The sequence below is a fragment of the Oryza glaberrima genome, chromosome 2, assembly GCF_000147395.1.
Source record: "Oryza glaberrima chromosome 2, OglaRS2, whole genome shotgun sequence".
NCBI classification, from domain to species: Eukaryota; Viridiplantae; Streptophyta; class Magnoliopsida; order Poales; family Poaceae; genus Oryza; species Oryza glaberrima.
Window position 1 is genome coordinate 27,925,345 of NC_068327.1, and position 68,219 is coordinate 27,993,563.

At 46.7% G+C, this 68,219-nt stretch overlaps 8 protein-coding genes across 18 annotated transcripts; 3 read left to right on the forward strand and 5 right to left on the reverse strand.

Annotated features, from left to right (window-relative positions):
* The first annotated feature begins 4,360 nt into the window (after positions 1–4,360).
* On the forward strand, positions 4,361–6,384 carry LOC127762776 (3-dehydrosphinganine reductase TSC10A-like). The gene is made up of 3 exons (XM_052287266.1): positions 4,361–5,153; positions 5,268–5,415; positions 5,931–6,384. Exons 1-3 carry the CDS (start codon positions 4,620–4,622, stop codon positions 6,230–6,232), a joined length of 984 nt encoding a protein of 327 aa, XP_052143226.1. The 5' UTR covers positions 4,361–4,619; the 3' UTR covers positions 6,233–6,384.
* A 713-nt stretch (positions 6,385–7,097) lies between these two features.
* LOC127762775 (pentatricopeptide repeat-containing protein OTP51, chloroplastic) lies at positions 7,098–10,753 on the forward strand. The gene is made up of 2 exons (XM_052287264.1): positions 7,098–7,988; positions 8,571–10,753. The coding sequence occupies exons 1-2, from the start codon at positions 7,485–7,487 to the stop codon at positions 10,437–10,439; spliced, it is 2,373 nt and encodes a 790-aa protein (XP_052143224.1). The 5' UTR covers positions 7,098–7,484; the 3' UTR covers positions 10,440–10,753.
* A 115-nt stretch (positions 10,754–10,868) lies between these two features.
* Positions 10,869–11,519, reverse strand: LOC127762777 (trihelix transcription factor GT-3b-like). Its single transcript, XM_052287267.1, has one exon. The coding sequence runs from the start codon at positions 11,338–11,340 to the stop codon at positions 11,011–11,013; it is 330 nt and encodes a 109-aa protein (XP_052143227.1). The 5' UTR covers positions 11,341–11,519; the 3' UTR covers positions 10,869–11,010.
* Positions 11,520–24,007: 12,488 nt separating this feature from the next.
* Positions 24,008–27,720, forward strand: LOC127762992 (pectin acetylesterase 8-like). 2 transcript variants are annotated; one of them, XM_052287545.1, is made up of 13 exons: positions 24,008–24,245; positions 24,334–24,455; positions 24,593–24,675; positions 24,782–24,911; positions 25,250–25,329; positions 25,435–25,521; positions 25,590–25,714; positions 25,907–25,967; positions 26,193–26,246; positions 26,339–26,416; positions 26,612–26,717; positions 26,818–26,963; positions 27,092–27,720. In XM_052287545.1, the coding sequence occupies exons 2-13, from the start codon at positions 24,335–24,337 to the stop codon at positions 27,212–27,214; spliced, it is 1,194 nt and encodes a 397-aa protein (XP_052143505.1). In that variant the 5' UTR covers positions 24,008–24,245; position 24,334; the 3' UTR covers positions 27,215–27,720. The 2 variants fall into 2 exon arrangements, with proteins under 2 accessions (XP_052143505.1, XP_052143506.1); XM_052287546.1 differs by having other exon boundaries at positions 26,818–26,929; positions 27,092–27,222.
* Positions 27,721–28,397: 677 nt separating this feature from the next.
* Positions 28,398–37,007, reverse strand: LOC127762989 (dual specificity protein kinase YAK1 homolog). Of its 7 annotated transcripts, none has more exons than XM_052287540.1 (18): positions 36,290–37,007; positions 35,298–35,497; positions 34,510–34,663; positions 34,315–34,424; positions 34,164–34,233; positions 33,991–34,073; positions 33,828–33,909; positions 33,690–33,730; positions 33,401–33,523; positions 33,057–33,201; positions 32,850–32,958; positions 32,230–32,312; positions 31,911–31,985; positions 31,282–31,356; positions 30,389–31,194; positions 30,158–30,313; positions 29,302–29,561; positions 28,398–28,766 (listed from the first exon to the last, which is right to left on the reverse strand). In XM_052287540.1, the coding sequence occupies exons 1-18, from the start codon at positions 36,467–36,469 to the stop codon at positions 28,687–28,689; spliced, it is 2,832 nt and encodes a 943-aa protein (XP_052143500.1). In that variant the 5' UTR covers positions 36,470–37,007; the 3' UTR covers positions 28,398–28,686. The 7 variants fall into 7 exon arrangements, with proteins under 7 accessions (XP_052143500.1, XP_052143499.1, XP_052143496.1 ...); XM_052287539.1 differs by having other exon boundaries at positions 31,279–31,356; XM_052287536.1 differs by having other exon boundaries at positions 32,230–32,318.
* Positions 37,008–41,455: 4,448 nt separating this feature from the next.
* Positions 41,456–47,719, reverse strand: LOC127762990 (rop guanine nucleotide exchange factor 14). Of its 4 annotated transcripts, XM_052287541.1 has the most exons (9): positions 47,454–47,719; positions 47,239–47,332; positions 46,018–46,133; positions 43,675–44,088; positions 43,373–43,527; positions 43,231–43,305; positions 42,780–43,055; positions 42,313–42,660; positions 41,458–42,155 (listed from the first exon to the last, which is right to left on the reverse strand). In XM_052287541.1, exons 3-9 carry the CDS (start codon positions 46,091–46,093, stop codon positions 41,868–41,870), a joined length of 1,632 nt encoding a protein of 543 aa, XP_052143501.1. In that variant the 5' UTR covers positions 46,094–46,133; positions 47,239–47,332; positions 47,454–47,719; the 3' UTR covers positions 41,458–41,867. The 4 variants fall into 4 exon arrangements, with proteins under 4 accessions (XP_052143504.1, XP_052143502.1, XP_052143503.1 ...); XM_052287544.1 differs by lacking the exon at positions 47,454–47,719 and having other exon boundaries at positions 41,456–42,155; positions 47,239–47,265; XM_052287542.1 differs by lacking the exons at positions 47,239–47,332; positions 47,454–47,719 and adding an exon at positions 46,658–47,002 and having other exon boundaries at positions 41,456–42,155.
* A 5,117-nt stretch (positions 47,720–52,836) lies between these two features.
* LOC127762055 (probable allantoate deiminase) lies at positions 52,837–53,199 on the reverse strand (the record flags this gene model as incomplete). The annotated part of the gene is made up of 1 exon (XM_052286406.1): positions 52,837–53,199. A coding segment is annotated over exon 1 (363 nt), but the record flags the coding sequence as incomplete, so codon positions are not given.
* A 6,610-nt stretch (positions 53,200–59,809) lies between these two features.
* On the reverse strand, positions 59,810–64,226 carry LOC127763524 (syntaxin-22-like). Its single transcript, XM_052288255.1, has 7 exons — positions 63,728–64,226; positions 63,422–63,515; positions 63,125–63,261; positions 61,225–61,302; positions 60,457–60,614; positions 60,279–60,379; positions 59,810–60,197 (listed from the first exon to the last, which is right to left on the reverse strand). Exons 1-7 carry the CDS (start codon positions 63,895–63,897, stop codon positions 60,132–60,134), a joined length of 804 nt encoding a protein of 267 aa, XP_052144215.1. The 5' UTR covers positions 63,898–64,226; the 3' UTR covers positions 59,810–60,131.
* Positions 64,227–68,219: the final 3,993 nt, after the last annotated feature.

Below are 68,219 nucleotides of genomic sequence, written 5' to 3' on the forward strand. Positions count from 1 at the left end.
GAGTTAATCTGAATAACTTATATTTTATCATGAAAGGGTAGAAACTGTGATATATTAATGTTGTAAACATAAGGACTGATGGGCCATGGGTGTAGATATACAGAAATTCTCATCGAGGATTCCCAATTTCTAGCACAATTTACATTGAATATATTGAGCATAAATGATGCTTTTACAAAAGATCGACGGCAGGGATACTTACGGGAAAGAGGAGACATATTAGGGATGGGGTAGGGGTGGGGAAGGGGTCTTGTACCTTTCGGCAGTGGTGGCTCTTGAGGCGGCAGCGGCGTCGTGTTGTTGGTTGTGGATGGCGGTACCCTCGGCCTCCACTGCCTCTGCACGGAAGCTCAAATCTTAAAGCTTGGGAGCTTTTAGAGTCCTAGATTCAGATCCATGGAAGGATTTACAACTTGGTTGCACGAGTTTCATCAGTTGTTGGCCTGAGAATTAACACATATTCAGATGGCACGTCTTTGTATTGTGTGATTAGCCAAATCCCATACCCCATAACCTCAATGGATAAGTTTGGCTTACATTGCTGATCAGATAGAGGGAAAAGAATAGCATTTGCAGAACTAAATCCCAACAGTTTACACCCGATCACTAAAAGTAGAGAAGGAAATTTTATCTATGGATCGAATCTGTCAATTTATTTCAGTAATGTTTCTATTTGAGGTTGCTTAACAGAGTAAGAAAATGATATTCTTTTGTGAAAGAATCTATTTAATTCTCATGTGAAATCCATCGCATACACACACCATGTCACATTTAAAACTATTATATCATAACACAAAATCAGGAAAGAATCTGTTAGAGGTAAAAACTCAACCTTATCGCGGGCGGCGGCAGCGGTGAGGTGCGTGAGATCGTGGGCGGTGACGATTGGATGCCAAGTCCGGAGTATATGATATGGAACCCTATAAAAACGTGAAAGGGTTCATTAGTAGCTTCATCCAACCAGTTCTATTTGAATTTAAAACAAACAAGTGTACTATGCACTTTGCAACTCGCCTATAGTGTGCATTGATCTAATATCTGCCAATATTGCTCTAATTTTGGAGGTGTAGAAACTGTTACCTGCATTAACTTTGAATGATTCACAAAGGAGAGCATTTTCTCACACGGCTAAAAATGATGTATAGGAACAGGTTGACTTGTATTTAATCCAAAAGGGGAGAATCAGTAAAAATAAACCATTCAGGCAAATAGAAAGAACTGTCTTTTTCTTTTTCTGAAAGTGACAGAACCAAGTTGGGAAACACAATTCTACTCTGATTCGAGTCAAGCTTAATGAGAGACCTGATCATGCAGTGGTTTGTCAAGGGTTAAACAACCAAAGCTAAAAATCAGCACACAAATTTCCTTTACCAAAAGTACATATGAACGTCAAGCACCAGGTAGAGCTATCAATCATGTGCATGGCAAAATTTGGATGTCTGACGATAATAATATGCTTGGGAAAGGATCAGCATGCCCAATCATACAAATGGTCCAGCAAGTCATATAAGTTATTTTATAAGATTACAAGTTTCTATAGATTATATGATTTATTATCACGAGTAAAGCAGCACAAATTGTTCTTATGGAATTTATAAGCTGACATGTCATCCTATTTTTTAGTATTTGTCTGACAGATAGTTTCAATACATTAGAATGCATACCATCGACTCTTCACTATCCAGTCCACAAAATTCCAAAATTCTAAATATTGTTCTTTAAAAAAATGATGTTGATCAAAAAAAATGGGGGAGGGAAGAGAGGGATCTGGCAGCCAGGGACGGCAAGGTCGGTGGCGACGGCAGTGGGGAGGGAGCTGGTGGAGGACGGCGTGGGCAACGGGGAGGATCGATGGCGGCGGTAGTGGGGGAGGGATCTGGTGGAAGGGCGGTGAAAGACGTGCGGGCGCGCGGAAGGGTGAAGAGACACGGATCATTATAGTGCTGGCTAGTTTAACCACAAATAAGCGTGCAATGTTAGGAAATAATGTTAAATCAGTATAGTGTTGGCTAGTTGTAGTTAAATAAAAAAGTTTACATATGGAACGAATCTGCCATTTTTAGTAAAGCTTCCATTTTTCTATTTTTCAGTCCATACTTTCACCCAAATTCACTTTTATTTTCCTATTTTGAAAAAAATTACCTCATTGACATCTTTATACATACAAGAACATTTCAAGAAATCTACCTCTCATCTCAGTCTTTATAAAATATATATCTCCCAATAGCAATTATGTACTGAGAACCACATAACAAGAGGCTACTTCGGTTTATTTTTAGTTTCATTAAAAATGATGGTGAGCATGGGAACCGCTATCTATCATGTGTTCAACATAAATGTACCAAGTTTCACCCTCGATGATTCAAAATGCAATAGATAATACAGTGATCCCAACCTGAAGTCGAAGTGTCTGGCTGCTGGTGGATAGCCTCCAGGAATGCGAGTTGCGGTGTGGATGTGGACGATGAACGGAGATCGAGGCTTGACAGTCGGTGGCAATCTAGAGGAGATCGGGCGGAGAAGTCAAGGATGATGGCGGTGATGTGGTCCTCGAAGTGGAGGCACGGAGTTGATCGGCGATGCGGGCGGCAGCGCCGGTCGACCGCGGATGAGATCGGCGAGGCCTTCGGGGGCGCAGGTTTGTGGCGGCATGGAGATCGGGAGAAGGGCGGCGGTGCAGATCGGCAGCGACCGCGGAGGAGATCAGCGAGGCAGGCGTCGCTGGATTTGGTGGCGTTGATTTTGGCGGCGGCGGCGGCGGCGGAAAAGTGAGACCGTGAGAGCGAGGGGCGCGATCAGGGAAGGGAGAGGAGCGACGGGGGATGGGGAGGAGATCGCGATAGGGGTGGGTGCGGGTGGGCGGTTGTCCGGAGAGTGGGAGCACGGTGGGTATCAATCGTTGGATCTAACGAGGAAAGATCCTGACTGTTCCATGAAGGATGAAGTATGTAGGATGTAGGACTGTTGTTGGTGGATTATAGGGTAGATTATAGGGTGGACTATAGTATTACCTATTGGCAGATGTCTTTTAATACAATGATATAAAAGAGTTTATTATTTTCTTTATTTTTTTGACGTGTTTTAAAGGGCACATTCGTAGGTCCCATTTGACATAGCTCCACATCTAGATTCAAACTGAATATGAAGTTCTTAAGTTCAATTATAGTGATTTAGAATTTTATATTTCATCTAAAATAGGAACAGAATTACATTCAAGTGTTGTTAATGTAATGAGTAAAGTTCATCACCGGTCCCTAAACTTGTACCGCTGTGTCATCCCGGTCCCTAAACTCGCAAATCGACCGTTCAGGTCCTCAAACTTGTTCGACTGTGTCATCCCGATCCCTAAACATACAGATCACTCGTTTAGGTCTTCCAACTTGTTCAGTTGTGTCACCCCGGTCCTAAACAGGACGGTCTAAAAACTTTATGTCAAAAATTTCATGTGAACTCTAATGAAGACAAACTTTATATTAAAATTGTAGCCCTCGACGCGACCTACGACTTTGTAGTTGAAAAGTTTTTGAATTAAAACTGTTTAGGGTCCCAAAATATTGTTGCATGTTTATAGATTTTGAAATTTTAATTTTAAAATTACATTTTGGGACAAAAAAATGACTTGCAATAAAAAAAATTCAACTATAAAGTTGTAGATCGCGTCGAGGGCTACAAGTTTGATATAAAGTTTGTCTCCATTAGAGTTCACATGAAAAAGTTATGAATTATTTTTAAATATAAAGTCTTTAGACCGTCCTATTTGACCCAGATGATATTCAAATCTAAGTTTAGAGACCGGGGTGACACAACTAAACAAGTTGGATGACCTAAATGAGTGATCTGCAAGTTTAAGGGCCGGGATGACACACTCGAACAAGTTTGAGGACCTGAACGGTCGATTTGCGAGTTTAGGAACCGGGATGACACAGCGGTACAAGTTTATAGACCGGTGATGGACTTTACTATAATGTAATTGTAGATCTAGATATATGGAGTTAGTATATGCGTATTTCATGTACTAAAAAAATGAGTTCAATTATCCCTCTCTCCTGTTCCATAATGGCCGGCGTGGCGTTTTCTTGTAGTGCTCGAAGTGTACTCATATGTTTTTTTTTTCCGTTGATCAATGACTGGTATTTTTAACACACAAGAGCTTGCCAACAAAAAGAAAACTTGCGAGCCACATCGTTCCAAAATAGTTGTAACTAAATGACTAATCAAAGAACGTCATACCGTCGATTTCTTTTTAGCTGTTCTTGTTTGAATTCAGCTATGTACTGCGAGAAAACACACACACACACACCTTGCAACATAGTGTCCCATGTGGCAAACCTGACCGGCTCATTGGTCACGGCCGCGGACTCTCCACCAAGTCATCCCGCACCTCGTCCTCGGTCAGATCTGCCGTTCCCGCCGGGCCGCGCAGCCTCGGCCTCCACGAAGCTCCTCACGTCTCCACCCTTGTACAACTAGTACAACCCAATTCTCCTCGTCCCGGATCTGACCTCTCCTCCTCCGCTGGGTCCACTCCGACGGCGGCCTCGCCCACTTTAAACCACCCCCTCCGCCTCGCTCCCCTTCCTCCCACCAGCCACCACTCGCAAAGCTCGACCTCGCCCGCCATGGCCGCTGCGCTCCTCTCGCTCCTCATCCTGGTGCCGCCCATCGGGCTCCTCGCGGCGCTAGCGTTCCTGGCGCGGCCGAGGGCGGCGCGGATCCCGCTCAAGGGCCGGCACGTGCTCATCACCGGGGGGTCCAGCGGCATCGGGCTCGCCATGGCCACGGCGGCGGCGAGGGAGGGGGCGCGGGTGTCCATCCTGGCCCGGAACGCCGCAAGGCTGGAGGAGGCGCGCGGCGCCATCCGGGCCGCCACGGGGCGGGACGTCGGGGTCCACGCCGCCGACGTGCGGGACGCCGACGCCGTGGCGCGCGCGCTCGCCGAGGCGGGCCCCGTCGACGTCCTCGTCTGCAACCACGGCGTGTTCGTCCCGCAGGAGCTGGAGAAGCAGGAGATGGAGGAGGTCAAGTGGATGGTGGACATCAACCTCATGGGCACCTTCCACCTCGTCAAGGCGGCACTCCCCGCCATGAAGGAACGCACAAAGGAGACGCGCCTCCCGGCGTCCATCGCCATCATGTCCTCACAGGCCGGCCAGGTACACCGTACAAGCAAATTCAGGCTGTTATGCTCATGTCGCAGCCCAGGTGTTCGATGTAATGCCTCATGGTGGGGAGATGAGGTTTTGCTGACATGATTGCTCTTGCTGTAGGTTGGAGTTTATGGGTACACCGCTTACTCAGCGAGCAAATTTGCGCTTCGTGGATTGGGTGAGGCCTTGCAGCATGAGGTTATTGCGGACAACATTCATGTCTCGTTGATCTTCCCTCCTGACACAGAGACACCGGGTTTCGCTGAAGGTATGTGCTGACCATTGATGCTTTTAAGCGATTGATGAACTAGCAATGAGCCATACATGTTAAATTGATGGATTTGCATCTCTGAATATATTGGTTGCCCTATTTAATTTTCACATGCACACACTTTCATATTCACTGAAATTTCTCAGGCTTATGTCACTGTGATTCTGTGAATATATCGTGTACAAGCAGTTTTACTTCAGGCATTGATGAAACCGATGCCACTTCGTTGGTTGTACGTAATATACTATATTTGTCAAAATCATGATGTCACACATGCAAATAGAATTCAGGGCCAAAATACTCACTCATTCGGTTGATTGCTTGTGTGTTTGCCATTGTTACAAGTTGCATTGGACATTGTACACAGGAGAAAGTATCTTTTTTATCTAATTCTTTCCGGCACTCTAGTTCTGGAGGCACTCTTCACTCTTTCCATCAACTAAACTTTATCAGTACTACTATTTCATAGTCAAGTGCCTTACACAGTTAGTCTGTTCATTAACTGGTTGCAGAGAATAAAAGGAGGCCAGAGTTGACCAATATCATAGCAGGATCATCTGGTGGCATGAAAGCTGATGATGTTGCTAGGAAGGCTTTAGATGGCATCAAATCCGGAAAGTTTATTGTACCCTGCAATTTCGAGGGAGCAATGTTAGCTGTAGCTACTGCTGGTCTATCCCCACAGAGTTCCCCGCTAACAGCATTCCTGGAGATTATTGGTGCTGGAGTCATGCGATTTGCAGCAATTTGCTTCCAATTTAATTGGTTCATGACCATCGAGAACTGGTATGCCAAGAACAAGAAGCATGCGTGAAAGGATAAGCCGAACCTGTGTTCAAGTCCTCCATTGAGAAATTGTAGAAGTTACAATGCAACAATAAATTAACTTGTTAGTTCCAGCTGAACTGAATGTACCATGCTTTACAGATAAGTCCAGCGCTCGTTTTTCATATGTTTTCTGCTCTACTATGAGATCATATGAATAATGTAGATTTCTCTCATCTTTTCAACAACTGTTCTATCCGAAACTACCGGGGTCGTCTGAGGTTGAGTTTTCTTCTAGATGTGTGTTCTTTGCTAGTAGATTTTTTTAGATGTTTCTTTTTGTTAGATTTTGGCAGTCTATAAGCTGTGAGAGTGAGATTATACCAGAGCCATATTTTGTCGAGCCCTCGTTTTCTCTACGTGTTCTGCTCTACTTTGGTACCATATGAACAATGTTAGATTTCTCTCATCTTTTCAACAAACAGTAAGCTGTCAACAACTCGGGTTAATGATTTGTCCTATTTGAAGAGAGAATTGCTCTGGTACATCACTGTAATCGGAAACAGATCCCTTGGCTTTGTGCAGTTTGCAGTTGTGCCACTGACATGTGGGCCCCACTTTTAGTATGGTTCACATGTCAGTGGCATAACTGCAAACTGCACAACGTTAGAGGAGTCTCATCCCTGTAATCCCTGTTCTAGTGTTATGTTGAAATTACTCTCTCTGTCCCAAAATATAAGTATTTTTGGACTTTGACACAGTTTTTGAGATGCTACTTTGACTAACAATATCTATAAATGTAAAATGTTTTAAATAAAAAGAGTTGCATTTATGATAGTTTGTTTAATGATAAATCTAGTAAGATCAATTTTACATAATTAATCTTTTTTGCTATTAATAATTAAAGGTAAAAATGATTGCCTGTATGCTAAAAATGCTTATATTTTAGGACGGAGAGAGTACTGAGATTGAGTTATCTTCTAGACGTGTGTTCTTTGTAAGATTTTTTAGGTGTTTCTTTTTGGTAATGTATCAGCTATGTGAGTGGACTAGTGGAGGATATGCTGTCATTTTCTGTATCCAAATCTCACAGGAGTGGGCCTGTGGGGTTTTCAGTATCTTCCTGGAGGCCCAATCTAGTTTACAAAAGCCCAAATCCTACCAAGCCCACCAGAGAGGAGAACCGTACACTGTACACGCAGAGCCTCCGGAAACGATTAGGCGGCGGCGGTGCCTGCCGACTGCGATAACTGGAGATAGAGGAGCGACAAGGCTTCCGGTGCTACGCGGTCGAATCCTCCATGGCCACCACCTCTCCCTGCGCCGCGCCATCCCCATCGCTACGATGCCCTCTCGCGCTCTCCCACCCCTTCGCCTCTCCTCCTCCTCCTCCCGCCCTCCGTCTCGCCGGCCCGAAGCTTCTCCCCGGCCGCCTCGCCGTGTCCCCGCCTCCAGGAATCCCAGCGGTAGCGTCAGCGCTGGAGTCCCTAATCCTGGATTTGGACGACGACGAGGAGGATGAGGACGAGGAGACCGAGTTTGGGCTGTTCCAGGGAGAGGCGTGGGCGGCGGCCGACGAGAGGGAAGCGGTGAGGTCGCCGGAGCTGGTGGTGCCCGAGCTGGAGGAGCTGCCCGAGCAGTGGCGCCGCTCCAGGATCGCCTGGCTCTGCAAGGAGCTCCCCGCCTACAAGCACTCCACCTTCACCCGCATCCTCAACGCCCAGCGCAAGTGGATCACCCAGGACGACGCCACCTACGTCGCCGTCCATTGCCTCCGCATCCGCAACAACGACGCTGCCTTCCGGGTCAGTACTTCGCGCTTCCACCTCGCTCGACTAAACCTTTTTAGCATCCCCACTAAACATGCATACATGCAGTTCTTGCTCGTGTACTGTTCGACGAATTGCCTTTGTTGTAGGCAACAAGGGGGGCGGAATTTTACACGCCTTCACACGCTCTCCACTCTTTGTTACTAATAGTCGTGAAAAAATTCCAAAAAATATTGAGAACATTGATGTTAATATGTGCTAAATACCATCCCACATGTACTAACTACTAGCTCAATCTATGTATCGAGGAAAAAAAAGACCAATGTGTTTGTGAAGAGTGCAAGAAAAATATAAATTTGGCTGTATTCTTTGTTTTCTCATTTGTAGGTCCAATATTTTGTCTTGAAATTTTTTGGAGTGAAAGATTTAACTTTACTCTATTATGGAATATGTCATAACTATTTCAATTTGTGGAATGAAGGAATTCTCTCTTAAGTTCTAAAATGACTTTTTCCCCCAAGGGAACAAGTTGTAAAAGAGACTTTCTGAACACAAAGACACAATAGGTTGAGACATGGATGTTGGATGGTCCTTGCTCACTTCACTGGTTGTTTTCAGGTGTATAGCTGGATGGTACGGCAGCACTGGTTCCGCTTCAACTTTGCACTAGCCACCAGGGTGGCAGATTGCCTTGGGAGGGATGGGAAGGTTGAGAAATGCCGGGAGGTGTTTGAGGCGATGGTCAAGCAGGGCCGTGTGCCTGCAGAGTCTACCTTCCACATACTGATTGTTGCTTACCTCAGTGTACCTAAAGGGCGTTGCCTTGAGGAGGCATGCACTATCTACAACCAGATGATACAGATGGGTGGTTACAAGCCTCGCCTTAGCCTTCATAACTCCTTGTTCCGTGCGCTTGTTAGTAAGACAGGGGGAACTGCAAAGTACAATCTCAAGCAGGCTGAGTTTGTGTACCATAATGTGGTCACCACCAATCTTGATGTGCACAAGGATGTCTACGCTGGGCTCATCTGGCTTCACAGCTACCAGGATGTCATTGATAGAGAAAGGATCATAGCTCTTAGGAAGGAGATGAAGCAAGCAGGCTTTGATGAGGGTATTGATGTGCTGGTGTCAGTGATGAGGGCCTTTTCCAAGGAAGGGAATGTTGCAGAAACAGAGGCCACGTGGCACAATATTCTTCAGAGTGGTTCTGACCTCCCTGTTCAGGCCTATGTCTGCCGAATGGAGGCTTATGCCCGGACTGGTGAGCCTATGAAATCTCTCGATATGTTCAAGGAAATGAAGGATAAAAATATACCTCCTAATGTTGCATCATATCATAAAATAATTGAGATAATGACAAAAGCTCGGGAAGTAGATATCGTGGAACAACTTATGAATGAATTTATTGAGAGTGATATGAAGCATTTGATGCCAGCCTTCCTTGACTTGATGTACATGTACATGGATCTGGATATGCATGAAAAGTTAGAATTAACATTCTTAAAATGCATAGCCAGGTGCCGTCCAAACAGAATATTGTACACCATTTATCTGGAATCACTAGTAAAGGTTGGAAATATCGAGAAGGCTGAGGAGGTATTTGGTGAAATGCACAATAATGGGATGATAGGTACTAACACGAAGTCGTGCAACATTATGCTAAGAGGTTATCTTTCTGCAGAAGACTATCAGAAAGCCGAAAAGGTTTATGATATGATGAGTAAAAAGAAATATGATGTACAGGCAGACTCTTTGGAAAAGCTCCAAAGTGGTCTCCTTCTCAACAAGAAAGTTATTAAACCAAAAACTGTGAGCATGAAGCTGGATCAAGAGCAGCGTGAAATTTTAATTGGTTTGCTTCTGGGAGGCACTCGAATGGAATCTTATGCACAGCGAGGGGTCCATATTGTGCACTTTCAGTTCCAGGAAGATTCCAATGCTCATTCAGTTTTAAGGGTGCACATTCATGAGCGTTTCTTTGAATGGTTGTCTTCAGCAAGCAGATCATTCGATGATGGGAGCAAGATACCCTATCAGTTTTCAACAATACCTCACCAGCATTTCAGTTTCTTTGCTGACCAGTTCTTTCTGAAAGGTCAGCCTGTGCTCCCAAAGCTTATCCATAGGTGGTTAACTCCACGTGTTCTAGCATATTGGTTCATGTTTGGAAGCTCCAAACTCCCATCAGGTGATATTGTTCTTAAGCTCAGTGGTGGGAACAGCGAGGGTGTTGAGAGAATTGTGAACTCCCTGCACACACAGTCGTTAACAAGTAAAGTGAAGAGGAAGGGGAGATTCTTTTGGATAGGTTTTCAGGGTAGCAATGCTGAATCTTTCTGGAGAATTATAGAGCCTCATGTTTTGAACAATTTTGCGAGTTTAGTAACACAGGAAGGTAGCAGCATAGGCTCTGATGGTACCCAAGATACCGACACTGATTCTGACGATGATGTGCAAATGTCCGATACAGAAAGAGACGAGTGAATACAATGTTCAGGCAGTAGTTATTAAAACCTGAAGGTATATCTAAAGGGGCACAAGTCTACACATCTTATCAGAGATTCAGAATTTTGTAATGCATATTTCTTGCTTTGATAGGCAATTACTTAGTAACATAACTTGTAGCCCTGGTTGATCTACCTATCTTGCAATGCCACGATAGATTAGTGCACTAGACAGTCCTAGGTAAGAAAGATGGGAAAGTCATTTTTGTTATCCTTGCTTTGTACATGTAAAATGATGTATTATACATTTGATCAGCTAGCTATTTTCATTTTCCTTTGTTTTTCTCTGTTAAATTTAACCTTCATGAAATTTTGCCCATACCAGTATAGTCCTTGAACTGTACTACTTATTCCATCGTCAGCAGTATTTTCAGTTCATTCATTTATCCGTTCCATGGTTTCTAGCGGGTAAAAGAATATTTAGCAGAAAGAATATAACAGGGAACAACATAAGATTCACATACACAAATCTAGAAAAAAAGAATTCCCATCTAGCTATGATCCTAAGACATGGTAAATTCTCTGTTTGAGTTAGACATCTCACATCATCCCTACAAATCATCATCCTGCAAGAGCCTGTTCAGCAAGGTGGTCAGGAGCTCGTCCCTCCGCTCAGCCCTTGCCTCTTCCCTGACCCTCCTCTGCTCCTCTCGCTCCATCCACGCCTGCTCGAGCATCAGCCTCTCCCGCTCCAGCGCCTGCATCGACTGTCTCCATTGCTGCTCGATGGCCGCCCGCTCCTGCGCGTGCCTCTCCAGCGCCTCCTGCCGTCGCACGTCCAGCCGGTGCTGCTGCTCCAGGAAGTCCTGCAGTAGGCCACGGATGTTGCTCGACCTCGACGTGCCGCTGCCGCCGCTCGTCGGCTTCCCCGCAGCCCTCATCTTTCAGCTCCTTGCCGGCAGATGCAGTAGGCCGCGGTGAACGGACGACTCGGCCGGCCACTTGATCTTGTGTGCAGCAGCAGGCGTAGCAGCTCGTCCCGGTTCACGGCCGGGGAGCTGTCGCTCGATGGCGCGGTATTCCCTCTCGCGTGTGGCGCGAGGGCGGTAATAAAGGGGGCGCGTCGTACGTGCTTACGTGTTGGCGAGTGTGGAAGGGGAGACCGGCAAGGGTCCGCGTCCGTGCAACGCGCACGGGACAGGAGTCAGCGGCCAGCAAGGCGGAACGGCTACATGCAGCAGCCATTGGCTGGATTTTCATGCGTTTTCCATCGCTTTCTGACGCAATCTCAAAACTCCCCGTCCAGTCCGTCGATCCGCGGCCGCGGACTCCGCTATCCCTTCATTCACACACCGTCGTTACGGCTGGCCGGTCTGAATGGCGCTGGAGCTCGGTCATGTCCACACATCGGCTGGCGGCGCCACGTCATCAATCGAATGGGATTCCTGCGCTGGACCCATCCCCACATTGGCGACTCGACGAGATCTGAGAAACTCTCGACGTATCGAAATCTCCTGGTCCTTCGGCTGCACGCGATCCGCGACACTGACCGCTGCTCCTCGGTCCGCGTCACGCCAGCATGAGGCGAATTGATCACGTTCGCGCGCGCGTGCGTGCACGCGAGGACGCTTGACGTTTCACGACGTACATACCTCCGTGAAAAAACATCGGGTGTCCGGTTCTCCTCGCTTGTTAGAATTTGTTTTGGTTTAGCCGGCGCCCGTGGTGCAGCTGCCGGTCAGGGATGGCGAAGCTCAGGGGCTCAGGGCCTCGGGTTGCATTTGATTCGAGCTGTACTTCCCCTGCACCCGCGTCTTCCCGTGGTGACGCGTGCTACGGGCCTTGCTGTGTGCTAGTCTTTGTGTGGTAATCTCCGAGTTGAACCTGTGCACCGCCCTTGCGTGCAGCGGTAGTCGTCCTCGGCGTACAGATTTCAGTTTCTTTCGGGAAGGCTGGAATGCGTGCCGTGCATGCCTCCCGATCTCCCGTGGTGGTTGATACGCAACATTCGTGCAGATCTCGGTTTTCTTTTGGGAAGGCTGGGATGCGTACCGTGGGTGCGTCCCATGGTGGTTGGTACGCATCATTCGTCTGCCAGTCTGTTCTTCATCCGATCAACAAAAATACCAGAACCAGTATAGGCCTATATGCTAGTCTCGTCGAGTATTCCACGATTTGGGAGAACAGTGGGAGCACGGAGAAAGCCGTTCGCTCTGACTCGATGGATCTCGGTATTGTGTGTCCTAGGTTGAATCTCGATATCTAACTTTCTCTTGGAGGTAGATATTTACTCCATCCGTTCTAACATATAAGAGATTTTGAATGGATGGGATATTTCCTAATACTACGAATCTAGATATGCTTCATGTTTAGACTCATAGTATTAGAAAGTGTCTCAATCGTCCAAAATTCATTATATTTTTGGACGGAGGAGTATATCCCTAGTCATCTCATATTCCAAGGGAACTCGTAAAGCTATTTTTGGCATTCTCAGTCTGAGTCTGATTAAATCTGAGTAGGTCTTCTTCAACCATGTCAAATCCAATCTTTCTTTCCTCGCCGTGTAGGCTAGGGCATGACCCCTGTTGTCGAAACGACAACTGCATACGTCGAAAGACGTGGTTACTCAACAGTGGTTGAAAGTAAAGTGTATTGATTAGAGAATTTTTCTTGGATCCCCCTATTACATGGCCCTATGAGACTATTTATGGCTCCTATTACAGGTTCTTACTACTAGGGTTTTGGTTATACAGGAGAATTTACATGGTTACCCTTATGAAAGGGACATTTACATGGGTACATAGTGTAATAGAGGTTCATGGACTCCTAATGGGCTGTTAGGAAATCGTCGGCCCAATGGCCCCTAGGCTTGTTGGGCCGGAAAAGGCTTCTTCGGCCCTCGCGGGGGCAAGCTTGCTTTGCGCACAAGTTGTCGAAGGTCTCCTGTAGGTCGGACGCGTGGTCGAAAGCCTTGCGGCTTTTTACGACGATGTCGTCGACATAAGCTTCCACTTTTCGCCCCAACTGCTTGTAAAGGACCTTGTACACCAGCCTGGCGAAGGTTGCTCCGGCATTCCTCAGACCGAAAGGCATCCTGAGGTGACAAAAGGTGCCGAACGGTGTGATAAAGGCTGTCTTGGGGATGTCGGCCGGGTTCATGCGAATCCGATGATAGCCGGAATATGCATCTAGGAAGCTCATGAGTTCGCAGCCGGCTGTCGAATCCACGAGCTGGTCGATCCGTGGCAAGGGGAAATCATCCTTCGGACATGCTTTGTTTAAGTCTGTGAAATCGACACACATGCGCCATTTGCCATTTGACTTCCGCACCAGCACTAGATTCGCCAGCCACTCAAGATGATCGATCTCTTGAATGACCCCTGCCTTGAGCAATTTTTGGACTTCAGCTTTTGTTGCCTCCTGGCGATCAACGGACATCTTGCGTAGCTTCTGTTTCCTTGGCTTGGCATCCGGCTTGACTACCAGGTGATGCATGATGAGATCTGCCGAAACACCTCCCACTTCATCAGGGCCCCGGGCGAAGATATCAATGTTCTTTTTGAGTACCTCTAGGATGTTCTTAGCTTCTTCTTCGCCCATGTCGCCCCCCAGTGATACGAGCTTTGTGGGGTCGGCATCATCAATCTGCATCTTGACTATCTTGCCGTGAGGGGCGGGCTTTGGCGCGTGCTTCGCCCAGTCATGCGGTTCGGCCTCAACATTGTGCACTGCTCTGTTGATTATGGCCAAATCGCCTTTTGAAGCAGCCGAAGGCTGAAGCCCCTTAACCACGATCACTCCTGTCGGGCCGGGCATCTTGAGCTTGAGATAATTGTGATGGGAAATGGCTTCGAACTTGTTCAAGGTTGCACGGCCGAAGATGGCGTTGTAGTTGTATGGGATGTCGACAACGTCAAACAATACTTGCTCTTCGCGTCTGTTTTCCCCCGTGCCGAAGGCTACTATCAACTGTGCTTGGCCAAGAACATGAACTGCTTCTCCGCCGAATCCTCGGAGCGATGTCGGTGCTGGGGTAAGGGCTTGGGTAGTCAACCCAACTTGGCATATGCTTCGGCAAAGATGACATCGGCCGAACTTCCTCCGTCGACCAGGATTCGCCGGACCTCGAAACCAGCTATCTCGGCTGAGATCACCAGAGGATCTTGATGCGGGAACATTACTCCTGCGGCATCTTCAGGCCCAAAAAATATTTGCTGGTTCAGATACTGCGGAGCCCTTTCGCCTGCCGAAGTGATATTGTGGACCGTTCGCAGCTGCATCTTCTTCTATCGCTTCGACAGTTGGATCGGCGGGTCGGCCCTTGTAATCACCTGGATCACTCTGTGTTGCGCATATTGGCGCTGTTCGGCCGGAGGTGCTTGTTCTTGAGCTACTTCACGAGTTGCTTCAGCCGCTGCTCCCTGCTGCGTCCTTGGATCTTGCGCGTTGCCACGTTGCCGAATGTTTCGGCATTGCTCCGTGGTGTGCGAAGAGCGTCCGTGGAAGGCGCAGTAGAGGTCTTTTCGGACCTTCTTGCGGACAGGCTGCTGATGGTTGCTTGCTTGCTGAGCGTCGAACTCCTTGCAGAGGGCTTGCACTTCTTCGACAGCCATCAAAGCCTTGCCCGCACGGTCGGTTCTGAACTTCGTCCAGGTCATGGGGGCTTGACCTTGCCTTGGCGGTTGTGCTTGGATCGCCGGCTGGGGCTGGCGAACAACGAGAGGAGATGGTTCGGCAACTTGAACTTGTTGTTGAGCTTGAGCAGCGGCGACGGAAGCCTTATCGTACTCAGCTTGTATTGCTTGCGGTCACTTGGAATCCTCTTCGCCCCTTGCGAACCCGTCAATGATGCGAAGTAGGTGTTCAAGCGTATGCGGCTCCTTGTTGGCGATTTTTCTTGTGAGTTCGCCCTCGAGTAAACCGGCCGAAGCAGCGTTTATGACTGATGCCTCAGTTATGTCTTGAACTTGGCACCGAGCTTGCGAGAAGCGACGTATGTACTCCCTTATCGACTCCCCTGGCCTCTGGCGAATGTCGAGTAGATGCTGTTGCGTCGTCGGCTCCTCATAGGTGCCTCGAAAGTTAAGGATAAAGACATCGCGCAATTGCTCCCATGTGTAAATGCTATTGGCTGGCAAATTGAAATACCAAGAGCGGGCGATGCCGTCTAGGGCGAGATGTATTACCTTTGCCTTGGTATTTTCGTCGCCATGAGCCGCTTCGATCGCGGATTCATAAATGGAGAGGAATTCCTTTGGGTCAATTTCGCCTGAGTCGCGTGGGACGGGTGGGAACTTGAACTGGGGTGGGATTGGACGGGTCTTGATTCCCCCACTCAGCGGTAGCCCCTTTTCGCCCCCTGCGCTGTTCACGGCACCTTGCTGCGGGTACAGCGTGGCGAAGGGCGAAATCACGGCTTGCACGTGAGGTTGGGCCATGGCATTCGGCTGCCCGGCCCCGATTGGTGATGCTTGCTGAGCCGCCATGAATGGGTCGAAAGTTGGCTGTGACCATGTCATGGCGACCTAGTTTGGTGCTTGGTTTGCTCCGAAGCCTGGCAACATTGATAGAGTCGAACTGCGGTCCTTGACTCCACGGCGAAGCCCCCAGACCTGGCTGATTCGAAGGCAACCAACTAGGCGCACCTTGACTTGTATTCCCCTCCGGGCGGACCAAAGGGGCTGTACTTGAAATGTTGTGGGGTTGGCTGAGCTGCTGAAGGAAAGCTTGGAGCTGCGCCTGCAGAGCCGAAGCCCCTTCTGCCATTGTTTGTGGCACTTGGCCAGGCTGTTGAGGATGTACTTGGGCAGCGACCGGTTGAGCTTGCAGTTGCACGTGAGGGGCCGGATACGCTGCTGCGGTCGATGGCTGCCCGGCGAAGTACATTGGTGCTTGCGCGACTTGTGGCGGAAGGGGCTGGGTCGGCACTTGTGGATAGACTTGGGGTGGGACATAGCCTTCCGAATACTGGAGGATTGGTGCCGAAGCGACCTTGGACCGCCTTGCCGCCTCGTACGCTTGCTACTATTCTTGCATTTGGCGAAGCATGTCTTGGAGTCGTGTCATGTTCTGTCGCATGGCTTCCATATCGGCTTCGGTTTGTGTCTCGGGGTCAGGGTAGACTTGGGCTTGCACAGCGGCAGCGCAGTTTGGGCCGCTGCCGGCTGCGACGGAGCAGCTTGGGGCACCAACAGTTGGCTTGTCGAAAGGATCTCCACCCTGGTCTAGAGTGCCCCTGCCGCCGCAGCCGCCTTCGCCCTGTCAGCCGCGTTCGGCACCTACACATAGGTAGCAGGGGCCGAAGGCGGTAGTGATGGCGCAGGTGCGGAAGCAGATGGCGCTCCCCCATCTTCGGCGACAGGCGCCGAAGGCTCTGCTCCCTCTTCGGCAGCCATATCCACCCCGGCGTCGCTTTCCTTTCGCCTTGTAACCTTCTCCTTTACGACCTTCTTCGGTGGCATTCGCTCTCAGTGGTTTTGCTTGGAGGTCCCCACGGTCGACGCCAGCTGTTGTCAAAACGACAACTGCATACGTCGAAAGATGTGGTTACTCAACAGTGGTTGAAAGTAAAGTGTATTGACCGCATCACACGCACAAGACGACCTCGTGCATCCGCCTCCTGACACAACTTCACTATCCGCTCATGCTCACTTGCAACTCTAGGGCTTTTGCTCCCATGCGGTGGCCTCCACCTCCACCTCCCGGGCTCCCGCAAGCCGCAACAGTGCTTCTTCCATTGCTACACGCCTGCTCTCATGCATTTACTTTATCTTTATCTCACCATCTCTCACATGGTTGCCTGTGCTACATGTTTAGGATAGAAAAATACGAATATAATCCTCTATGTTTAGAAAGAAAATAAGTGCGGGCGTGCCAGTGTACCTAGATACACAATGTAAAATAAACACAAAAGAGACACAGAAACATGTGATCTTTATTAATTGAATTAACAAGATACAGTTTCCATGTATAATATAAAATACGCGCGCCATTGCCTGTCGTTGGACAGATCTTGACATCAGCGGTGTGGTCTTCTGGTTCCTGGGGTCTCGAAAGACTCCCAGTTAATTACCTCCGCAGATCTACACCTGTAGGAGAACCTCTGATTAAGCTGCTTGTGGTCGTCTCGTCGTCTTCGCTTCACGGTCTCTATGCATGATGAATGTTGCTGAAGATGGTGGATATATATATGTGGGCGCCGGCAACGCATCCACGGCCTCGTCGGTCCGTGCGCCGATGTTGGTAGCGTAGCCTTCCATCGGCTTCGCCCGCCCTCGTCGCTCCGCCTCATCAGTCTTGAGCGACGTGGTGGTGTAGATAGGTTGATCTTCAACATGCATGAAACTCGCATAGCGCTAGAGACATCACAATAGTAGCGTCGGAATGGTGTTAAAGGGAAGAGGAATTGGTGAAGTCAGTTGGTGTACACAACAGCCGAATATACGGTGGCTGGGCACCTCCTGGCTAGGTGAGATCAAAGTGACGAAGAGTTGACAAAGACGATTGGTGTAGACGGCAGCTGGATTACACATGGCTGGGCACCTCTTGGTTCGTCATGCTCCTTATACAATAGGGACTTGCAATGAAGATGTTGATGAAGAAGTCAATGTAGACAATAGCCGGATGAACGTGGCTTTGGCACCTTCGGATGATGGATCTACTATTGATCCAGTTGATATAATGACGAGCCCATAAAAGGGGCTATATAAGGGCGCCGGTAACGACGGCGACCTTGGAAGAAGTAAATGTCTCTTCGGCGGAACGGCCGAGGACATTGTTGGTGTAGATTCAGCACGAACGGTTCCCTAGCATTACAGACGGCACCATTTTTGCTTTATGTTGATGTAGACGAGCGACGCTCCAATACACGGACGAACGGCGACATCAATCTCCACGAAGGAGAGAATCACAGACGAATGACATCGATTCTTGACAAGAGGGGGAAAGCGCCACGGACGGACGACACCGATCTTGACAGAGAGGGGAAAAGCACTATGGACGGACATCTCATCTCGGCATGATGAAGAGAACGCATCACGAACGGACGTCACGATATGATGTTGGTGTGGAGAGGAGACGTCACGACGACGCCGGCTTGACGAGGTGAAGACATTGCGGACGAACGGCGCGATGACTGCAAACCATGATGCTCCGGCATGACGAAGTGAAGGGATCATGGGCCGGCGGACTTGACGACAGCGTGCGGGCACCCAGCAGTGGCACTCATAGGTTGAGTAGATGTTGATGGTGTCGCCATTCTCATAGGTTGCGACCAGCAAAGTAAGGACGCTCGACGTCTTGGCGACGTCGTAGCATCAGGTAGATGCGATCTTCGGCACGCTCCGGCTGGGTGGCGTCACAACGGCCTTCTCCGGCAGGTGGCAGATGATGGTTAGTTGACGGAGATGAGCGCTGCTTGGCAGCGCCTCAGCGAAGAATAGTCATCGCGGACGGATGGCATCACAAGTCCGGCGCGATGAAGCAGAGGTGTAGTAGCCGAACGGCACGACGACAGTGTGCGGGCTCCGGGTAGCGGCGCTCCGACAGGCGATCTCCTCGAGCGGCTCAACGACGAGTGTAAGGAAAATGGCAGGACCGTCGAAGATGATTGAGTAGACGTCAATGGTGACCTAAGAGACGGCGGCGAGCGTGAAGGCGTCGCCGGCCAGTGGAGTCTCAGTGAGATGTCCTCACACAGTAGAGATCACAACGGCGACATCCTGAGAGCCTGGCGTCGGTGCGATGGTGCCGGCACAACGGCAACCTTTGACGGGGTGGCACTCGGCGGACAGTGTCACCAGCAGCTTGACGGGGACGGCGAGCGTCTGGGCGTTGCCGATAAGGTGGACGAGATGGCCTCCCGGTTGACGATGGGGCTGCTCCATCAGGATGGCGTGGGTGGTTACCGGTGTGATGAGGATATGTTGTTCACGGACGCGGGCAGCTCAGCGGCGTCTGTGTCGTTCTCGACAAGAACTTCTGGATCAACATGACTTGGCGGCGTCCGCGGCTGCTCCGACGATCTCCGGCGCGCCCCGACGGAGTGGCGTCACGATGGTCTTCTCTGGCGGACGGGTGTTGGTGGTGTCACAGCGTTGGGTACGGTAGTGACACTACCAGTGGCTTGAACGGGTGACGTCAATCTCGACGGAGGCTTGCGGGCGACGTGAATAGATCGGCTGGCCCAGTGACCCCGGCGACGGCAATACACCCGACTTCTCCCTGGCCATGACAACAGATTGGAACGACATCGCCTCGCTCCTTCCTGGCACATGTCTCCTCCTTGGCGTGCGCGTCCTCACGCCGGACGCTGGGGTGTGCTGCAGCCGTGGTAACCTGGCCACCGAGCGCACACTTCCTGTCTTAGACGCCGAGGTGCAGCAGTGAGGTCGCCGGCTGCCGAGGTCAAACGCCGTTGCTTGCCGTCGGAAGGTCGCTTCGTGGGGGCCGGTAGATAGATGCTGGCCGTCGGCGCGTGCGCGTACGACGTAGATTGCTTTCTCCTCCTTTGGCCTCGGCCTCCCTGCCGGGCCGAGCGCCGGTGAGGCTGTGCACGCCCGCCCGCCGCGCTGGAGGCTTCTCTGCTATTTGATATATGCTGTGGATGAGATGGGATCGGAGTAGATGAATATGGATGCCGATCGCCTGGCGCCGTCTCCTGGGTGGCTGCATGTACCCTCGCCGAGCGTCAGATGCTGCCGGCCGGCAGCCACCGGTGGCGCACACGTTGGTGTGGCGTCGTCGGCCAGCGCGTCCTCCGGCCACCGGCCAACTCCACATCATGGCTTCTTCTCCTTTGTCTGTGCTCCATGATCAATCTGTAAAAAGACAATAACAAACAAAAGGATGGAGCTGTACTCGCCGACGAATGGATATGTATTGATGCCGATGTTGACGAGTAGTCTACAGGCTGCCGGAGCAACGCGCCGATGGTTTTCCCCTCCGTGATCAATCTATGGTAGTAGATCGGACTGACACCAGCTCGCCGGACGCCGATGATGTGCGCTGATGCCGCCTCTCGGCGATCTGCCCCTCCCGAGGGACACCGGCGTACGTGATACTGCTTCGCCGCCGGCCGGTGTGTTGTCGATGGATATGAGTTGAAGATGGCTGGGCAGAGACAGATGGATGCCGATGGATAGAACTGTGTGTTGATAGATTGATCTCGATGGGAGTTGATTGATTGTCCATGGCCTCTGGCTGGCTGGCTCTCGGTGGCTTTTATAGGCGCTAGGAAAACCTAACGGATGGGCGCGTATACTCCGGCGCCGCCGGGGCCACACGCGTTGGTTCGCTCCGAAGCCTCCGGCGATGTTGCTGCAGATCACTTTCATCCGAATCACCTGGATAAGGCGGAGTTTGTTGCTTGGGTTTATCCGGCGCCAGCCGCGCACATCAGTAGCTTGCGGTTGAGAAATCCCGCGTACGCGTGTATTCTGATATACAATCGCATATATACGATGAGAACGAAATGTGGCCATGGGCTGCCGGCCCACGGGCAGCTTCACATTTCCACCGTACGTGTAGCTAGCTGTTGCTTCTTAACTCAGAAATCACGTGGTATTTCTATACGTATACATGCATGTACGGTGAATACATATATAGCGCTCGTGTAGTATGAGCTGCTCACATGTCACTCAAGTCTAATGCATGCATACGTACAGATTAGCCAAGCATGTATATATATGGCTGAACACACACATGGATATAGCCATATATAGATGGACATATATATGCTAGTACGTGCATGGCTCATGCATCCCATGCAATTGAGCAAGCTATATACAGTCTCACATATTAACGAATGCGACGATCATAGCTGCTCCTTTGTTTGCTTGTCTTGATAATACAAATACTCCTTGGATTTATAAGATCACAAAATACCGTCAAACACTACAACTTATTGGCTCTTGTGTAAGGTCATATTAAGCGGTAGAGAACCCGCTGGGACCAAGAGTGAGGGAGGCTTCTCTCCCAAAGAAGCTAGTGCTAGAGTTAGGGGATGAAATCGGGGAACAGATGCAGATTGCCCTACCCATTTCTTATTGCCTACCTTATAAAGGATCCCAACATACAATGCTGATGCTTGAGATAGGATCTCGTCTCCTAGCATTCCGAAACACGTGGCGTTAAGTTCCAGGCCAACCAAAACAACCAAAACAGGCCGCGAGTGGTCGAGGTGCCTCTTGAGAGCATTGTCGAGGTGCCTCCCTTCCCTCTTCAAAGGGATCCTCTAGGTGAAAACCTTATCCTTTTGGGATGAGCGATGACAGCATTTTTAATGTTGTGATCTTATTGAAGGCGTCGTTTTAGAGGTGGCTGTGTATTCCTCAGGGTGTGGTGGTGTGTGGGCACGTGGCGTGGTGTGTTTTCTCTTTTATCATGAGTATAGCCTCCTAGTGCTATAATCTTGTATTAATTTGCTTCTCTCAAAGTCTTAATACAATGATGCACAACTCTTTTGCGTATTCTTGGGAAAAAAAAACAGGGCGCGAGTTGGGACCTATCTCGTCTAGCCAGCTACTCCCTCCGTCCCATAAAAAACGAATATATGACCGGATGTGAATATTCTAGTACGATGAATCTGGAATGATGTATGTTCAGATTCGTAGTATTAGGATGTATCACATTCGATACTAGATTGGTTTTTTATGAGACGGAGGGAGTATACAATACAGGACGCCCTTGCATCATAATCCCGTTCCGGCCTGCCCAAGTAGAAAGGGCCTCACGTAGACGGTAATCCCGTTCCGTCCCAAGTATAGCAGGCCGTACATGCGTGGCAATCCCGTTCCGTTCCGGCCCAACGAGAAAAGGTGGACTTAAACAGCAGTGCCGTAACCCGTTAAAGACACAGCCAGATCTCTAGTCGACACACGCCGGCCGACCTCCATCTCTGCAGTGCCAACTGCCATGAGATGAGAGTAGCAACCGTCTTCAAGCTGGACAACACACGAACACTAGGGGGGAAATGGAAAATGGAACTTACCTTTTGACCGAAGACTAGTAGACAAACATCCTTCGGACATTCCATTTGAAGGCAAAGACATTCGGCGAGCGATGAATTATTTTACCTCGACTCGGGGTACATGCTTTCATCAACAGTTCAAAAAGATACTACTCTACTCCGTAGCATCGGTTTCCTTCTCGAGAAACGACTCGTCACATGCTGACATTGCCATTGGGTACCGTGGCTTTTGCTGGCCGCACAACAATGATAGTCAGTACTTCCTCCATCCTAAAATAAGTATAGTTTTACGTTATTTATGTCTAACATTTAACTGTTTGTCTTATTTAAAATTTTTTTATGATTAATATTTTATATTTTTATTGTTATTAGATAATAAAACATGAATAGTACTTTATGTGTGACTATTTTTTTAATTTGTTTTATAAATTTTTCAAATAAGACAAATGGTTAAACGTTGGAGGTAGTACATGCTCGCACAGATGCAGCTGTACCTCAAGAGTCAAGGAGTCAAGACAGGATCACCATTCTCCATTTTTACATTTTCAGAAAGTTACACCAAATGATTCGTTCGAAAAATAAAAAAGAAAGTTACACCAAATGATGACGATGACAATGGTTTGGTTCGACTCCACTTGTCCATTAAACTGATATATAAATTTACTCTAATGAAATTTTAGGTTCACTCTAAAATTTATGTCTAAAATGTTCAATCTAAAACAGCTTCACATGTATAAATGGTCTAAATTTGTGCAAATTTGCTTCTCTATATAATAAATCATTTCTATAAAAATGAACTGAATTTAATAGGTTTTTATATTATGAACACTGATTTAAAATTTTTGGTCCAAGTTTTATGCACGTGTAGTAAATTTTCTCTCGGTCTATTACTCTGTATAATAATCATTTCTATGAAAATTAACTGAACTTGAAAAATTTTTATAGCCTGAAAATGAGTTTAAGAATTTTTGTCCAGTTTTATATTGAAAATTACTTGATCTATTAGTAATATATAGTTGATTCATTTGGATGTCTATGATAACCTATCAATATAATGCATGATCTCGTGGTGGATTGATCATTATAGATCATGTATCTATAAAAAATAGTTTAGGCTCGATCCTACTCCTCCATCCTATAAAAGACGAATCTAGAGCTGGACATAACACCTACCCTCGTCTCAAGAAAAAAAAAGTCCAATTCTAGCTATGAATCTGGACACATGCGTATCCAGATTTGTAGCTAGAATTTATTTTTTTTAAGACAGAGTAGTATGTTCAAATTTATTATATTATGTTGTGTTACATCTCATGTTAGATTGGTTTCATGGGATGACGGAGTATTAACCATTCCAATCCTGATGGAATGAACTCTGCTCCATTATCCTCGCAGAAACCTTTCCCGTATTTGCTCTGGAGGCTGGACTTCCACTTTCTGCAGAGTGCAGATGTGCCTAACACTGGCACTGTATTCAATCCCCGTGTTCACTGTTCAATTCACCACCACTGCACTCCTGCAGCTGTGGGTCTTAACGTGCGGCATCAATGGCAGGCGTTGCGTTGATGACGAGATCCTGGCGTACGCACGCACTAGATGATACCCAAGGGGAAAAAGAGAGGACACACGAGCTCACACAAGAGACGCGGCCCGGCGTGGAAACCGAACGGGGGCCGCCCACTCTGCGTTTTGCATCGGCAGAGGCGCGGTGGAGAAAAAAAAAGGCCGAGCTTGGATGGAAAGCTCCAAGCTTTTGCGCTGTTCGCTTGCCTGAGCCCCCCGTCCCGTCCCGTCCCCTCGCCTCGGCAAGAACAAAGAGCATGCGAGATTAGATCGAGACGGCGTATCCGGTAACCGCTGTTCCATCTCCGGCACAAAAGGGTGAGTTCTTGGGTGGTTGGTTTGGTTATGTGTGTTCTTCTGCAGCTCGTGTGGTTTTATCTGTATCTCGTTTTCGCGCTCTCGTTAGGATGGCGAATGGGGGTGTCTGCCTCTCGTGCTCTGCACTTGTCTGCGCGCTGGTGTTTCTCACGGTGGATGGTGATTTCGTGGACATTACTTACGTAGCGAGCGCTGTGGCCAAAGGCGCAGGTGTGGATGCAGCTGCTTCTCTGTCATTACTTGTTCATTCATACTGTATTAGTATCTCTTTTTCTCTCTCTCTCTTTCCTGAATTAGTATCTCGTTGTGCTAATGTGCATTCGATGGTGTGTGGTGTGATGTGCTAGTCTGTTTGGATGGGAGCCCCCCGGCCTACCATCTCGCCCGGGGTTTTGGCTCCGGCGTGAATAGTTGGCTGGTTCATTTCGAGGTTAGTTCTTGTGAGGATAGCAGTGCAATTGTGCTACTGGAGCCTAGAACTCTACTACAAATGTTTGCCCGGCTCAATTTTCTGTGTCTTTCTTGCAAAATGTTAGGGAGGAGGATGGTGCAGCAATGTGACGACCTGCCTGCAACGCAAACGCACTCGGTTAGGATCATCGAAGCAGATGGCAAAGCAGATTGCCTTCTCTGGAATACTGAGCAACACCCCTGATTACAACCCGGGTACCGTATTTCACTAGTTGTTTGAAGGAAATAATATTTTGTACTATGCTGTCCTAGTTCTCTACCACCTCAGGAATTGGACTGCCTAGGCTCCATGTTACTACTTACTTTTTTTTTAAGATAATGTTACTACTTACTATTTCCTCCGTTTCACAATGTAAGACTTTCTAGAATTGTCCACATTCATATAGATGTTAATGAATCACAATGTAAGACTTTCTAGATTCATTAACATCTATATATGAATGTGGACAATGCTAGAAAGTCTTATAATATGAAACGGAGGGAGTAGTATAGTTCACATGCTTGATCGATTCCTGTGCAATCATCAAAACCAGATTTCTACAATTGGAACAAGGTCAAGGTTCGGTACTGTGATGGGTCATCTTTCACCGGCGATGTGGAAAAAGTAGATCCTGTGAGTCCATAGTCCATTCTTTCTTGATTTTACAGTTACAAATTGTATGAGGATTAGTGCTGCTCCAGTGTTAAGTTTCTCTTTGATTTTGTTCCATATGGATAGGCAACAAAGCTTCACTACAGAGGTGCTAGGGTGTGGCAAGCAGTTATGGATGATCTGCTTGCGAAAGGAATGAACAGTGCCAATAATGTATGTTATTCTTATGAGCATAATTCTTGACAACAAGAAGGTTTTCAAGACTAACGAATTTATGGCAGGCTCTAATTTCGGGCTGTTCTGCTGGTGGTTTAACTTCCATACTACACTGTGACAGATTTCGTGACCTTTTCCCAGTGGATACCAAAGTTAAATGCCTTTCTGATGCTGGTTTCTTCATCAATGAGTAAGACAATACTAGTACAAAAAGCAGTTGAAGGAAAAATTAAATGCATTATGTATTTTTTTTCCACATTAAAGATGTACTAGCCATTTTAATATGAAGGACAAACCATTAGTATATTAACTTAGAACAAAAAAACACCATTTCTGAACATTGAGTTCATGTCTAACACCTATCCCATCTTTGTGTTAGCAGGAAGGATATTGCTGGAGTGGAGTACATTGCGGCCATTTTCAATGGCGTAGCTACAACCCATGTATGCACATACAGTCATTACTCTGTTATACTAGTAGATAGTCAAGGATTCTACACACATGCCCCCCCCCCCCCCTCCCCCCCAAAAAAAAAACTTACCTGGTATGTAAATTAGGATCAGAATTTAACAGAGTGAAAAGCAAACCATCATTTTCCAAAGTTCTATTTCACAAATATTTGCATTGTTTTCTCCTATACCTAAATACATTTTGTACAAATGTGCTAGGGATCAGCGAAGAATTTACCTTCTGCTTGCACCTCCAGATTGTCCCCAGGCATGGTAAGGTGTAAGCTGCAGGCAGTTTTACAATACGAATTTAGACAACAGATTACACTTGAATACTTGTTAAAAACATGTTGCTTTGAATGCAGTGCTTTTTTCCTCAGAATGAGGTGAAACAGATTCAGACACCTTTGTTCATTCTCAACACAGCGTATGATTCCTGGCAGGTTATCATCTGATCCACGTTCTGCAATACTTCTATGATTATGATCCTTTTAGTGTTGCCCTTAGATAAATATGCTTTGTAGTGGCATATGTTTTGGCATTGTGGCTGTGTACATCCGATTTGGATGTAGAGGCCAGACTTTAATCCATTTTCTAAAAATATGTTTTGGCATTAATTTAGGTCTCGTGTGTTACAGGTAAGGAACATCTTGGTGCCAGGATTTGCAGACCCTCATGGTAAATGGCATAGCTGTAAGCATGATATAGATCAATGTCCTGCATCGCAACTTCAAATCTTGCAAGGTAGGTACTAGATAGTGTATTGGTATGTAATACTGCATTTTCTAGTTGGCCAGCTATCGACCCAGTTTAAAAATTGCATGGATTCTAAATGCCATCACAGGATTCAGAGACGATTTTCTGAAAGCACTGAAGGAACAAGGGACTCCCTCCACCAGAGGATTGTTTATAAACTCATGCTTCGTGCATTGCCAATCTGAGACGCAGGAGACATGGTTTGCATCTGGTTCCCCCATGCTTGAAACCAAAGTAATACTACATCCTTCAACTTCAACACCACTTAACTCAAAATTAAACCAAAGTTACTACTAGAACCGGCTACTGCTAGAGCCAGCTATCTAATGATGATCTGACAAGAGCTCTTCACACTTGTGTAGACAATAGCGGATGCAGTTGGAGATTGGTTCTACGACCGCAATCCGTTTCAGAAGATTGATTGCCCTTACCCTTGCGATTCAACCTGCCACAACCGAATCTACGACGACCCCTCAGAAGCATAGCAATTACAGAAACCTCACCTCGTACTACCATTCATCACATTGTTATATTTGATGCACCCTTATTGCTCGCAATAGGGCAATCCGTGGGCAACCATTGATTTTCAGGAATAACTGCAGATGATGGCTTAAAGCTCATCTGATGCCTGGAGGCTGGATGCAGCTTCCAACAGTAGTTACAGGTGTCTCCAACATTTGATTCGCTTTGTCGGCAATATTTTGCCATATCTTCGATAATCATCGACAAAGTCCACATTAATGTTACTGAAGTGACATTGGACGAACACGAAACACGAAAAGTTTATCTGATGAGGGGATGGATAATGCTATTTTCTCGAAATTAGCTCAAAATTCAAGTACGTTCAGTGAGATTTTCGAAATCAAAGTGGAGCCTAACCAAACTGCGCTCTGTTAACCTGTCAACGGCGCCTCGCCGCCGCCGTTGCGCGTCCCCGCCGGCCATCGATGAAGAGCTCCGGCGTGAGATCCCCCGTATCTCCACCGCATATCACCACGTCTGCACGTCAACGAGTGCCAGATCCATTTCTGCCCTCGTCGGCGTGACGAACGACGGCGGACGTACGGGCGGCGCTGATGAACAGAGCGAGGGATGCAGCACGAGCTCGAGGAGGGGATGATATTTCGTGGATTCATGCACCGATCGGAGTGTGTGAAGGAGCTTCTTCTAGTTGATCTCGATAGACTACGTTCAGATTCTTCGCTCTATCTAGGGTGCAGGCGTGCGGCACTGAAGGAGACAGGAGGTAGAATACTGAACACAAAGATGTCGACTTGCCCGATGCCTCCTAACACAGTGCCACACTTGCACAATCAGAGGAGGGGAGATGCATGATAAATGGAGCACACACATGTTTTTCCTCCGAGGGAAAATATCACTCGCTCTCTCGCTTTGCAAGGCTGCCAGTTTATATATCTAGCGGTGTACCTACTGGGAGTAAATAGGTGTCAGCGAAGCATCTTGTCTTTAATTTGGATCAATCACACAGTAGTGGTCTGATCTGATCCTTTTAATGACACGGTATTATTACTGGGCGGATTGTAGCGTTTGTTTTTTTCCCCTAGCGACAAGGGCTTTTAACAAATCTTCAACGTTTTGAAGCATTTGTACTGGTCTGGTTTGATTTGATCTGTCTAAATCGTCAGAAGTCACATGAAAAGCATGGCATTCTGAAAGTAGGGGCTGCTCAACTTCTTTTACCCGCTGGGTTTTTGCAGCAGGCAGAAGCCTCCGCTCGATGTATAACAAATAAACCAAAAACGAAAAGAAGAAACCAACAGAGAATGCTACAATTACAGACCCATACCATACAGTTCTATGAGCCGGAGCATTGCGAAGGGATCAATTAGAGGAATGCAACAAACTGCAAAATCAACAGCCCGTAAGCAATGCAACCAAGAGTTGCAAATACAAACTACTAATGCAACCAATTGAATGGCATTCCTCCAGATCCATACTAGAAAATCCTTCCAAAATCCTTTCCTGCAAAGGAAGACGGCAGTCCGCCTGCTGTAAAAGAGTGACCAGGCCTTCCTCCTGCACAACATTCAGAATTATGTTTCAGACATAAATATGCATACCTTCTATGGTTTCCAAATGCATGCACCGATTGAAATGACTTTTAAGCTATAATAGGTTAATAAAGATAAGGCACTCGTGAAAAAAAAATGGAAGATCCAATTGGAAAGCAAACTATATCAACAGGACATACATATCTCATGCATGAAGGTTACACCTTTTCTTTTGGCCATTGCAGTCCCATGTGCAATTACAAGCCTAGACCAAACATGTTTCAATATACTATTAAACAAAATTTGCCAATAAACTGTGTACTGCAAGGCCATTGTTCTGAAAATTAATACCAAGATTGCAAGCTTTCAGTAGCACATTTAGTTAAGTTGGATACCTCAAAAAAAAATTAGTTAAGTTGGACTAGAAGGCCATGCCACATAAAAAAAGAGGACCACAGATGGCAGTAAATCTAGTGCTACGATAGCTTTTGCAGAGTCAATGGCTATACCAACAACACCCAATTAAATAAAACATACAAATGACAACATGGAAATATTACCCCAAGGCATTCCGTCAGCCATAGTAGCAGGTGGAGGTTCTGCCATGCCATAATTAGGCCATACAGGCTGACCATTGTGATGATTCCCCATTGGACGTAGGTAGCTGGCAGTCATATGGTTATACCGCTGAAATGGTTGTCCATGGCGACTTTGAAAACTCAGCTGAGAATAGTTTGCATTATGGTAACCATCATAGGTCACATGGCCTGTAGAGGCACTACTCTCTGTAAGAGTTGATGCATGGAACAGGCGGTCACCTCTATAGGAAAAGCATGAACAATGATCAGTTAATAATACTAAATATAACAATATGGAACCCCTGACAATATAGCACCACCCAAGAAAATTCAAAATATTTTCAGTGGTATTACTCTCAATAAAGCAACACATAGAAAACAAGATTCGTGTAAAAGAAGCACCTCCCTTATCCAGTTATCCCTTAAGATGTTTATTGTCATGAAACAAACTGTTGCACTGAGAGGCATTACATTTTACACCCCACAGCGTCTAATAAACGTGTATGAAAGCTCTTTCGATTCTTTGTACACATGCCATCCAAAATGACAAAATCATACCCTTACATATGTATATAATCAAATCCATTTATTAGCACATTACAATTTTAGCATTTGTAAAAATGGTGAATAATTAAGCAGAAACCAGCAGCACAGCACAAGGTGGGAAAAGTGAAGTACGCTTTTTTTTTTCCTAAAGATATGAGCGAACTATACAGAGAGCAACTCATTGTAGTTGGATTGTAAGCAATCTATCAGATGAGGGGTGCCTCTATTATATTAGCTTTTTATGCGTCGGCCAAATGTCATTACATGAACAAATTAGAAAACACTGAAGTACCTTTGATTCATGGATAAAGAGTTTGAGTTTGCAATAGCATGGCTTTGGATATGGGCCAATCTGCTGGATTGGTTTGTTTGACCACTTGCATCCTTCAGGTGGAGATCGCTCAACGCATCTGATAGTGAAGTGTCCTCTTGCAGAAGTGACTCTTCGCTGCACATCAAAACAAAGTGAAAAAGATCAACACATGTTACATTACAAAGACAAAACTGTATGATGCACTGTTACCTATAGTTTGGATCCCAATCAGCTGGATCCGGTATTGATGAGGTGGAAGCCAGTGTATCTGCTGACACATTGGATGAGTGCGAAGGAGGAAAACCACCGTATCGAGATGGTGGAAAGGACCCATGGTTCAAAGTGTCTGTTGATAAACCACTGCCAGCGCATGTATGTGGTCTCCAACTGAAATGACCAGGATTAGGGAGTGCACTTTGTGGGTAACCAGAATGTCCACGAGCATAGCCATCAAAGTGATTACTAATGGTGCCATCCCCATGGTGTCCCTGGATCAGCTGAGATGTGTATTCATGAGGCGGCATTGATATAGGTGGGTGACCAAGATTTCTTCTTCTATTGTATTGGCCTACAGCAGCAGCTTTTCCCAATGAGCCATGACTGCTCCTTGCAGGAGAAGTGGAACCATACTTTCCTGTAGCAGTACTTGGGATTTGCATCTGAGAATTTGGTGGAGTAAATTGTGATGGACTTGCCCCAAGAGACATAGGCCCTGGACACCCAGGGCTTAATCGAATGCCACCACCATGATAGAGATAAGATCGTCGTCTAATATCTGGACTAGATCCCAAAAATGTTCCTCCGGCTTGTGAATGTAAATTGAATCCAGAAGGGCCTAGTGGTGAATGATACATGTTCACACTGTTGACATCATAGCTTCCATAGCTGCTTGCAAGACCTACATTGTCATTAAAGCTACCATGGCTACCGAAGCTGCCACAGCTGCTTCCATATGAAAAGGGAATCTTTGGTGCAAAAGCGTTATTAAATGGTAGGCCTCTGTTAATGCTTCCAACCTACAAACATAATCAACAATATATTATGATAATAATTATCTTACAACTCACCAACTTAACAAAAGCATAAGAGAACATACTTACAACCTGAGGGGAAAGACCAGCAGCTAACCAGTGACCTCCTCCAGGATTATGATCAACAGCTGCAACACGACCAACAGGCTACAATGGCACAACACAACAAGACATAAGTATATGACTTACGGACTACTTTTATGAAAAAAAGGGAGTGCTTAAGGTACAAGTATTTTAAGGTTTCTCCACATTGTCTACTCCCTCTGGTTTCAGATATGTCACCATTGACTAGTGCAATTATAATTTTGACCACAACAAATTTTGAATGATGGAGCATGACGCACAAAAGTTTTGTGATATTTAGGGTGCAACACACTTCGTTAATATGACATACTTTTAAGTATTTGTTTTTTTCAAAAAAGACGAGCTGTCAAAGTTTGAAGATGAATAGTACCTAGTGACAAGTATTTGAAGACAGAGGGAGTAGTATATAGCAATATATAGTCTGTTGGTGGGAAGAAACACTGTTTCATGTATCCATGTTTGTTATAATGTGAAAGGAAGATATCTAAATACCTCGTTCAATTAAATGCAGAGCAAAACCAAAGTCAATTGTTACAAATGATGGTCGTTCCGTATCAACAGTCTCTAAGGAGAGAAAAATTATACAGCAGGTTGTCTGGAAACAAGATCATACTTACAATTCTTGGAGTCTCCTGGATAGGCTCATATGGACCAGTAAACGCTTCACCAGTTATGAAGGGATGATATGAAGCCTGAAATAGGTTCATAATTGTGAAGTACTTCCATTGATTATTCAAGAAGAAAAAAAAAATAGCGCAATAGGAAATCAAGTTAATAATTTCCTAAGTACCAAACTGACCTGCCTAAAGCTCATTTATTTAACGGCTACGAAACAAGGATTCCCCAGCATATTCAGATATTGGGATTAATAAGACTTCCCATTCACAATCAAAGAGTACAACCAAATAGGAATCAAATGTTATCATCAGTGAATACCTGCAATGGTGACCACCGCTTATTAGGATCAAACTCAACAAGCCCTCTCAAGAAATCAACCAGTGCTAAGCGATCTGTCTTTTCTGTCTCTGAATCAAAATTGAAATAGGTGAGAAGATAATGTCAAACTTGCAACTTCATCATAAGGACTAGGATATTATCATTCAAGAGACTAATACTAAGAAATAATTCTAAGTTCACCAGTATTATTAGTATCTTGCATGATTCTGGTATGTGCCAGCATTGCTAACCTATTATTCATACACCTGTTTAATAAAGAACTGCAACCGGAAATAAGGTAATGGTAAGAGAATAGTTAACTAGGTTGATCATTTCCCAAAAGGTACCGCTATAGTATGCAACACTATCAGTTCTATAACAACTACTGCAACTTCCTGGGCACCTATTATAATTTATGCCACAGTATAGTCGTACACCAAAGGCAATAAACCTTAAGGCAATGCACACCAAATGAACCACGTATTCCGCAAGATACGCTAATTACTGGGTCTGCCATATTGATCACTGCTAGCTGAGATTGTTCTAGAATAAACACAGTTTCAAAATCAGCTGTAAACCTACTTAGCTCCATCCTTAAAAATAAGTATCACAAAACATACCTGGCAAGTTTTCCCCATTCAAATTCTTCCAAGGGTATGTATATATGAGTTTGTCAAGCCTTCCACGAGGGAAATACCATCTTCCTACTTTTGGTTTTTTGGACTCCCTCTGTGTTGCAGGATGTAAACAGGGTATATATAAGTAATAATGAAGTAAATGTATAGGACAGGACAAATATGCAACCTTAAAAAAAATAAAAATATTACAGTTTCAATCTCCTCTTCAGTTAATATTCTGTACGCACTGATAGGGCCATTCTGCATTTCAATACCAGGATAAATACTTCCAACTTGCTTAAAAAATCTCCCAGTATTTTTAGCCTCCCGTAGCAGATCATCTGGTGGTTGTCCACTGTATAAGAAAAAGGCAAACATGTTTAAAAACACTTTTGAATTTCCATAAAAGCAATGTTGTAACATTTCTGAAAAGTTAAGAACAGAAGTGAAAGAACTCAGACAGTTACAAAGTAATTGAATATAAGTTATTTTCACTGTAAATTGTTGGTTGTAATGAAGAAAAGGGAGGGAAAAGTTCAATCAGATGTACTAACCCGAGAATCTCAATCATACGGCATAGGACATCGTATTCTGACGCTCCAGGAAATAAAGGCAATCCTATATATAGTTCAGCGACTATACAGCCAAATGACCACATATCAATGGCCGTGGTATATCTAGTACTTGTTAAGTTTACAAATCGAGATGTTAGAATTCACAAAAGCTGCACTGCATAATGACAAATTTAAAATGGACATAACAGAGAAAAACAAATTAAAAGCACAAGACATTTGAGCAGCTTTAAGGTATTTCCTAGTGAAGAATAGATGTCACACAGGATACGGGTAACCAAGAAGTACTTCCGGAGATCTGTAATACCGACTCTGGAAAAGAAAAAAAAAAGGAGAAGCTTCTTTAAATCAACAATTTTACTATAACATGAATTCAGAGTTCACACTGATGGGTGAGTTTGAATGAAACCTGAATATACGAGTAAATGGTTTTACCCTCCAAGCATGCTGATCCAAAATCAATTACTTTAACCCCAGCTGCTGTTTTTACACTGCAAAGATATAGCGTGGATGGATTAATAGCACGCAAACAGTGAACAAATCAAGTGCTGGTTTGAGATGAGACAACTAACTTTGGAGTTATGAGAATATTTTCCGGTTTTAGATCACAATGAATAATGCCAGCGTCCTTCATGACAACCAATGCATCCAATATCTGACCAATAAAGAATTAGACATAGATAATATGGTAATCAATGCATTTAAAATTCAAAAATTCAAGCACCATATGAAAATAAAACCTTACCTGTCTAGAGAAAGTTCGGACATATTTCAGTTGCAAACCTCTTAGACTATTCCTTTTTAGCAGCTCATAACTAGATGTGGGAGTTTAAGTGATACATGAATTAGTTACATGGTATATAATAGATTAGCGAAGAGAAGTACGACAATCTTACAGGTTATGGCCAAGCATTTCAAATGCTATACACAAATGATTTTGGTAGAGAAAAAAATCCAGCATCCGGACAATGTGGTGTTGATCATCAGGATCATATTTCTCATTCAGCTGCAAGATTGAGCATACACAGTTGTGATGCCAGTCGTTACATACATCAATCACAAATGAGTAAATGCTAGGTAAACTACTGTACCATGCTCAACAGTGAGACCTCCATGATAGCTTGCTGATAAAAGGCAGGCTGATTTTTTATAACCTTTACTGCAACATAGCTGTTAGTTTCTCCATCCCAGCATTTAGCAACCTGTCCAAACGTACCTTGGCCAAGCATTTCTTTAATAACGTACCTACTTAGAACAATAAAAAGATGAGTGCAGTCCAATCTGATGCTGTTCATAGTTTAACTTTAGAGGTGTTTTACAATGCTCTCTACTGGTAGTAGAACCAATCTAGATCATTTTTTTTTGTCCAATAGATCATATCTATTTATACTACCACATCAACTACTGGTAGTATAATAATATTTTCTACTGGTAGTAGAACTCATAAATTAATAGTTGAGATCACTTCTATTGGCAATAATCTTGTAGTAGAATACTAGAGAGCACCGTAAAGGTACTCTTAACTTTAACCATCAGGAACTCTGATAAAAAAAATATGAACACAAAGTTGAATTGATCAATTGGATAGCTTTATCGCCTAAGTTCAATAAGTTGAAAATTTGAAAGAAACTACAATGTGTGGCAATATGGCAGTCCTTTGGACATATTTCATCTTCCCATATTTCCACATCTGAGTTCTTAGTATAATGGAGAGTCAGAATGTGCATACATATTTCTAACTTATAACATAAAAAACAAAATAGTGAAAAGAGATATATCTGGTAAAAATGTTTTGAGTGCTCTAACTCACTAAGAAATGGACAACAGACACAAATATTGAATCACATAAAAGGGTTAACAAGTCAAGAAGAAAACTAACCTCCGGTCCGACTTTTTATTAACCAATTCCAAGTTGACATACAAGATGAGGTCAGAATTTGCATTATCAAGGCCATCATTGTGAGCTGGAACTGAAGGGTTGGTGAGAAAGCGCTTGGGGTTCAGTGAATCTGAGTACTTAAACTCAGGATTGCATTTTCCGAAAGTTTGGACAATGTCTGTGGTTAATCTTGCAACAAACTGCAGGAATAAGAAAATATAATTTAGAGTGAAGCATCACAAGTATATGAAGGAGGTGTCATACACAGTTGAACAATTGTAACAAAAAAAATGTCACATAGACTGTTCCCTCATCATTTTACAATATAATACATTCAGAATATCAACAAAGTTGAAAATTGTCCCTAAAGTATTGTGCTTACCCCTGGATGAGATAGCAAAGTTATGCTGCCAAAAAATAAATACCAATTTAAAGGAACATCTTAACTTAGCAAAAAGCTAGGATCCTCAAGTCAATTTGAGTTGTGCAATGCCTCCCATTCGCTCATGAATTATGATCAAAGTAATTAGGACCGCCTGTAGCAGTAAAGTACCTGTTCTAGTGACTATACGATTAGAAGAACAAGCTAAGCAAACAAATCTAGTGTACATCAAACTTAACAGTGCATTCGAATTTAGCAGAAAACAGGGGTCGGATTTCTGGTTAGCAATGCTGAGAGCTTTCAGAAATGAAGTTTGTAGCTGAAGAATCAATAGAAAATCTGAGCAATCGAATAATCTAGACCATGCGTGCAAGCAATAAGAAAAAATGGCAGCAACAATGGGTGATCATATGATACAGCTAGTTCAAGCGACCAGAGTTTAAGCTATTGGTTCCTTGCAAGCACCTGATGCTAATCGCATTCCAGCTAAGTAACCATGTGCGAATAGCTCAATGCAATTGACAATTCAGCAAAGCGAGGCCTGACCGCAGCCGCATCAAGCAAGCATCTTAGGTAGCCCTGTGAGAAGGGGAAGGTGCAGGAAACGTACAGGCCTCTTCCTGACGGAGCTGAGGTTGCTTGAGCGGGCGGCAAGCCCATTGCGTCGACCGGACAACGACGCCCCCGCCCGGTCCCCGGCCGCCGCAGCAGCAGCGAACGGAAGGAACGCCGTGGACTCACTCGGCCTCCACGGCGGCCCCGCCGCGTCCACCTCCCAGGAAACCTCCATACACCACACGCGCAACCGCCTCCCAGCACCCAATCGCCGCCGCCCCCGCGGAGATCAAGTGCCCACCACCACCACCTCAGCCCAATCCACCTGGCTCCCGGCTCCCGGCTCCCACTAGGATCACACCAACACGCTCCTCCAAATAAGCGGCACCAGCAGCAGCAGCTAAGCGGCCGCCGGCGGAGTCCAGCTGCATCCTAGGCGGCGGTCATCGCCCAATGCTCCCCCCTCCCCCGATCCGATCTCCTCCGCCCCTGCCCGCTCCCGCTCCCGAGCCTCCGCCGGGAGCTCGGGACCCCGGTGAATTGGCCGCGCGGGGTTCTGGGGAGAGCACGAGAAGAGACCCACTCCTCTACCTCGCCGGATTGGCGAGGGGATAGGCTGCGGCGGCGGCGGAGGCGGAGGCGGAGGAGGAGGAGTGGGGAATTTGGAGAGGGGGGCGGTGAGTCCCAATCCCCTCCTCCCTGTTTCGTCTCTTCTCTCTTCCCTTTCCTTGCTCGTCTCCGTCACACCTCCCTCTCGCCTCTTTTTCGCTCTCTTTTCCGTCCAGCGATTAGCTTAGTACTTCTATATATTTATACGCGTCGAGTTTTTTTTAATTAATCAAAGGGGGTGAAATGACAATGTGCACACAGTGGTAAGCACAGCAGCAACGGCCTCTAATTATCGACGACGCCGTCACGTGCTCCGGCCCACGCTGCTTTGTCGTCCAGATGGCACGGTGACCGTCTGATACGTTCTGATCTTCGCGTCATGCGGTTGTACGTGGAAAATGATGAAAGACCAACCCGTGTTTCGTTGTGTTTTTCTTTTTGTTAGGAGGTTACACGGTAATTTCAAATTTGTTGACCACGTTCTGAAAGTAGTACATATTTCGCCCTCCGGTTGTATATGGTTCGTTGCTATTTTGAATGGCATGTGAATACCATTAGTGGGAAAATATGTGAAATGCATTATTGGTAAAAAAAATGGAAACAACGAAATAGTATAATTGATGTGTGATTTATTGCCATTTTACAAATAAATGTGAACAATTGACCCAAAAGATAGAAACGGTAGGACTTTTTGTTACAAGACATAAAGTGGTTGAGTGTTCATAGGTAGTCGCTAGAGTACATCGACCCTAAAGTATAAAGAAACCAACAAAAAGTGGACGCAAGCGCTAGAAAATTGGACGTGTTAGGCTGTGTTACATATCCGACGTAATTTCACCCTCTAGACTAGATAGATAGATACAATCTCGTCAGTGATATTAATACGAAAACAACTTAAGTAGAAATCAATATATTCATTTTCTTACAATAGATGTGTTATGAAACATAAAGTGGATTGAGTGTTCAAGATAGATAGTTGCTAAAATTCATCGACACTATAGCTTTAGGATGTGTTTATATCATCATACGATGCTCAAATTTTAAATTATGCATGTCATCTACAACATAGAGAAACCAACAAGAAGTTAACGCAAGTGCTAGAAAAATTGATATATTGGGTTGTGTGTGTATATATTCGATGTGATTGACCCATCCCATGGAAAGATAGATAAATGCAATTTCGTCATTGGTACCAATATCAAAACAATGTAAAAATCAGTACGTTCAAGGAACAAAAGAAAAAAAGAGATATGTGTTAGGTCAGCCTTTGTCAGAATTGGTTCGATATTCAGAGTTGGTAGATGTGAAAAGGTTGTTGGCTTTCAATTTTATTCCATACTTTGCATGAATAAATCCCAAGAATTGTTGAAATTAATGCATGACACAGGATTTGCATATATAACCGCAGAACATATACTATGGAAACTTGAAAACATTTTTGTTAGAAGTAAAAAAAATACACATCTACTCCTTTCGTTTCATATTGCAAGTTGTTTGACTTTTTTTTCTAGTGAAACTTTGTTAAATTTGATCAAGTTTACAGAAAAAATTAGCAATATCTAAAATATCAAATTAGTTTCATTAAATCTAATATTGAATATATTTTGATAATATGCTTGTTTTGTGTTGAAAATATTATTATATATTTTTCTACAAACTTGATCAAACTTAAAAATGTTTGACTAGGAAAAGATCAAACGACTTATAATGTAAAATGGAGGGAGTAGTTTAGATTTAAATAAACAATCATCCAATAAGAAGTTTAGATTTAAATAAACAGCCATCCAATAAGAACAAACTCAACTTTGATTATAGGATGCAAAAACTAACCAAATCGCAAAGAAAAACACTATTCTTTTTTTCCTTATCCGCTATTCCTCATTTGGGAGCATCAGGAAATTCAAATTTAAAGAAAAAAATCAATCACTTTTCTCATTTTTTTCTTTTAGCGATCAGCACAACACAGGCGTGATGGTCCATTGAATAGAGTAGGAAAAAAATTACAAGTACCCTATAAGGCAGTTGTTAGGAAAGAAATAAAAAAAACACTACCACACGCACCGACAACACATATACACACTCAAGTAGAAGGCTAGCATTGGATCGGCCACCGCTAGGCTAACAAGGAAGCTACAGTCGGGACCACCCAAAACCAATCCCTAACAACCGAGCACCTAACTCAACTCTGATCACGCCTTTGGGATTGAGGGGGGAGGGTGAGAAAGAATAATGGATCCGCTCTCTCCCTACAGCCCGCCAACTCATATAAACTAGAGCACCGCCGCAAGAAAACAACGCATATAGAGGAAGTTTGCACTAACTACCAGAAGGAAGTTTTGGCAAGGGACCTCCAAAATGACATCTCAGGAAAATGAACGACGATGAGCACCACCGCCGCTGTCCATCTAGATCTCAGGGAAACCAAGACAGGGTTTTCCCCCGACAGCCTGACCAAAGGTAAGGGGATTGCTCGACAAAAGGTCAAGCAATAAACTATTCCTACATGAAAAGAATCACCGAGCTACATAAAAAGAAACATACAATACATAAAGGTTTACAAAAATACATACAAAAAGTTTTCAAACTCAAATAAAAATAAAGTAAACCCATATATATCAATAAAACTGCATAAAAAAGTAAATGGCGTATTGCACATCGCAACAATTTAGTGTACAATTTTTATGTGACTGGAATTTCACAAAAAATCACACAATTAAAATATAGCAATATTCTTCTCAATTTTATACTTCCTTTGTTTTTTAACGATGGTTAGTTTGAAAATGAACTAACCAATGACAAGTATCTTACAAACGAAGTTGAGTTTATTTTTACAACTCTGGGGCTGTCTAATATCATCTTAGCTATATGTATGATATTTTTTTAAGAACTTTTATACCGTTGTTTGCAGGTACCACCTAGATATGGTTTTCACTATACATTTATGTGAAACTACTAGCGTAGTTCTTTTATAAACAGTTCGTGGAACTACTTCCGTGGAAAAGAAAAGAAAAAGCTCGTGAAACTACATGGAATTTAGATCTTTGATAAAGCAAGGACGCCAGTGGATTTGTGGGATCAGTGTTTCTCCGAGCACGGGTTTCTGGGCTTGTCGCGACGCGACAGCAGCTGACACGTTGTTTTGACCGTCGACGATCTCGCCGAGGAGTCGAGGAGAATGTCGAGACCAAACCGAGTCACGGGCACACGGGTGCAGTTGCACCGTAAAAAGCTCCTGTGGAGTCCACGCCGCGAAGTCGCAGCGCGCCACCCTTCTCTCCCACTCCCAATCTCCCATCTCCAATGCCACGCCAAAACGCCGACCAACGTACGGCAAGTCAGCCACACGGCGCATGTCAACCCTCCAACCAACCGGGACTAGCACGCTGCCAGTTGCCGCGTCCGCCGGCCGCGCCGGCGGTGCCCGTGGACGCTCGAGGACCCGGGCGACCGTGGAAGCCGTGACCCGTGAACGCCTCTGCGCTTCCCCTTTTTTTCTCAAACGCTGAAGCATTCGGCGACGGGGTCGACCGGACGAGGTCATCAGCTCACCGGTCTCTAGCCCCCGTCCAGGACGCCAAATATTGACCTGACAGCTGACAGCGATACGTCCGTGTCGCGTTCCTCTCGCCGTGTCCCTGCAGGAAACCGAACGGGTCTTGCTCCGGAACAAGGGAAGCGAAAGTGAGGTTTATAAAACCATGCGATTATCGTGGTTATCATATATGGTAACATTTTTAATTTTTAAAACAATGATATACTTCATGATAACCATATGATTTTCGCGATAACCGTGGTAGCCACCTAACCGTGGGACTACCACGATAGAGCGGTGGCGGGCGGAGCGGACGACGGGCGAGCACGGCAGTGGAGCGGCAACGGGGGATGAGCGCGGCGGTGGCGGACCACATATCCAAGAGCAGCGGGGGGAGGGGGGAGGCCACCGGCTCCGTGTGGTGCACGGCGACCCCGACCGTAACCCCGTCCTCGTCATGCTCCTCCCCTTCGTCGACAAGCCTCCCGAAGTCGAGGTCCATCTCGGAGAGCTCCCCTATGCTCGACCGCCACCACCGCCGTACCCCTCCGGGTGGCCGACGATGCTAGGAGTGGCACCACCGGCAGGAGAAGGGAAGAGGCAAAGGAGGAGATGGTTCCTTGGTTGCCGTCTGCCTTCCTCGCGCGCAGGACGGGCGAGCTCGGACGGGTTCACCGGCCGCCTCCCCCTCACTCCCAAACCACTCCGCTTGCCACCCGCCGACTACTGCCGCACTCGCTTGCCGCCCGCATCGCTGTGCCCATCGTCGCTCCGCCCACCGCCCACATCCGCGCTCGCCCATTGTCGCTCCGCCCGCCGCCCGCATCCCCGCTCGCCCATCGTCGCTCCGCCCGCCGCCCGTATCCGCGGTCGCCCATCGTCGCTCCACCCGCCACCCGTATCCGCGCTCGCCCATCGCCGCGTTGCCCACCGCCGGCCTCCCTCACTAAAGAAGAGAAGAGAGAAGAGAAGAAGAAGAAAAGAGAATATGCAGCTGACATGTGGGCTCCACATACTTTTTTTAACTTTTTTTATTAACTAGGATGCCACGTCAGCGAAACCACCCATATATACTATCATAGGACCTTAAGTGAATGGTTTGTGTGAGTTTAGAGGTACACATTTCTGGTTTGTGGTTAAGAGATCTCAAAATCTGTTAAGTCAAGGACCTCCGGTGAACTTATTCCCAAACAGTTTGATAAACCCTGCTCGTCGCACACACACCCAAGCCGTGCCATCCAGCAGTCAACCACAGGCTACGGTCCAATGCACTGCAACAGCACGCTTTGATCGCTGCAAACGTTGATGTACGATGCGGCCAATGCTAGTAGCTTTTACCATGCATACACTATTTAGCCCGTTCCATACAGGACGTATTAGCAAGGTGAACTTAACCAACTTTATGTAGCCAGCCAGCGCGCAGCACAGCATGCATCATCACAAACCCTGTACAACTGCCAAAAAGAAAAACTTCACAGCTTCATGTCCTTTTTCACCACCTAAGCTGCTTCACCCCCTTCTTCCTGACGACCGCGTCGAGGCTGCCGTCGACCAGGCTGATCTGGTCCATCAGCGACCGCCGGATGTGGCCCGGCGGCGTCTCGGTGATGCCAGCGAGGTACACGTCGGAGGAGAGGTCGAACTTGAGTGTGGCCAGAGGGGTGTTGGGCTTCTTGATCAGGTCATCTTCCAGCAGAATCTCTGCTACCCTGGACAGTATGCTGAATGCCACCCCAACAAGAACCCTTGAGTAGGCCTCCACAATGGCATGCCCCACGTCCTGCGTAGATATATAGTAAGTTCGTTCAAAAGGCAAAAAATTCAGCAAGCAGAACCAAAACATGTTCAGGGATTTCATAAGGTTTCATAATGCATTTTGGACAAAGGTTACATGCTCTGCGCAAGCACAAATGGTTGTTATGTAATGGCGAACTTACCACATTGTATTGGATCTTTACAACTTCTATAAAAGTTGGAGGAAGGCTCGGGAATCTGGATTTCAGAAGCTGCATGAGTGTTTCAACCCTTTCTATGCACATGGACATCTTATCGAGTTCTGATGAACTATCCTTCATGAAATTCCAGGAATGCCTTCCTGGGGATTTCTTGCTCTTTTCCTCTGAGATCCTTTGATTCCATGCAAAAACTGCACCCTCCAACCGGTTCATAGTCTCGAGCACGGTATGCTCCGTTTTTAAACTAAGAGAGAGGAAAATTTCCTCTATGGGAATGTACTCTGTGGTTATAGCATGGTACAGGTCTTCACCCAAGCTAGCTCTGCCAGACTGCAAAAGAATTTAAGACCATATATTCAGTACAATCATCAATTAAAGGGAGAAAAGAAGCATGAAATTCACAGAGATTGTCATGAAGCACAAACAAGTTAACTTGAAATGGTACTTGCCTTAGGAAGAGCATCCGTGACAGCTGGAGGAATAGGTATCTGAAGCAGGACTTCTTCATTGATTGACATCGCAGCTTTGAGGATTTGATGAACCAGCTTAGCCTGAAAAACAAGCCTATTTCTCTGAAATTGAGACAACCCTATATCTGGCACACGAGGTGATGGGAGCCACCACTTCTTCGTCTGCCTCAGACCATTCTTTTTGCCCCGGCCATTAGCTCGGCTACCACTCTCCACATACCAATACTCTGTGTCTACCATCGAGTCCAGCACTTCCTGCACATTTGTGGCATGCAGGATTAGGAGATACAAACTATGACATTGCATAATTAAGTGAACGATGGTTTATGAACATTTTTTGATTTGTAAAATAAAATGAAAAGAGATGGCAACTTTGTCAGATATGCATGTTCATTTACTAGAGTGTAACATAATAATAACAAAAACATACAATTAGCATGGAATCAAGCTTCTGAAGGGCAGGAAGGTTCACATTAACATCTGAACGTGCTTTCGGGGTCATAATCTGCAGTAAAAGAAACATTAGACACAGCACTTAGTGAAATTACAGGCTTTATTCAATGGATCTTTACCTCAAACGTGCACCCATCTGCTCCATTTTGTTTTGTAGGAACCAGCTCAACCATGTAGGTTGTAGGAGAAAGCAACCAGTCCATTTCCTTCCGCCACCTGACTTTTTTCTCTTCACAGAGTGGTTCCAGCTTCCAGAGTTCTCCAAATATAGTGGCTGGCATAAGAAATGATCATTTTGGTCATGATGATAGGAGTATGGAACAAATACTTCAAAAAAAGAAAGGAAAGAAAGATGATAGTTCACCCAAAAAAATTCTACAATGGACAATATCATAGTTTCCAAACAAATGGTTAAGCATACCTGAGAGATTAATAATGGCATTGGACAAAGCCAGAGCAGCACAAACACCTCTAGCTCCTCCTGAAGCATCATCACCAAGCAGTAGCTTCCCAAACTTCTCCTTCATGGTTTCAATGTCTGAAGCGCTCAAGGTATACGTGATTGGCTTCTTCCCTTTGAGAGGAAGTAGATGGACAGCACTGAGTGTATCCAACTCGTAAAGTGAATGCTCCTCTTGCTTTCTCAGTGGATGGCATTGTGAAGAGAACGAAGAGCTAGAAACATCTTTACTTGAGGAGCAACTTGAGACTTCATCATCAACGGAATCAGTGGTTACACACCCATCTGCTCCCGTTGTTGCACTAAGGCCACTATCATCGTCATAAGAGGAACTGTTGATAATACAGCTCTCAAGCCCATTGTACGTCATCACCCCTACATCATTTGGTATTTTCAACTTATTTTGGCAAGATTTTAAATCATTCAGATGACCATGCGACATAAATTTAAGAATTTCCAGGGAGCCTGATCTTGCGGTAATGAAAACGGTGAATAAAATTAGTTATACTGCCATATTACATTTAAAATGCAGAGACATGGAGATCAGGGTTTGGTTCAGTATACTCTAATGTGCTAATTCAGAAATACATTTTAACACAAATATTTCCCAACGACCCAATGATTCTTTTGAAGAGCACTTCACAAATTACTCAAGAAAAGTCTAGCAATTATGTGCTGTACACCGTAATACACTCAAGATATTGAGAAAAAAAATGCCTTTAGCATGACAGTACGAGTATGCCATTGCAAATGTTCTGATGTTTTGCCAACTCCATGTGCTTCTGTCTACAGATAGTACAGTGTGCCATCTGTAACGCTTAATGCCTCACTCCACCGCAATGTGCAAGCTGATAATTCATTCCGCTTCCATACAAACTACGCTAGTTCAAGCTTGCTACCACTAAAAACCTAGCTTGGATAAGCACAGGTAGGCACACATTAAACCAGGCTAGGTTCTTGTGACACCACAGAACCCGCAAACAGACACTCCCATTGAAAGCCGATAGCTTCAAAACATTCTAAGTGGTCCCTTTTACTGCTAACCACCACTGAGATTCCCAGATTCCCCTGTAAGACAAAGAAAAAAGGTTCTTTATCTACCCTACAGAAAAAAACTATGTTACACTTTCACGAGATGCTCACATGGCGCACACGATTTATAGTTCTAAATTGTAGTTAGTCGTTAAGTCATACTCCCTACTCCTCCCCTACTTCCTGCCTGCTCACATTGCTCAGTGCTCACCGTCTAAAAAGCAGGGTACCACTACGTTACTTCTTTATCCTCCAAAGTCAATGAAGCCGCAGATGTCGCACTTGACCCAGCTGAAAGTAGCTAGCTGGTCCCCGACACACGCCGCTCCAAAAATAAAAGGTACTAGTACTAGTTTCTACTGCTTGTAGTCTTGTGCTCCTGCACTACCACTCCATGAACAAACACACCAGAAGCTAACGGATACAAGAGAGAGATCAAAAACGCAAACAAAAGAGTATAAAAATATCACTAGGCTGGTAAAAGTCAAGACTAGTGTAGACCGGAAGCAGTTGGACAGTGGCGAGGCGTGAATGCGGCCGGCGCCGCCCGGATTCGCGTCAGATCAAGATAGCAGAGGCCATGACTCGCTTGCTCTCTCTTGTTTGCTTTTTTTTACTCGTAGAGTTGCCGCATCTTTCGTGACTCCCATTTACTCCCACGTTCCTAACGTCAGTGGCTGATGGCACTGTGCTGCAGCCTCCGTCGGAGACCAAGCACATAGCAGGGAGGAGAGGAGAGGAGAGGAGAGGAGAGGAGGGCTCGTGAGGCATGAACAGTCGCGTTGGTCGTGACTGCTCAGTGCCAAATCTACTGCTGCTGACACCAGCGCTATCCCACACTCCATGACCCTATCACATTCACATCTAGTACTAGAAGAAATTATATCTCTGAAAATTTTTGCTTCATCACACTACTAGTGCTCCTACTTCTTTGCTGTATGGATTTTGGTTGAGCGGGTAAAAAAATTGTGAAGAAAAGTTAGGCAGCTCCAAATCTTGGCCAGATTTGGAGCAGCAGGTTGCCCGGGGCTTGTAGACATGCTGCAGCTACCATCGATCCAACAACTAACAACTACTACAGCTAGTAGTACTTACAACCAACTCATGCACTTGAGAAATGAGGACCGAAATGAGCAAATACACCGTGAAATGAGACAATGCGGCAGCTGTACGCACATGAACCGGGCAAGAACACCACGAACAGAAAAAGAAATGTAAAAAAAAATGAGGCAGGAAAACAAAAACGGGGGAGATTCGAGATTTCAGGCTTACTGTCAGGCTCCTGGTCCATGTCGATGCTGAAGTCCTGCGGCCGCCGCCGGCAGCACGCCAGCGTCTTCATCCTCATTCCCCTCCTCGGCAGCCGGTACCGGCAGTAGCAGCAGTAACTGAAAAAGAGAACCCCACAGCGTCACGATCTGAAACGAGCAAGTTACCACGCTGGCCACCGCATCCCTTGCAATGAATCCCGTGCAGCCAAAGCTCAAGGATAGCGCTCGTACAACTACGGCGGCGACTGGACACGAGCGCGCGCGGCGAGAAGAAAGATGAGGCGCCGAAACGGCCAAAAACCCCCCAAATCTTTCTTCCCCAGTTGGTCCCGGTGAAGAAAAAAAAAGAGAAAAGGTGCGCGACACGAACGACGCCACCAGTCCACCGCTACACACGTCAAGCGAGCAAAACGCAAGCACAAAACACGCGACTTTTCAGGTTCCACCACCGCTAATAATTAGCCCATCAAAAACCAAACCCCAAACGTAGCGAGAGGAGAAGCTAATAAAATCCACGAGCAGATGCGGGGTAATGATGCGTAATCCACGGGGACGGGTTTAGATTAGATTTGGGTCGGATCACGCTAACCGCTCCCGTGTTGTCCTGACGGGATTTTTATGGGGCGGGATGAGCGTCCCACCTATACGGGTTTACGGCTGCTGCCACTGCCCACTGGCCCGGACGCCCGGTGACGCTGACCGGTCAGGGCAGCGAGGCCGAGGAGGGCCGCGCGGCCGTGCAGCGCAGCGTCCGGAGGGAGGATGAGGTGTTTGAACTTTGAATTTTGAACTGGACGGCGGTGTGGGAGGTTGAGGAAAGGAACAGGACGGGGACGTAGGCTTTTTGTTGGCCGCTTTCCCCAAAGGTACTAGCTAGCTAGGCAGGCAGCTGAAGTCATGAAGGAAAGCCATGACCTGATGAAGGGAAAGATTGGCGTAATAAAGTGGGCGGAGCTGAAAAGTTTGGGGATTGTTCATGCTATCTTTTTTTTTCTCCCTTTCTTTTCTTTCCCGGCATCGCTGATGCTTCACCTGCACCTGCACCACCCTCGCGAGGACGCCGTTTACCAGCCTAGCGACAAAACTGGCAACAAAACTGGCTTCTCGTCTACTAGACCATTCGGTAGCTCGCTCACCGACATTGCAGGAAGAGGAAAATCGCCTGGACTGAACAGTGACTCGTTGAGGCAGTAGAGCCAGAGGAAGATGAGAAGTGTTGTACCTTTTGCGGGCGTCCAAAGCGAAGAAATCAGCAGCCGGAGCTTAGTCCTCCGCCATGGATCTTCGGCGAAGGTAAGTGAGGAGGGGCTCGATCACTGAGGTAGCAAAACGAGGCCAAGAGAAGGCGAAGGTAAGTAAAGCGAGGGATCGATCAACGAAGTAGCAAAACGAAGCCAAGATAGACGGATGCATGGATGGAGAAATGGCTGTGCTTACCACTGTACTAGTAGGAGGAGCGTCGGTGACCAGAGGACGTGTGTGAGAGAGAGAGAGAGACCTCAGAGGCACTGCACTGCACTGGAGGTCGTATGGAGCAGGTAAGCGTTGGTGAAATGCAAGGGGGCAGAAGAAGGGGGAGCCGGTGGAGTGTGTGTGAAATGGAAGCTCGAACTGTCTGACTCTGTCGAGTAATAAATGCGGCACCGAGGAGGAGGAGATGAAGAACAGAACGCAAGCGAAGTGGCAGAGGAGAGTGAGGAGGAAAGTCAGGAAAAGTAGAGGAAGAGGAGGAATGCATGTGGATTCGGATAAAATACTGTGCCGCTGCAGCAACGGCTCGTGGTGGTGGCATCGGTCCGTACCCCTTACGTGCATCACGATCCCATTCCTCGCGTCTGACTTTGGTGCGTTCGTCTCTCGCGGACGCGCGGCCACACCCACACCCATCGCGGCTCGCCTGCACCTGCACGCGCAGGAGCACACGGCATCCAAAGCTCCTCCGCTGCAACCGCGCGCGGTCCGCGACGCTGGATCGATCGGCAACAACCAGCGTGGGGGGCATATCGTCATTATCCCCCGTCGCGACTGCAACGTGACAACGTGTAACCGGTGAACCGTGAACCACCCGGCTTAATTCTTCGCTCTTTTCACCTGGCCGATCACTTCACGACGCACTTTCGTGGCCTTTTCAGGCCAGCTTTTTGCGAGGGTCAGAAATTTCCCAAATGCGACGTATACAGATCGAGATGAGTATCCGAGGAACCAGGGGTGCATACCGACGTGTACGCATGCATGTGACCCGTGTCCAGGTTTTGCTACTGGGCGAGCACACGGAGGAGTAATGCTTACTTTTAGGATCGGAATCCTGAATTTCTGCCTGGCTGGAGATTGGAGGGATATAGTCGTATACATAAACTAATGCATCGATTAACACCGAGGTATTGCAAATAGTACTGGAAGTGAGGCTACAGACAAACAATATTGCAAATATCGCTCGAACAAGCAAACATGCACGCAAAACTTTGTCCCCCCTATCAGAGTTTTCCATTGTTTGGTTTTTTTTCTCTGCCGAAGCGTGCCAATCGAATGTCGTCGGATCTGGGAAGGAGGTGTGACCTCCCCCCCCCCCCCCCCCCCCCAACCCCCCCAAAACCAACAACCAACATCACCGTAGATAAACACACATGTACGGGAGTTGGTGAAACTGTGACCACCAAACTACCCCAAATCCCACCATTCCCGGATCAGCTGAAAGTACTAACAATGATCTACTACCACTGATCGGTTAATTGTGTTTCGAGTACTCGATTAGACTGGGGGAAGATCCGGCTATCATGGCACATCTCTCTAGGATTATTTAGATTCCAAGTCGTCTTGTACTCTATATAAACTGCCCATAAGGTTTTGATAATAAATGTACAAATTATACTACGATCGAAGCCTCATGTGTATGTACAGGTTCGTAATAATACCATCCTAGCTATAAACTACCCATGGAGGGTTAATACCAAAAAAAACATGGAGTAAATTTCATAGAGCTACATGTACATTGATCAATCATATCACAAAATTATAACTTTTGTAATCTCAATATGTTATGGATATAAACTCTAAAATGTGTAGTTCTTAATTGATAACTTCATCACTAAATATATAATTTTGCGATATGATATTTTTTAAATCTATAGTTCTGGGATAAATTTAACATTAAACCTGTAGTTTTATGATACACATAGTTTGATCAAAGTATATGTATTTATGTGATTTTTTTCTCAAACTTATACTGCTAGTAGTAAATTGGATTCAATATAGTAAAAGTATTGAAGTTGTGGCGTTGGATTCAATATTTAGGCAGCCTTGTGGTATATCATTTGAGATCAATGCCACCTTGTGAGTAGTTTATAACTTTATATAAAGCACAAAAAGGACTTGGATTTTAAACAATCATATAGAGATGTGATAGAAATTAACACTGTCCACAATGAAAACTGAATCATTTCTGGCCTGTCAACTGACTTTTCCAGGTAGGAGGCTTGCAATCATGTGGAGTAGAAGCGGTGTAACGCAGGCCTTGCTTAGTTCCAAAATTTTTTCTTCGAACTTCTAACTTTTCCATCACATCAAAACTATTTTACACACGTAAACTTTCAACTTTTACATCACATCGTTCCAATTTCAACTAAACTTTTAATTTTAGCGTGAACTAAACACACCCGCAGTTCATCAGCAAAACGAGAACATCTAGATAGGGAACGAAGCCCTTGTTTAGTTCCCAACTTTTTCTTCAAACTTTCAACTTTTCCATCACATTAAGACTTTTCTACACACATAAACTTTTAACTTTTTTCTTCAAACTTTCAATTTTAGTCAAACTTCTAATTTTAACGTGGAACTAAACACACTCAAACCGAGAAAAAATGTTACAGATCTCATAGCATTGTGAATCACTGTAGAGGGTCCAGCTAGCCAATGCCACATCTGGAATAACCAGCGTCGTTTAGTTCTAAAATATTTCTTTAAACTTTTAACTTTTCCATCACATCAAAACTTTTCTACACACATAAACTTTCAACTTTTCCATCACATTGTCCTAATTTCAACCGAACATTCAATTTTAACGTGAACTTAACACAGTCCGGATCTAATCGACGACAGGGTGACAAAGCAGCCGTACGACTCAGATTTGGCCGCATCTTCTCCTCTGTTACATGCAGCGCCTACGCATATAATTAACAACGTCATAATTAAACGATCACCTCAGGCATGAACGCTTGATCGCGCTTGCATTCTCTGCAACCAACCTCTCGTAATGCGTCCCCAGGTAGATAATGATACAGCCAAGGTAGCCAATCAACACATACGCGTAGCATCTTTGCACTGCACGGTCACATGCGAACGAGTACCTTCAGACGCGAGGGCACGCGACGAGATCGAGCGTAAATGCATGTGTAATGCGGCAACGTACGAACGATTCGAGTGGCAGCTAGTGCGCGGTCTAAGCCACCGCTCTGGCCGCTCGCGCCTAGCTTGTCCGGTACTCCGGTATAGCTAAGCGATCGACCACGCGGAGCGGACACGCCACACATGCAATACATGCAAACACATCGCCGTTTTCCCCCCATGCACGGCGCAGTCGCCATCGGGACGGGAGCAGCAAGGCTCTCGCTCCGTGCAACTTAGTACTACTGAATTCTCACTTCCTGGCTCGTACAACTGCACGAGACGCCTTCCAGCTGAAGCAACCCGGGCGGCTGGGCCGTGGACAAGCGGAGGTGGGGAAGTGGACCTCGTCGTCGTCGTCGCAACGGGAGGATTTGGTGCATCGATCGGCAGGAGCGGGGCGTGTCTGTCCGCGCGCGGCGTCGTGCGTGCCGGGACCGGAGCCTCACCGCGCGCGCTGCGTACGATATAGCGTGGAGTTGGGCCGGTTTTTTATGGTAACTTTCATGGCGACATATGAGAGGAAACAGAGATCGGATCGGTGTTGCGCGGAAATCCATTAACGGGACAGGGGACGGGCCAACGGCGCACGTACGGGCGTTCACGATAGTGGCTCTAGTTGGAAGTGAGTGACGAGGGCGTCAATTATTGTCGGAGATGGAGACTAGAGCTTATGATCTATCTGTCCCGGATCGTCTGGTTGCATATATGGAGAAGGCAACAAATGTTAATCCACCGGTCACTGTTACTATGTCCTCCGAAATGAAGCCCGGTGTCTTCCATGGAGTAGGACAAGGTCACGTACAGACATCGAGAGGAATGCGTAGCGGCTAAGCTGCCAAGTATAACTGCGTGGCCGCGTACAACTGTAACTCGAGTGTCCTGATCTACTCCTCTGCCAGGAGAAGCCAAAACCAGTTATTCTGTTAATTTGACAGCGTTGCACACGCTCGCCATTTGTAGCTCTGCACCATTCGTAGGTACATTCGCTGTCGCGGGTGGTTGTTGCACGAGTTGCTGTTTACCTTCGGCCTTTGGCTTTTTGGCAGCGTTGCACGCTCGCCTAGCCGGCCGGCTGGCCGAACCGACTGATGCGCAGGCAGGACAACGTGCTGAGGACCACGGGCGCCAATGCACCGTGAGTCGTCGCGCGGGAGGACTCGTGGATTGATGAAGCCCGGCCAGGTTTTTCATGTACCTCGTCCTCCCGGTACAGTATATGGGCATAGGGGAGAATGAAGCCTGCGCCCCTCCAACCAGGCCAGTGCAACTGTTCAAGGAGGAAAAGTAGGTGATTTCTCTGCAGGTAAATTTGCTCGTTCGCCTTCTCCTTTTTTAAAAAACCTTTTTTTGAAAACTTCGCCTTCTCCTCCGTTGCCTCAAAGTAATTTTGGCGTTTGACGTTGAAGCATACTGAACTGAATGGTCTGCGTTTCTCCATTAGCTTTAGCCTTTTTAGCCGGGTCGGACGAAAGAAAACGGCCAAGCAAATTTCATTAAGACCAGGAAGGGAGCTTATTAGAAATTACATGATATCAATAGAACGCTGTAGAGAGGCGTGGTCCAACCTCAACCAATCACTAGTAACCTCAACATTTGGCACTACAGGAACTACTTCTTTCAAGAATGAAACCTCGTTTTGATTTCCCTGAATAGTTACCATGGCGTGCGAGGTCGTCCTTTCGAGCACCCTAGCATTTCTTTTCTTCCGAATCAGCCAACATACCAACATGAAGAAGGTGGCAAAGGATTTTCCTATAGCTCGTCTGAAAAGCCCACCTTGCTACCAGCCAGAAGGCACCAATCACTCAAATAATCCTGCCCCAGCTCTCCAAGAAGTTAGAAAGAAACACCGCCTTTTGATAGCCTCCAAACCCTGTTAGTGTAGGTCAGTAGGTGTAAAAAGAAAAACTGTTACTGTAAGCACATGAAACTAATAGATATGCTTGCGATATTCTTCATCAACTGAGATACACGAGTGACAACTTCGTTGATGATATCAATTTTTTGAGGAGGTTATAAACTGTGAGGCATTTTCCCTGGATTGCTAGCCAGACGAAGACGTTTGATGGCACTCTCGTCTTAGCCTTGATCTCACCTTAGCCCGCCCACTGTTGCAGAAAACATAATACCGTTCAACGATTAATTAGAATGCAGGTAATCGAAGTTATACGAAAATCTTGTGTTTGCAGATATATGTATATATTTTATAATACTATGTTCTTCTTTGACTTGAAGATTCAGTCCCTGCTCTATTTTATTAGGCAAAGTTTGCTACAGGACACCGAAAGATTGTGCCCTTTGCTGTGAGACACCAAAAGATCGTATATTTGCTCATGGACACTGTAAAAATGTGGTAATTAGCTACTGGACACTCAACCCATTATCTTATTTTTTCGGTTAAAATGGAGAGAGAAAGAGTTGTGTAAGTACCAAAATACCCTTTGACACTTTTCTTCCTCTCTCTCTTCTTTTCTTTTCCCCTTCTTCCTCGCGGCGGCCCAAAGTCGTCGTCCAACACAGACTCCTCCGACGAGTGCCTCACGCTGCCACGGCACCGCACGAACAGCATCCTGACCTTTGTCAGCCTCACCATCGCCATCGCGTCGTGCCTCGTGCCGCTCATCAGCACCGGCGTCTCGCCACCAGTGCGGCACACGCTTGGCAGCGCCGCCGCCGCCGACTGTGCCGTTGCCACGCGACGCCCCTGGCGGGACTTCCCCTTCGCCAGCCTCTTCTCCCTCGTCGGTGCGCTCCTTGCCCTTCTCATTGACCTCTCCGCCTCGTCCCACCTCGAACCCATGGCCACTAGCACGTGGAGGCGCCACCGCCCCCACCAACCCTATGTTCCAATCCCCACCACAGAAGTCCCCCATCTTCAAGCTCTCCGGCGAGATGAGCCCCAATAAGCGCGCACACTTCTCGACGGCTTCTTCGTCCTCGCCGATGGCAGCGGCGGAGGGCAGCTCAGTCGACGGCTTGGCTGCGGCGGGGTGGCGGCGGCGGCAACGCATCGTGGCTCGCAACTAGGACGGCTCGGCCACGGTGGGGTCACCATGGGATGGCTCGGCCACGGCGAGGCGGCGGCGGCGCATCGCCGAGGTTCACTGTCGACGGCGACGATGCACGACGGCTCGGCCACGGCGGAGCTCGGTGACGGTACAATGAGGAAGAGAGAAGATGAAGAAGATGAACAGAGAAAGAGAGGAAGAAGATGAACAGAGAAAGAGAGATTGACAAGTGGGCCCATGGGCAAACTTGTCTTTAATCAAAGTTTCTCTCTCCGTCCGGAAATGATAAAATAATGCGGCCGGTGTCCGCCAGCTAATTACCACATTTTTACAGTGTCCACGAGCAAATACACTATCTTTGGGTGTCTCACAGCAAAGGCCGCAATCTTTCGGTGTCCTGTAGCAAATTTTGCCATTTTATTTCTCCATCCGTCCCAAAATATAAACATTTTTAGAATAGTACTGTAGCGCCCGTTCCGTCGTGGCGCCTAGCGGGAAAACTATCTCTTAAAAACCCTAGTTGCGAAATCCGTTTCTTTGCTTGTTGTCTAGTGTCCGTGCCATCTCAGATCTCAAATCCCCGATCTATCGTCAAGTTCAATCCCGAATCCAAATTCTTCCCATATCAATCCCTCCGCAAAAGTCTATTTCGCCTCCCTAGGGTTCGATGGGCCGAATCCCTCTCGGCCCATCTCCCCCTCCTTCCCCGGGCTCTCTCTCTCTCTCTCTCCCTCTCCCCCGCTCTGCCCGAGCGCTGCACGCGCGTGCACGCGAGCCGCGCCGAGCCGAGCCCTTCCTTCCGCATCCCGCTGTCGTTCCCGCCGACGCTGCCAAATCGTCGCCGCGCGCCGTTGCTTCCCGCGCGCGCGCCGTGGTGGCCGACCGGCCAGTCGTCGCCGCCGTCACCCTCTGCCGCGCCTGCCGCCCGTGTCGCCGCTCCGCTCCAAGCCACCTCCGCCGTCATCGCTGTCGTCATCGCCTCGGCCCCGCCACTCCCCGCGCGTGCCCCCAAGGGACGGAGGCAGAGCCCTCTGCTCCCTCTGCCGCATCGCCTTCTCTCCCTCCTCCTTTTCCCGAAACGGCAAGGAGGCAAGCCCCCTTTTCCTCTCCTCCTTTTCCCCTTTTCTCTTCACCGCCGGCGTCATCCTCCTCTGTCGCCGTTTTGGCCGCGAGCGCCGAGCGCTAGCTCGCGCCTTGACCGCCCAAGGTCGGTTTCCAAACCGACATTGCCGCCCTTTAAAGCCCAGGTGCCCTCTCTCCCTTCTCCTCTCGTTTTGTCCCATCGTCTCCACTCCATTGCCGTCCCTCCATCTCTCTCGCCGATCGCCGCCGTCGCGTGTGCCGGAGGAGCCGGTGCGCGCTAGGACGCGGAAGGGGACTCCGGGCGCTCGTCTTCTTCCTCTTCCCCGGCCCGAGGCCGGAGAGATCGCTCCCGCGCCGTCGGTTCCCGTCACTGCGCCCCCTTCCCCGCACGGTAGTGTCTTCCTCCGTTCTCCCTTCTCATTCCATCTCCTCCTCTTAGACTCGGATAGTAGCACGAGTAGCCTCCCCGTAGCTAGCTGGCGCCGCCCCGACCGTTGCCGCCGCCCGCTGTGTGCTCACCGCCGTCGCCGCCCGTGCTCCGTAGCACCCGCTCGTCGCCGGCCTCGCTCGGCATAGCTCCGCCCAATCCGACGCTAGCAACGGATTCCCGTAGCCGCGTAGATGCTCTCACCACCGGGAATCGACCCCTCGTGACCTCGTCGCCGTTTCCCCCTTCCCTCGCCGCCAGTTGCCGCCGCCGCAATCCGCCGCCGTCGAGCATTCCCCGGCGAATCCGAGCTGTTGGCTCGTCTCCTCTCGTCCCGTGCAACCTCCCGGAGTGCTCGCTTTCGCCTGTATCGCCGAGGTTCGCTCCGCCACTCGCCGCCGTCGTCCGCCGTCCGTTTCGGCCGACGTCGTCGTCTACCTCCCGCCGGCCCACGTGGCAGCCACGTAGGCGCCACGTCGGCGCCAGCTCGGCCAAGACCGGGTCGAGCCGACCCCGGTCAGCCGCTCCCTCCGGCCCCGCTCGCGCGCGCGGTCCACCGTGAGCCGTGAGGCTGCGCGTGGGCCCGCCGCATCCGCGTCCGCCGCGAACCACGCGCGTGCACCGCGTCTCTCTCCCCGACCCCTAGCACGCACCGCGTGCACCTCGCTCACGGTGAGCCGAGTCGCTGACAAGCGGGCCCCACTCGGGACCACGCGGGATGGACCCGGCCCACGGGCTCTCTCTCTCCACCCCGTTCACGCGCGCGCCTTGGGCCGCCCTCTTGGGCCGGCCGGCCAATTAAGCTCGGCCGAGCCGCCCCATTCTCTCGGGCCGCGCCCTAGCCGCCCGAGGGAAGTCTAATTTCCCTCCCTCTTTCTTTTCTTTTCTTTTCTTTTTCAAAAAGGGTTTAAATAAATCCTTTTCCTTTAGATCAAAAATCCAATAATCTTAGAAATTCAATATCTTCCCAACCGTAAGTCCGATTGACTCCGTTCAACTTCCAAAATTCCTCAAATCTCGAGATCTGTCTAATGGCACGCTTAGAGGTCAATAATAGGGCTTTATTTTCGCCGTTTGTTGAGTTGTCCCGTTTCGCGTGTTGTTTCGGAGCCCGAAGACCCGCATTGCGAGGATTTCGAGGATCAGGCTCAAGATCTCGAGCAAGGCAAGTCACCTTTGATCATCTTGCACCTATAATTTAAATCTAAGTATTTCTTTCCGCAAATATTGCATGAATAGGATTTACACATGTAATTCGGCCGCGGCTTGCGAGATAGCCTGCCGGCCCCCAACCCTAATTGCTGCAATTACCCTCCTTGAATTATTGAACACTTAAACCTCCTTTGTCGACTGTTGTGCTTCGATGCATGGGCCTTCGGGCACGGGCGTCGGAACACCTCCCCTCAAATTTTAAAATATCCAATGATGGGTAAAACTTGGGTTTTACAAAAGACTTGAAAAACCCGACACCTGGGTCGGTGCTTGCGAACTAAATGAATTTCCAAAATCGCGGACCGGGGAACGTACCGGGTGTACGGTTTCCCGCTCTTACACTTAAGGACCGTTTCCTTGGAATTTCACCCGAACATAAGACAAGTACGACCACACGGGTGGAATGGGACGCCCCTGGCTGAGTAAATTGCTAATCGGGGGAGCCTTGATGCCGAGAGACATGTGGATTCAACAGGGTGGTGTCGGGGAGAACCCCCGGGCTTCCTGGCACAGTATGGTCTGGGACCTAACCTGTTGTTGGTCTGGGACCCCTCTCGTCGGCATATGGCAACCCTGTGTCTGCTCTCGAAATGCCTTGTCATGAAAGCCCTTAGGTCACCAGACGTAGCCGTTCTACACGGGCTGGGTGATTCGGGTTAGTAATGTCGTGTGGGTAAAGTGTACCCCCTCTGCAGAGGTTAACAAACTGTTCGAACAGCCGTGCCCACGGTCATGGGCGGATGAGAGGTGATTCCTAGCGTAGTTTTGTTTGACTACTGCCTTGTGAAATTTGCTGATGTGGTTTGGGAATGATGTTTGGAAAATCCGCGGCTGATGGGATCAGCCAGGCCCGGGTGGCCGTTTGGAAGCTGTTGGCCGGGTGCCAATCTTGATCAATTCAAAAGACTGATACATTGCACATACTCCGACCGGACGAGACGCACTGTCCCATCCGTGTCGTTTGAGAAGCACTCACTTAGTTGTTTCAAAAAGGAGTTCAAATAAAACGAATTGCAAAAACAACAGCCTTTCCTTGAAGCCTGCATTAAACACTTATTTCCCATGGCTTGCTGAGTACTCCCGTACTCACCCTTGCTCTATATAAATAATCTCCCCCCCCCCAGTTGCTGAAGAAGATGAAGCGGATCCTGCTGACGAGGAGTTCTTCCAGGAGCAAGCCGGCTACGATGAGTTTTAGGGTTTCGGCCTAGTTCCCAAGCCGCGCCTGTGATGTTTGGTCAAGTCTCGGCTTCCGCTTCCCTTTTGTAACGCAGTTGTGAGCTCGGGATCTGTCCGCAGCCCAACATGACTGTACTCCTACTCTATAATAAAGAGACCTCTGTTGCTGTGATATTCTGTCTTCCTATGATACCAGCACTGTTTCCTGGGACTGGTATCGATTAACAGGTTAATTTGGAGCGTCACGGGCTAGTTCCGCCTGGGACTAGTTCGGGGCGTGACAAGTACCAAGTCAAACTGTTTTAATTTTGACTATTAATAGCGATAAATTAAGAAATATAAATCATGTAAATTTAATGTTACTATATTTATCACTAAACGAACTATCATAATATGCAAGTCTTTTTATTTAAAATATTTTACTTTTGTAGTCATTGTTGGTCAAAGTAGCATCTCGGAGACCGTGTCGAGGTCCAAAATATTTATATTTTAGAATGGAGGGAGTAAGATGCATATTTTTGTCGGTTTTCGTTAGCACGTTTTTCATACCGCTAAACGGTGTTTTGTTTGAATACTTTATATATATAAGTTACTTTCAAATATTAAATAAACCTATTTTTAAGTTTAAAATAATTAAAATTCAATTAATTATACACTAATGAATTTTCCGTTTTACGTGCGACACAACTAAATAATCAAAATATGACCGTATAGTTTTTCAATTGAAAAAAAATAACTTGATATTAACCCAAAATATAGCTTCCAACCTGCTCAATTGTATACCAAACAGGTTTTGCTTTATATTAGATAAATAAAACATAAAAAGTTTGTTCATCTCGTTTTTTGTATATTCTTAATCCTTCTATTTTTCTTTTCTCTCAACGACACCCTAAAGGCATCAAGAAATGGCCATCATCTGTGAGCTTCCATTGAACCTGGTCGGTCCTCCTTGTGCAGCTCGATCTCGTGGACGTCGTCCCACGGAACTAGGTACTCACTCCGTACTCACCAATCGCTCTATATTGGAGGGTGCCACTTGTATATCAGTATATCACGTTCCTAACAATTATCACGCTGCCTTTGTGCCACTGTAAACCTTGGCCTAACTACATGACTGAACAAGGACGGCATTGAGAGCTGGATGCCCCGCGCCGCTTCTAACGACAAACAGTCGACCAATCAGCCTTCCAAAAGTTAGTTCCGTGCCGTTTCCAACGACAAACCTTGTTGATTCTCAAAACATGTTTCCAAATCCCTCGCTGAGTTGTAACATTTTCCACGGTCGATCATGATGCTCAAGTGATTTCATTAGCCATTTTTTTTAAAGAAATATAGTACAAACACAACCACTCACAACACAACGTGCGTACACTTATCCTCTGAACGTACACACGCACATCATTTACCTATTAACACATCTTAAAAAAACTGGTCATCATGTATTGAGGTTGATAGAGTCACTATGGACGCATCGCTGTGTTTTGAGATTGATGAAGTCACCATGAACGCCTCGCTATTGATGGATATATTTAGAACTTGAACCCGGGTAAGCTAAGGCTGCGTTCGTTACCTCCCGTTCCCAACTTCCCTCACTCGTTTTCCGCGCGTACGCTTTTCAAACTGCTAAAGGGTATTTTTTTGAAAAAAAAAATTAATTAAAAAAATCATATTAATCCATTTTTTAAAAAAATAGTAAATACTTAATTAATCACTCGTTAATCGCTGCTCCGTTTTCCGTGCCAGGGCAACCCTCACTCTCGAAAGCAGCCTAAATCCACCATAAGAAAATTAACCCATTGAGTTACACTCACTTTGCCTTTCACTAGCCACTTTAACCACAAAGCCTTTTAGAACAGTTTCAGATCCTTGATGCACGGATAATATCAGTTGCATACACATGGAGCTCTATGCTATTACCGTCCATCATAAAATAACTTTATTTTTTATCCATTTCATATGCCAACATAAACCTAAAAAAACTAAAATACCTTATTTTATCAAATCGTAATGTAACTATTTCTCACTTTATCCACTTTCAATGTAACTAAAATACCTTATTTTTTATCCACTTTCAATGTATTTTATCTTCTACTTTTATACAAACTCGGATGCAATGGTTGCTTGAAAATGAACTAATTTTATGATAGATGGGAGGAAAAACATATAATATTACTGTAGGATAGTGAGAGGTACCAACTACCAAACAATGCCCTCATTAACCTCCTCCTGCCTCTTCCACAAGAAGACTTTGATTGGTCACCGGGAAAGTTGCAGCACCAAAAGAAAATGCACTGCCAAAGTTAACAACATTTCACAAGGGTTGTCACCTGGATAGCATCTTTGGCTTCGTTCCAACAACTTTCTTTGGCGAGGTTTAGTACTCTGGGAACTTTAATAATAGATGGCACAATTAAAATTTAAAAAAACCACAACCCACAAAAAACACAATCCATATTTATTCCACGTATGAAACCCAAGCCACTGAAGTGTGAGGGCGTTGATGATACAACGACAAGTTTATTTTACGGGGGGGTTTACAAGACAGAACTTAGTTGCTCTTTTGTTTTTATTCACTGAAAATACTTACAAAGTGAAAGTTCGTCGGCAAAATAAAAGAGCATCACTGTTCACTCAAGGCAAGCCATGAAAAAAAGACTCACGCATGACATCAGGAAATGAACTCACAATTCAGAAAACCTATAACAAACAACAAACTTGTACAGTTTCGTGAGCGACAGTCTTTGCACTTCGAGAAGATCAAGGACCGATGCAGATGGCTTTTAAATATGCTACCGAGTGCACCAGTAATCTCTACGTCGCGCCTCAAGTTGCCAAAACTATTATCACAATTAGCAAGACAACCCCGAAGATCACCAGAAGAATGCAGAGCTGCAAACAAGATGATTTATCAAGGTAGAGAAATGGTTACAATAGCAAAAGCTTAAGAAATTTGCACTAGCCTGAACATACCAGTGATGAATTCGATTTCTGAGTCTTGGACGCTTTCGCGATTTCTGTCTTTGCCTCTTTGGTTGCTGCTGCAGAATTCTCAATGTTTGTATCGATTTCCTCTGTAATAAAAGATGTACGTGTTAACTAGGAAGCACAGGAACAACACATGATATGTACAGTGCAATGTAAAACTTGCCGATTGTAACTCCTTGAATATGCACAAGTGTAGCAAGATCCTTAAATGCTTCATGTACTTCACCAATCTGTTGTTGAATATCTTGAATAGCTTGCTCCCTTTCCTCAATGATAGCTTCATTGAAAACAATTTCATTATCCAATTGCAGCACCTCTTGCCTGAAGAAAAACATGATAACTTAGCAGAGATGTAAGGAAAAGTGATTCTACCAAATCTTGCATGTCGTATTTTATCACCATGAATATCAATCAAAATAAGATGCAACTCTTTTTCTTCAGGGTCACATCAAAGACAGCCTTTTCTAGTCAAAATTCTCTCCATCCTTCTCTAATGTAGAAAAGGCTCTCAGTTCATGCGACAAGCAATCTGTGTAAAGTACCAACACTGCAATTTACTGTAACTGCCACACAATCTAGGCTCGGTCAAAATAATGCATGGCCACTTGGCCTATGTATTCTAGCAGAAGCATTTGATCTAATAGATTTTAGGTGCATGTACTCTCCCAAAAAGACATAGAAAGTGTGCCAGGTATATAATTCATGAGGTGATATACTGCCCATGAGATAAATGACGTGCCACGCGACTTATGTAAGTTCCATGCACCACAGATGAAAACTCAGCCACAGGAAGTCACTAAAATTGAATATTTTCTGATGGGATAGAATGAAAAAACATGCGCTATACGATTAAAGCTGACCTTCCACCAGTAAGTACTAAATCACTAGTTGAAAAAATAAGCAGAAAAAGAAGAGCTATGAGAACACTGACCTCTTTGATTCTGCGAGTAGCGCATGCTGTTCAGGAATTTTACCAGAATCCCTGGCTTCTATACCACCTGTAGTATAGCTACATCATAGTGACCAAAATTCTCAAAGATATTAGAAGATAACCCAGTCAACTCTGCACATGAATACCTTTAGTTTTAAGATAAACCATGTCACTAAATGAGGTCATCAGGTAAACTGCAAGTAAAACGGATGGTCATGACACTGACAAAGAGAAGGCAATGTGTCTTTAAGTTAGTTAAATTGTATGTTTTTCCAATGCAAAATAACAAGACCCATCTCCATACTTCAAAGGAAGAGAAGCTAATGGAGCAATAACATAGGCAAAGTTATATGACCTATTCAAAGAAAAAAATGCCAATATAAGCTAGGCAGAATCCTAGAAGGTTGCAGCATAAGCAAATGAAATGGATCATGATGAACACAGTAACAAACTATGCCAAAAAGTTGTGAGAAGTATTACTTGGCCAATGGTTCACATAGGGCTGGTTTGGTTTGAAACCCTATCAAAATACTGGTACCAAACCTTGGGTAAATTTTGGCACTACCAAATTTTTGATAGCATAGATTTGGCTCCACTCTATTGATTTGGCAAAAATTGGCTCCAATCCAAAATGCTAACATGCACTATTCAAAACTACCAAAGAATTGGTAGGGCAAAAATTGGCACCAAACCAAAATGGCCCATACACAACAGTATCAGATTATTCAACTTTTTTTAAGATAATAGAAATGGTTTACATCTCCAGCCTCTGCCGACAATCAGATTATTCAACCAAACTCTTTTATCAAGCAATGAGGGCAAAGGAATTGGTTATTACTATACTAGTAACTAGCATGGTGGCCCGTGCAGATTGTGGCTAGCATCTATATTTTATCTCATATAATAGCATATATGTTTTCTCAATTTATTATTAAAATATATTAAAATGACAATATAATTTTAAATTTTGTACTAACTTTACGAAACTACTAATGTGTAATATTCATATTGTATTTTATATGCGTGTTAGTTATTAATTATTTTTAATATCAAATTTTAGTTATTTCTAAATTATATTCCTATATGGACTCTAGACTCGTCTTTCAATATTTCTTATTTTTAATTCCAAATTTTCGTTATCTATAAATTGTATTTCAATACAGACTCTACGCTCTTCTTCCAATATTATTTATTTTTAATTCTGATTTTTTTTGTTTCTAATTGTATTTCTATGTGGTCTCTAAACTCATCTTTCAATATTCTTTAATTTTTAATTTCGAATTTCAGTTACTTCTAAATTGCATTTTTATACGGATTCTAAACTCTACTTTTGGTTTTATTATGTTTATTCCGAATTTTAGTTAGTTTTAAATTCCTATATGGACTCTAAACTCATCTTTCAATATTCCTTATTTTTTTTAATTCCGAATTTCTATTATTTCTTAATTGTATTTCTATATGGACTCTATACTCTTCTTCTAAAATTCTTTTTTTTTTAATTCCGAATTTCAGTTATTTCTAAATTGTATTTCTATATGGACTCTAGTCTCCTCTTCCAATATTCCTTATTTTTTAATTCCGAATTTCAAGTATTTCTAAATTGTATTTCCATATGGACTCTGTTTTTCTTTTTCTCCGATTAATATGAGAATTTCTAGGCCGTGAGAGCGAACGTGGAGGCTCCTTTTTATATTCCTTTTTATAGATAGATAGATAGATTTGTTAGAATCCATGTGGAACCCACTGATAAGTAACATGTGCATGTAAATTAACTTCTACACATGGCCATTCGTCGGTATACTATTAAAAACCAATGGCATATCATGGCAGGAAAATGAAACAATCAAACAATACAGAGAAAAGTTTGAGATGAATCGAATGAAAAGTGTACAAGCATTACTTTGGCTGAGATGTCTGGGGAACAACTGGCTTATATGCCATCTCCCTTTGAATCGCAAGATTTTGAAGTTTTCCATACTCCTCCATCGTCGTGGCAAAATCCTTGGCAAGCTTCATGTCAGCAACCCTCTTGTCTGCCTGTACATGATACCCAGATTCCTAATCACTATGGTAGCTAAGTAAACTAAGAGCAGAAAGATGCATACATGATCACACATATAGTTGGAAACAGTCTTGTCCAAGACAAATTCACTGGGCTAAAACAAAGGGTATAAATAAACAGTAAATTACTACTAACACTAGTATCGGCGCTCTTGTCTGCCTCAGCAGCTCTCCTGAGCTTCTCCTTCGCATCCTTTGCCAATTGAAGAATGTTATGACTAGTCTTCTGCCTGTGAAGAAATCAACCAATCAGAACACCAGAGTGATGGTAAACGACATGCCTCGAGGGCATGAGCTACCAACCATCACAATTTCGATCAATTAACTTGAGCTGAGCCAAAAAAATAATAATAATCGCGAGCATCTAGCATTCTAGGACATGAAACGTGTAGAGGCAAACAACAACAAAAGGAGTGAGGAGTGGGGGGGAGCGAGGAGAGACAGCTGGTCACGAAGGGCGGGGGTGTCCTTGGGCGTCCCGAGCGAGTTGAGGAGGCGGCGGTAGGAGGCCACGGCGGTGGTGATCTGGAAGACGAGCGCGCGCGTGGCGTCGGGGCCCCGCGCCCTCCTGGGCGCCCGCACCGCGCCGGCCTCCAGATCCGCGAAGCTCATCGCTGATCCCCCCCGGCCTTTCTCCTCGCGCGCGCGCGCGCGTCCGATCCCCCTCGCCTCGTTACGCCGCCGAGGTGCCCCGCGGCTGCGCAGGGTACGGCGCCGGGTAGCGAAGGTGGTGGTGGTCCAGGTGGAGGCGGCAGAGCGGAGAATACACTAGGGTAGAGTCGCCATCGCCACCGGCCACGCACAGTTGCAGGCAAGAGTTCTTTATTGTTCCATGGATCAAAGCGATGCTACAGGTGGAGGTGGTGGAGTCGTGGAGATGGGGCGCACAGCCACGAACGGAACAGTGTCCGCCCGCGGGCTCGATCCGCGGTCGCAGTTTGGGCGTGGTGCTTGGCATGAAGCCATCAACTGCGGAATAAGTCCATTTGCCTCCCTCATCTCTTGCGCTTGTGTGAATAACATCCCCCAACCGAAAAACCGGGTATAATGCCTCCTTCATCTCTGAAAACCAGAGCAAATCACCTCCCTCGGTGGTTTTGCTGGCGGTTTCGTCCGACGTGGCGTTGTTGACCCGGTTGACCAGCTGACTCAGCGTGGTGGGACTCACATGTTAGTGTGGCAGCGATGTCATCTTGGACCGACAGCAGTTGACCACCGGGGAGATCGACGGCCGGCAACGCACGACGGCGAGCCGACGAACGGCGGCGAGGTAGGAGTAACGGGAAACGGATGAAGAACGAGTGAGGGACGGGGAACTCGGTGGCTGGCTCGGATGGTGGAGATGGGCAACTACAGACACCAGCGATGAGAGGACAAGGGCAACGGCGGAGGCACGGCTCTGGTGGTTGTGGGCGGAAGAGGAATCGGCGCGGGAGGTGGACCTGGCTATGGCGGCTGCGGTCGCTGCACGTGCTCGACCCCTTCGCGGCTGCAGTCGTGCCCGCCGCTACCGAGGCTCCGTTCGAGGAGGCCGCCATCGCCGTGGTCGGAGTGGCGGCGGAGGAGGCAACCCCAACGCTGATCGACGACTCCCCGCAGCAAGCAGCTGCCCCACCATCTCCTCCTCTCTTTGCCAACTAGATCTGGACTCCACGACGCCACCGCAGCTGTCCACCTTGCCAACGCCACTACACCCGGTGCACCACCTCGCGCCCTCATGAGCCGCGCCCACGCCGCTGCGTCGCCTCTACCATCACCACTGTGCACCCATCCTTCCTTCTCTTCGAAGCCACTGCAATAAAATCCCCCACAAAAAATCCCCAAACACATCATCCTTCCCATTTCACTTACCATTCACCGCCGCCACCATCGCCTCTCAGTCCCCACCATCGGCCCGAGCACCGCCCCGCGCGTGGCCAGTAGGCCCGCACAGGCGCCGCCTCCGCCTCCGCCGAAACCGCCGTCGCCGCCGGTTTCTTCTTCCTCCAGGGCGCTGCCTCCTCGCGCACTCCTTTGACTAGCCGTCTTCATCAGGCCGTCGTCGTCGCGTCGTGGCTGCCTTCGGGCGCCAACCACCTCTGCCTCGCCGCCACCATCGCCTCCCCAGTCCCCACCATCGGCCCGAGCGCCACCCCGCGCGCGGCCAGTCGGCCCGCACGTGCGCCGCCTCTGCCTTGCCGCCCTTCTCGGTCGGCGCGGCGACGGCGAAGGTCGCCGCGCCGGCCGCCGTCGCCGTCGCCGAGCCGACTGCCGCCGTCGCCACGCCCATCGCCGCCCAGCGCCGGCTCTGTCTCAGCATCGACAGGAAGAGCAAAGAGAAGAATCGAGAGGAGAAGAAAATGAGAAGAAGGGAAACGTGGGTGCCACCATTTTTTTATTATTTTCTGTGTGAAAATGACATGTGGGTCCCACCACGCTGAGTCAGCTTGTCAACCGGGTCAACAACGCCACGTCGGACGAAACCGCCAGCAAAACCACTGAGGGAGGTGATTTGCTCTGGTTTCAGAGATGAAGGAGACGTTATACCCGGTTTTCCGGTTAGGGGATGTTATTCACACAAGCGCAAGAGATGAGGGAGGCAAAATGGACTTATTCCATCAACTGCCAGTGGAACACACGGAAAAGTTTTAGGCCGGCCTAGTCGACTGTATGTAAGCAGTTGGGCCCATCATGATATCTCTCAGGAATAAGTTCACCGGAGGTCCCTCAACTTAACAGCGAGATTTTCTGAGGTCCCTTAACCACAAAACCAGAAATGTTCGCCCCTAAACTCATTCAAACCGTTCACAGGAGGTCCCTTGGCAGTATAGGTGGGTGGTTTCGCTTACGTGGCATCCTAGTCAAAAAAATAAATAAATAAAGTACGTGGGGCCCACATGTAAGTGAGAGAAAACGGTGCGGGCCCCACATCCCTTCTATTTTCCCCTTTCTTCTCTTCTATCGTCTTCTTCGACGATTGAGACGGGTGGGGCGACGACCGGCGAGAGCGGCAGCGGCGGCGGAGGGCGAGTGTGGCCGCGGCAGGCGAAGCAGGCAGGAGCGGGGCGACGGCCGGCGAGAGCGGCGGCGGACTGCGGGCGACCGCGGCGGGAGGTGGGGGCGGGATCTGGGACGGGCTCCTGCTCCGGGAGGGGATTCCCGCGGCGACGGAGATGTCGCCGCCGGTGGCGGAGGAATCAAAAGGGGGTGGCGGTCAAATGCCGAGCGCGCCAAGGTCGGGCCTGAGCTTGCCGGGGATGCTCATGAGGTCGAAGAACGGCAGGTCGCCGGGCTGTGGGCAGAACGGAGGCGGGTGGCAGGGCGGCACGCGAAGCGGCGTTGGACGGCAGCGGGCGAGCGGAAGGCAAGCGCGACGGGCTGTGGGCAGAGCGGACGGCGAGCGAGCGGACGAGCATGGCAGGCGGAGGAGGGGGCCGCAACGGCGGAGGTGCCCGAAGGAGGAGCGTGGCGGCCTACTCCGCCGGTCGCGTCGTCGTTGGCGGCGAGAGCGGCACACAAAGTGGACAGAGCGAACGAGCACGTCGTTCTTGCCGCTGGTTCCCGTCGCCGCCGTCGCACTCCTTGGAGGAGCCCAGCGTGGTGGCGTGCCGCAATGGCGGGAACGGACGGAGCGGCAGGAGATGAGGCCAGCGGGAGGGGGGGAAAGAGGCGACGCCTCGCCGCCGCTCACCCGCCGCGCCCCCCCCCCTCTGCTCCGCCCGCGCCCGGAGACGCCGCCACTCCGCCTGCTCCGGCCACGCACCACCCACACTCGGAGCCGCCGCTTGCCCGTCGTCACGCTTGGCCGCTGCTTGTCGCCGCCCCAGCCGCGCTCGCCCAGAGACACTACCGCTCCGCCTGCTCTAGCGTGCTAACGCCGCCCCTCCACCTACTCCAGCCGCGCGCTCGCCATCGGCAAAGAGAGAGGAGAGGAAAGAGAAGAGGAGAGAAAAAAGAAGAAAAAATAAACTGCAGCTGACATGTGGGCCCCATAATTTTAATATTTTTTTTGCTGACTAGGATGCCACGTAAGCGAAACCACCCACCTATACTGCCAAGGGACCTCCTGTGAACGGTTTGAATGAGTTTAGGGGCGAACATTTCTGGTTTTGTGGTTGAGGGACCTAAAAAACTCTCGCTGTTAAGTTGAGGGACCTCCTGTGAACTTATTCCGCGTCTGGAGTACCTCGCTTGGGCCTAGGCCCTCGGTCTATGGATGGACTGAAAGAAAGTTCAGTACATGCCACAGACGGCTATTTGGATTGAAAAAAAAAAGAGTCCATATTTGCCCCCTTTCGCCGGAGCACTTAACCTTCTATACAATTTCTTCGCTCATTTTGCACCACGAACTATTGAAAATGGCTCACCTTACTCCCTAATGATATTTGTCTTCTTCTTTTCTCTATATGTATGTCATATTTTGCAATTAAATTTGATGACATTGATATACGCATTATAATTTATATCTCAACATTTTTTGAATTTTTTTAATTGTTGCAGAGGTTGGAAACACTCATACTAATTTAAATTTCAAGCAAATAGTTTTGAAAAAAATGAAACTATTTTAGAACTCTGATAATGGTGTCATTTGTGGCTCTGCAAAATATAAGCTTAAAATATGACTCGTATAAAGAGAAACAAATAAGAGAAATGTAAGAACCATTTTTAATACTCTCTCCATCCTAAATTATAAAGCCTATTTTTTACATGATCTCCAATGACATACTTTGGCCATTAATTTATTTCATGTTATGTTCCCAATGAATATAAAATTAGCATCACGTGAAAATATAATAATATAACATGCATAATACTTGGTATGGATATAGTTAGCATGATTATTAGTCAAAAATTACCAAGTTTGATTTTTTTAGAAATAAGGGTGCCCAATAATTTGGTATGGAGGGAGTAGCTTATAGGGTAAAATGAGTTCAAAATAGTTTTGGAGTTTAAGT

Excerpts from the sequence above, each read along its gene's own strand:
- LOC127762776 (XM_052287266.1), top strand. The coding sequence starts at position 4,620 with ATGGCCGCTGCGCTCCTCTCGCTCCTCATCCTGGTGCCGCCCATCGGG. Across the intron at positions 5,154-5,267 it reads TGTCCTCACAGGCCGGCCAG|GTTGGAGTTTATGGGTACAC; the intron begins GTACACCGTACA and ends CTCTTGCTGTAG. Across the intron at positions 5,416-5,930 it reads GACACCGGGTTTCGCTGAAG|AGAATAAAAGGAGGCCAGAG; the intron begins GTATGTGCTGAC and ends AACTGGTTGCAG.
- LOC127762775 (XM_052287264.1), top strand. The coding sequence starts at position 7,485 with ATGGCCACCACCTCTCCCTGCGCCGCGCCATCCCCATCGCTACGATGC. Across the intron at positions 7,989-8,570 it reads ACAACGACGCTGCCTTCCGG|GTGTATAGCTGGATGGTACG; the intron begins GTCAGTACTTCG and ends GGTTGTTTTCAG.
- LOC127762777 (XM_052287267.1), bottom strand. The coding sequence starts at position 11,340 with ATGAGGGCTGCGGGGAAGCCGACGAGCGGCGGCAGCGGCACGTCGAGG.
- LOC127762992 (XM_052287545.1), top strand. The coding sequence starts at position 24,335 with ATGGCGAATGGGGGTGTCTGCCTCTCGTGCTCTGCACTTGTCTGCGCG. Across the intron at positions 26,417-26,611 it reads CAGCGTATGATTCCTGGCAG|GTAAGGAACATCTTGGTGCC; the intron begins GTTATCATCTGA and ends CGTGTGTTACAG. Across the intron at positions 26,964-27,091 it reads CCCCCATGCTTGAAACCAAA|ACAATAGCGGATGCAGTTGG; the intron begins GTAATACTACAT and ends ACACTTGTGTAG.
- LOC127762989 (XM_052287533.1), bottom strand. The coding sequence starts at position 36,469 with ATGGAGGTTTCCTGGGAGGTGGACGCGGCGGGGCCGCCGTGGAGGCCG. Across the intron at positions 32,319-32,849 it reads GAATGGGGAAAACTTGCCAG|AGACAGAAAAGACAGATCGC; the intron begins GTATGTTTTGTG and ends ATTTTGATTCAG. Across the intron at positions 31,986-32,229 it reads AGCGGTGGTCACCATTGCAG|GCTTCATATCATCCCTTCAT; the intron begins GTATTCACTGAT and ends AACCTATTTCAG.
- LOC127762990 (XM_052287544.1), bottom strand. The coding sequence starts at position 46,093 with ATGAGGATGAAGACGCTGGCGTGCTGCCGGCGGCGGCCGCAGGACTTC. Across the intron at positions 44,089-46,017 it reads CATGGACCAGGAGCCTGACA|GGGTGATGACGTACAATGGG; the intron begins GTAAGCCTGAAA and ends CAAATGATGTAG. Across the intron at positions 42,661-42,779 it reads TCACGGATGCTCTTCCTAAG|TCTGGCAGAGCTAGCTTGGG; the intron begins GCAAGTACCATT and ends ATTCTTTTGCAG.
- LOC127763524 (XM_052288255.1), bottom strand. The coding sequence starts at position 63,897 with ATGAGCTTCGCGGATCTGGAGGCCGGCGCGGTGCGGGCGCCCAGGAGG. Across the intron at positions 63,516-63,727 it reads CCCGCCCTTCGTGACCAGCT|GCAGAAGACTAGTCATAACA; the intron begins GTCTCTCCTCGC and ends ATTTCTTCACAG. Across the intron at positions 60,198-60,278 it reads AGAAATCGAATTCATCACTG|CTCTGCATTCTTCTGGTGAT; the intron begins GTATGTTCAGGC and ends TCTTGTTTGCAG.